The sequence below is a fragment of the Typha latifolia genome, chromosome 7, assembly GCF_019914945.1.
Source record: "Typha latifolia isolate L0001 chromosome 7, TyphaL0001v2, whole genome shotgun sequence".
Taxonomy (NCBI): Eukaryota; Viridiplantae; Streptophyta; class Magnoliopsida; order Poales; family Typhaceae; genus Typha; species Typha latifolia.
In genome coordinates, this window is record NC_133092.1 from 4,573,669 (window position 1) to 4,645,308 (window position 71,640).

At 38.4% G+C, this 71,640-nt stretch overlaps 6 protein-coding genes and 1 non-coding gene across 11 annotated transcripts; 3 read left to right on the forward strand and 4 right to left on the reverse strand.

Annotated features, from left to right (window-relative positions):
* The first annotated feature begins 454 nt into the window (after positions 1-454).
* LOC140792541 (U-box domain-containing protein 4) lies at positions 455-14,133 on the forward strand. The gene is made up of 5 exons (XM_073143610.1): positions 455-729; positions 8,433-8,710; positions 9,870-9,986; positions 10,095-12,137; positions 13,845-14,133. Exons 2-5 carry the CDS (start codon positions 8,438-8,440, stop codon positions 13,902-13,904), a joined length of 2,493 nt encoding a protein of 830 aa, XP_072999711.1. The 5' UTR covers positions 455-729; positions 8,433-8,437; the 3' UTR covers positions 13,905-14,133.
* A 1,783-nt stretch (positions 14,134-15,916) lies between these two features.
* Positions 15,917-16,387, reverse strand: LOC140792191 (uncharacterized protein At5g01610-like). The gene has a single exon (XM_073143042.1). It carries the CDS (start codon positions 16,385-16,387, stop codon positions 15,917-15,919), a length of 471 nt encoding a protein of 156 aa, XP_072999143.1.
* Positions 16,388-17,566: 1,179 nt separating this feature from the next.
* Positions 17,567-39,825, reverse strand: LOC140792609 (uncharacterized protein At5g08430-like). Of its 5 annotated transcripts, none has more exons than XM_073143706.1 (13): positions 39,242-39,801; positions 34,650-34,729; positions 34,315-34,385; positions 32,109-32,299; positions 30,026-30,911; positions 29,630-29,751; positions 26,322-26,381; positions 25,378-25,428; positions 24,935-25,005; positions 24,462-24,610; positions 23,698-23,745; positions 21,031-21,096; positions 17,567-18,174 (listed from the first exon to the last, which is right to left on the reverse strand). In XM_073143706.1, the coding sequence occupies exons 2-13, from the start codon at positions 34,658-34,660 to the stop codon at positions 17,777-17,779; spliced, it is 2,124 nt and encodes a 707-aa protein (XP_072999807.1). In that variant the 5' UTR covers positions 34,661-34,729; positions 39,242-39,801; the 3' UTR covers positions 17,567-17,776. The 5 variants fall into 5 exon arrangements, 4 of the variants coding, with proteins under 4 accessions (XP_072999807.1, XP_072999804.1, XP_072999805.1 ...); XM_073143703.1 differs by lacking the exon at positions 34,315-34,385 and having other exon boundaries at positions 39,242-39,333; positions 39,416-39,800; XM_073143704.1 differs by lacking the exon at positions 34,315-34,385 and having other exon boundaries at positions 39,242-39,333; positions 39,705-39,736.
* Positions 39,826-42,215: 2,390 nt separating this feature from the next.
* On the reverse strand, positions 42,216-42,297 carry TRNAS-AGA (transfer RNA serine (anticodon AGA)). Its single transcript has one exon. It is a non-coding gene; the product is annotated as a tRNA-Ser (tRNA).
* Positions 42,298-42,501: 204 nt separating this feature from the next.
* Positions 42,502-46,448, reverse strand: LOC140792529 (uncharacterized). The gene is made up of 2 exons (XM_073143598.1): positions 45,378-46,448; positions 42,502-42,946 (listed from the first exon to the last, which is right to left on the reverse strand). Exons 1-2 carry the CDS (start codon positions 46,155-46,157, stop codon positions 42,797-42,799), a joined length of 930 nt encoding a protein of 309 aa, XP_072999699.1. The 5' UTR covers positions 46,158-46,448; the 3' UTR covers positions 42,502-42,796.
* Positions 46,449-55,846: 9,398 nt separating this feature from the next.
* LOC140792879 (pentatricopeptide repeat-containing protein At3g12770-like) lies at positions 55,847-58,622 on the forward strand. The gene is made up of 2 exons (XM_073144104.1): positions 55,847-58,075; positions 58,149-58,622. The coding sequence occupies exon 1, from the start codon at positions 55,942-55,944 to the stop codon at positions 57,754-57,756; it is 1,815 nt and encodes a 604-aa protein (XP_073000205.1). The 5' UTR covers positions 55,847-55,941; the 3' UTR covers positions 57,757-58,075; positions 58,149-58,622.
* On the forward strand, positions 58,611-64,692 carry LOC140792880 (uncharacterized). The gene is made up of 7 exons (XM_073144106.1): positions 58,611-59,320; positions 60,534-60,586; positions 61,004-61,096; positions 61,190-61,413; positions 63,571-63,637; positions 64,013-64,123; positions 64,526-64,692. Exons 1-7 carry the CDS (start codon positions 58,786-58,788, stop codon positions 64,547-64,549), a joined length of 1,107 nt encoding a protein of 368 aa, XP_073000207.1. The 5' UTR covers positions 58,611-58,785; the 3' UTR covers positions 64,550-64,692.
* Positions 64,693-71,640: the final 6,948 nt, after the last annotated feature.

The following is a 71,640-nucleotide window of genomic DNA, read 5'->3' on the forward strand; positions in this document are numbered from 1 at the left end:
TCAATTTTTATTAATTTTTCATTGTCATCATAACCATTTTAAGTCAATGTTATTAGTCAATATTATTAACTTCCCTTTCATGAAGTTGAATAATTTAATATATAATATTAAATTACTCTCCTTCAGCCAATTAGTCAATTTGGACGAAAAACTTAAAAAATAATTTATTTATTTAATTGGATTACCCGTTTTCGTCCAAATGACCTCATCCTCTCGTTTGGTCTGAAATATGTCACCCTAACGTAGGAAAACTGGAAAATTCTTCCACTGGTTTATTTAATTTTTACAATTTTCCTTTCCTCGCACCGAGATTCGCACCAATATATTTTGGACGGTATAGATCAACCCTGCATAGGAAACGAGATACGCTGCTCCGCATACAAGCATTCGAGAACCTTTCCGCGTCCGTCCGTGCCCCCTTGCTATTTGCTTACCTCTCTCTCTCGTCCATCCCAACTCGACCGATCTCGCCCCTCTTTGTACGACCCCTCTCTTCTCCACCTCCTCCTCCTCCTCCTCCTCCCTCTCCTCTCCCCCAATCTCTCCCTTTTCTAGGGTTTACTTTTCCCCCAATCCGCTCTCCAAAACCAGAACTCTAGAAAGTAGGGCGCCTCTTTCCGCCGATCGCTTCCTTACGGCCACGGAATCCGCCTAAATTTCCCAATAGGCGGACGTGCTTCAGCCTTGGATCTCTTACGGCACTTCTTCTTCACGTTCTCTAGGTGCAAGGTATCTTCTTTACCTTTTATTATCTCCTCTTCCTGTGCTATGGTTTGGTATATTTGAGTAATTGAACTATGCGTCGTGTTATCTCTCGCCTAGATGGATCAATTTGGTCTCTTGATTTGGTTGTCAGAATATTGGAAGAAACACTTTTGGTTATCTGCATTCGGCCATGCTGATCTTGGGGAAACTTGTGTTTGGGATTCATGATGAGTTTTGAGTAGGCGTTAGAGATCGAAGTTGTCGATAGGTGTATTTTCTTTATCAATGTGGATTGGGAATTACTATGCCCTTGCATCATTTGAAGTCGTTTTCTTGAAATGATTTCTGATGTTCTGTTTGTACTAGATTAGTTTTAGCTTGAACACGTTTTTAAATCCTCCTTGCTTTCTTATAATTGATTGTTTAGTTTTTTTAGAATATTGGGGAAGAAGTAAAAGAAGGAGAGTTAAAGCATAATAGTTATGTTGCCTAAAGTAGAGCTACCACTCACTTAAAAAAGTCAATTAAATTAATTCCTCTTTAGTATGCGGGGAATGTAGGCCTTTGCCCCCTTCTCATCTATGGGGTATCTCAATGTATAGGAAAATATCTCTAATTAGTTGTGCAATCTGGTTGCGATCATAGTTGCACAAGGGAGATTTTGGTAAGATTGTTAAATGTATAAATTACCAATAGTATGTTTAATATATATATATATTATGAGCAAAATTTCAAGTATTATACTTTAAAATTCTAAAGTTTATAAACATGACAAGAATTGACGCCTCGGAATTTTATTGTGGAACACCCCAATTAGAGATTTTTTTTCAAAGATGATACCCAAGCTAAACCAAATGTATGATATTGCTTACATATATGAGTACTAGTCTTATGATTTTTGATCTTTCATTGAAAACACTGGAAGGTTGTATTCAATTTTTGTTATACAGGATTGTTATTACAGATGCTACATTAAAATTGATTAGGTAACGGATAACAATGTATCAACTACACTCTTGACCATTGCATTATGCCGTTGCTGTCGGTGTTCTTATGGGTAACTTTAATGGTATCGAGAAGCTTTTCACTAAAGGGATCTACGTTTATACTCAGTGTTGTAGTTGTATCCTCAAATAACATGTTCAAGGTAGGATATGTTCTACTCAATGTTTTGAAAGGCGGCCGAGGATGGTGGGCAGTCACCCCACCGCCTAGCGTCTAGGCGGAAGGCGGACGACAAGGCGGGTGACAAGACAGTCTTGCATTTTTAATATAAAAAAATAAGAAATAAATAAATAAACATATATAATATACATAATCACAATTCACAGCTATAATTACAATTCACAACCATAATAACAATTCACAACCATAATAACATAATAACAATTCACAACCATAATAACATAATCACAATTCACAACTATAATAACATAAATACATAATCAAAGATTCAAAATTATCACAACCATAAGTTCCTAGCAACATGTTCATAATAAATAATATGATAAAAAATATCAAAATCATAAGGTCCATAACAAATAACATATAATCAAAATTATCAAGTTCATAACAAGTTCACAACTATAACATAAAGGCCATCTTCTAATCTTCTTCACAATCTATGGGAGGAACTTCATCTACCAAAAGATTATCATCGGAATCATCATAATTCTAGCTTAACATCATCCTCATCATCTGTTTCTTCATCCGACTTAATTAATTGCTCATTTAGAGAAGTGGAAGGAGTGCTACTAGTAGTAGCTTGAGTAGATTTAGTGCTCCTCCTTGATCTAAAATATTTTTCGGCTCCTGATGCTTCTGTTACTGTCTCCTAAGTTAACCCTTTACCTGGAAAGACCTCTTGCTTTATATGATCATTATCCAACCATTCCCTTGCATTATTTCTTTCTTTTGAAACGATTGGATCCTTCTCTTTCGCTATCTTTCGATCCTTCATTCTTACATTAAATTGTACATAAACAAGATCATTTAGCATCTTCACTTCCAATCTATTTCTCATCTTTGCATGAATCTGAAATCAAAGACCAAATCAATTTGATAATAGAATTCATCAATTTAGCTTAGTCAATACAATGATTAATGATATATTACACATTCAAAAGAGCTCCAATTTCTTTCACATTTTGAGGAGCTACATATTAAATTAAGAATCTTAACTGCCATATATTTCAAATAGAGGGCATCGGCTCCATATACACTCCCCACCAATGAACTATAACCATAAAAATTAAAAAGTAACTTAGTAACATACAAAGAATAAAACTGTAAAAGACATGTTTTACACTTTTACAATATATGCTAATTAATAATTATTACCTGGGTTGAATTAATCATTATTAACTTCTCTTGTTAATCTTGCTAGCGATCTCCCAAATATCCTAGTGGCATCCTTATATGCTTTCATCTCCATATTTGAAATGTGAATTTGAATGGCTTGATCTGGATAAAAGTTCTCAATACAACTAGAAACACCGTCCATTACATTAAAGTTAGTCTCTATCTCATCTAAATCTCTATAAAAATAGTATGGATTTAAGTAATATGCAGCAGCGTGGAGATGTGTATCAAGCTTTCCATTTATGTAGTGATCAATTGCATCTAGAAAAGGCTCGAGAGATGTCTCATTATTATTGAAAATATTTTTTATTTCTTTCTTTGACATCTTTCAACCCACCATATATGAATCCCATTGGTGGCTTTCTTTCACCATCAACAACTCGTAGCAATTTCCCCAAAGGAGTGAACACTTTAACTGCTAATGACATTTGCCTCCAAAATTGGTTATTGAGGATAGTAGAATAAACCCTCTTTCCTTTTGCAGTTTTTGACCATTTGCAACTTAAAAATTCATCAGAAGTAAACATAAGCCTTAATTTCTCTTTCTTCTCCAAAAGACTCTGTAATGTGAGAAATGAAGTGGGAAATTTTATAACCTCGGGTCTCACGATCTTCCTTTTTTGTGTAAACTGACGCATCAAACTCAACGTTTTGTGATGTCCTTAAATGAACATAGTGATTTCCCTTCCACGTTCAATTGAACCTTTAATTCTTCCTTCCTTTGATATCATCTCTAATATCAAATCTATACAATGGGCAGCACAAGATGTCCAATATATACGAGGATAGTTTTGCTTTAGCAACCGCGCGGCTGCTAAATTAGCAGCATCATTATCAGTCACAACTTAAAGTACATTTTCCTCATCCACTTCCTTGATACTCTCAAGAACAATATTATGGATGTATTCACCTGTATGTGAATCATTAGAACAATCAACTAAACGTAGAAAACTAACCCCCAGCTCACAATTGATACATAAATTCATAATGCTTCTTTTTCGATTTGTCCAAGCGTCAATTAAAATGGAGCAGCAATTTTTCTTCCATGCAGCTCTATGCTTCTCCAAATCATCATTTATTTTAGCCACTTGCTTCTTCAAAAGTGGCTCACATAACTCATGCATAGTTGCGGCTTGAACCCCGGACCATACTGACCAACTGCTTCCATCAATACATGAAATGATTTATCAGTAACAACATTAAAGAGAATGCCACACTTATAAACCCAATGAGCTAAGTACATTAGCACCCTATCTCTTTGTTCTTTTGCAAAAGCATCTTTTATACTTGTCTGTACCATCTTCCTCCACTCTCTAATTGAAACTTCTGGATTAATAGATGTATATTTGTCTAAAGGATCTCTACTCCTTGGCCTTTTACTTCCAACTTCTAAAATTTCTGGATCTTCCCGTTCTCCAAATATATTTACTTCTGCTCTCAATTCTGCTTCCTCTTATGATTTATCCTCATTTCTTTTTTTGTCCCCCTCTATATGCTCTTTAATAACTTTTTTTGCCTCATTTGTAGCTTTTGGATAAGGCGCAACATCACATCTAACATGAGCAATATACTTCTTGAATCTACTAATTCCTCCCTTAGTAACCTTCCCACAAAATCTATATTTCACCGTGTTGGCATCAATTTTATTTGGAAGGTATCCATATTGCCATCCTAGATCATTGGAGCCAACAAGCACAAAAAATTCAGATGAAGTTGACCTAACCACAGACGGTGTTTGACAGGAATTAGTGGTCATATATGACTACCTGTATTCTGTAATAAAATTGGGCAAAAAACAAATATGATTGATAATTCATATTTCAGATTTAAAAACAGTAATTAATTACTGTTTTACCTTCTCCAGTAAAACAGATAGTCAGATATTTACTAATTATTGATTACTATTTACTCATTTACTTTCTAGTTAATACTTAATAACTTAATCCAGTAATTCACTAATTCAAGAGAAATGTTAGAAACAAATTAATACTAAAAGTTAACTCACTGTTAAATATTAATCAATAATCTTAATTTCTGAATTAATTAGAGGAATTAAGTAATAAGAAACAGAGAAAAACATATTATCAGACAATTACTGAATTAATTTCTGAATCAAGTAATTAACAATCTTAATTAACAGAATCAGAGAAAAAATAGAAGAAATGAGGAATTAAGTAATAAGAAATAGAGAAAAACTGAAAAATATATTATCAGATAATTACTAAATTAATTTATGAATTAAGTAATTAACAATCATTAATAGATTACTAATTAACATTCAAGTATTCAATAGATTAGCAGAATAGCAGATAACTACTTCAATTAATTTCTAAATTAACTAGAGGAATTAAGTAATAAGAAACACTGAAACAAAGAAAAACTGAAAAACATATTATCAGATAATTACTAAATTAATTTCTGAATTAAGTAATTAACAGATTAAGTGATTAACTAATTAACGAACATATTATCATTATTATCAGATAATCACTAAGTCACTAACAAATTAAGATTTAACTACTTTAGGCAAAATTGAAAATTTAAAAAAAATTAAAAATACTTCAGTGTGAGACATAGTGAAACTGTGAGAGAGGAGTGAGAGAGAGAGAGAGAGGGAGAGAGTGAAAGAGAGTGAGATTGTGAGAGAGTGAGAGAGTGAGAGAGAGAGGCCCATACCTCTGCAGTCGGCCGTGGAGCGAATGTTGCCGCAAGCCAGAGAGAGAGGTGCCGCGAGAGTGGGCACAGCGAGAGAGAGGGCGCAGCGAGAGAGAGAGGATGCATCGAGAGAGAGAGAGAGAGGGCGCAGCGAGAGAGAGATTAGGGATTTAGGGATTTTAGCGAGAGAGAGAGGGCGCAACGAGTAGCGAGAGAGAGAAGAACATTTTATATTAATTGTTAATGGTTAGTTTTTTCAATGGATATTAGATAATCCGATCCATTATAGAAAAACCCGATAGGGCGGGTTTGGCGGGCCGAACCGCCAACCCACCTTATCGGGCCGTGCGGCCCGCTAGCGCCTTTTGGCGCTTAGGCGGCAAACCGCCTTCTACGAGCGCCAAGAGGAATGGCGGGGCGGCCGATGCACCGGCCTACCATGGCGGCCGCCAAGTCCGCTTTTCAATACATTGGTTCTACTGAAGATATGATAACTTCATCAGGAGCAATATCAACTATCTGAAGAACAGCTCCTTCCATTTTTCTTAAGTGTCGATAAATTGCAAGATAACTGCGTATTCACTTTTCTATGAACTCCTTATTGATTTTGGATGTTGTTATTCGTTGGAGTTCAATTGTCCACTAGTTTTGACTATGTAAAAACTTTACATCATCCCTCGTTAGTATAGACCTACTTTATACTTCACCCAAGCTTGATGATTGTAAGTCAAATAATGGTCTTTTTTGTGCATAAATTGATGTTGAAAACCTGATGGTTCCTATATCCTATCCTGGGATGATCCTTAACTTGATTAGTAGGGGATATGGCTTTGGTTTGAAATTCATACTGCTGGAATTTGAAGCATAGGTGCTAAAATGATATCCTTCTCCATCTAATTCACTACTATTGTCTAGTTGTGTAAGCTACTAGAAATTAAACAATTAGACCTTGTTTTGTTTGATTCTAAATCCTGAATGTAGCTAACTGGCTCCATTTCTTAGTCATGATTTAGGTACCTTGAATTAAGCTAAGAAATAATGGTGTTTGATTGTGAACTAGCCTAAAGTATAACTATTACATTTGATGTTACCCAAAAAAAAATGAAAACGTGTTTGTTTTAGGGGAAAAGAGATGATATATAAAATTAATAGACCAAAATGCCCTTTGACTTTAATGATAAAGTTTAAAAATATTATATTTTTATCAATAAAGAGATTTTAATTGTAGACTTGTGGGCTGAAGCCCACAAGTGGCCTTACAAGCACATAAGCCTACAAGCGAGCTTACATGTTCTTTTTTTAAAAAAAAAAGTACATAAGGTTAATGTTGTTTTTTCTAAAATAATAATGTAAGGTTACTTTTCTTTTTATTATAAGACCGCGTTTAAGGCTACATTATTTTTTAAATATTTTTTTAAGAAGCTCTCATATTGCAAACTTTGTTAAAAAAAATAAAATAAAATTTTGCAGGCTTAGAACTCTTGTTGATTAAAAGCTCACAAGTCTGCAATCACTCTATATTTTATTGCGACTTAGTAATTTTTAAATTTTTGAGGGAAATGTATTTATTTTGAAGGGAATTTAAAAATAAATGAGAGAAGATTCAAAATAGGGGTATCATTATTACTTCGATGTGACATGAAAAAGTAAAAAATATTTATTTTTTAAAGGAAAATTGAGTATGTGATATGAAAATAGTACAAAAATATTATTACTAAATTTGTAAAATATAAATGTAAGTTAGCCATTTTAAATCTATCTATAAATCATATTAAATAATAAATATAATTTATCCACCGTTGTGTTTGAATATTTTTTTTCCACAATTTTTTTTGTCAGCCATGGTGAAAGAGAGTTTTTTTTAAAACATGTATTTTTTAAGGGTAGAGAGAGGAGGGAGAGGGGAGATAGAACATCGATAAGACATGAAAATAATAGATATAAGTCATTTCAAGAGTAAATTTGGAATATATTTGAATTCAAACTGGAAATATATTTTTTATTTTCTCTTTATTAGGGAGTTAACTTGATTAGGGATAAGCTGATGTTTGATTACTGAATGTGGTTAAGGGTCTCTGACCAAATTTAAGGATCCCCACTGAATTCAATTCAAACATGGGTTTAGAAAATGAGACTTGGTGATTTGATCAGATTTTATTTTGCTTTTGACAAAGCTTGATGTAGTGTAAGGCTAGATATATGAAACAACCTTGCTGAACTGGCATTTTCAATGTCAAGATAAAATAATAACTAGGTAGGTTAGAGAAGGTATTAGAAAGAGATCTTGATTGAGGATGCTCAACCAATGGAAAAGATATGATTGTTGACAAAGGCACTCTCACAAGTGCTAAAGAAAGAGGTGTCTTTGCGCCAGATGGCTCCTTCCTATGCTATGTCTGGGGAGGGAAAGATGTATGAAACCTTGCCCTATTATTTTGAAGGCCCTTAAACCCTTGTCCATTTTGGGTGCAAAGACAAGCTTTTACTGTCACACTAAGTTTTTGTTGCCATACCTTTATAACTTTCCCATTCACCTCCAAACATCTATCCATTTGGTATCTTATTAATAGCAGAGGCTTGCTGTTTGATTATGTGTTACTGCTGTTACAATACACATATAATACTTAGGTGCAAATAATTAACATTTGACTGCATCTGCTTCATATTTGCATAAACTTTGAAACTTAAACATGTGTTTGCTTTTGAAACAGGTGCAATGGAGATATCGTTGCTCAAGAATTTGCTTGAAGGGATCTCGAATTTTGAGCTTGTATCTTCCAGCAACTCTGTTAGATTCAAGCTAGTCCCAAAATATTGCCGAAAAATTGACGAGATATTGGATTGTCTGAAACCTATGTTTGATGAGTCTGTTCATAAGATACCTCCAAATGAGGAGCTGAATAAGGTGATGGAAGAATTGGATGCTTGTATTAGGGAAGCTCAGGAACTTGTTGGGAATTGGCACCAGATGACAAGCAAAGTTTTTTTTGTATGTCATAAATGTCGACTCACCTTATTCTTTTTTCTTTAGTTTTGTGCTATATATATTTATATTTATATATGATGCTATAATGAGAAATTTTTCATGTGGTAACGTTCAGATTATTTCTGGTTCCAGTTATTGCTTGACTTGATTTCAGATGTATTGTTACATAGATAACTTGGCGATCTTCGTTTTGCTCTCTCCAATTATGCAAATCTATTATTTGCTATCAGTAAGGCATGAAAGGTCCTCCACTATTCTATTAAATAGGTGGGGTAAAGTTAGTTATGACTTAATTTTAAAAAACCTTTTAAAAAGGTACCACTTATTTTGATAGCGGATAGTATTTAGGTTTTGTAGAGCTCTTGTTTCTCCATGCTATCTGTTTTGAAATTCATTATAGATACTCTTGTGGTCATGCAACAAAAAGGGGAAAAAGAAACTCCAATTTTTTCAAGTGGTAGATTTTCCTGTTATACCTCGCTGAATTTTGTGTTGGGAAGGATTGTATTACTTTTGTGACTTTTGTCTCTAAAACCGCAATCTGCATGAAAGTCTAATTCTAGATACTCATGTCGGTTTTTTTCCACTTCTGAATGGCACAAGAATAATCAAACCAATGATCTTTGTTATTTTTGGACCTATTTGTGCTTTACGTCACATTGAAGAATTGGTTGATTATGAGTTAACCCATGATGTTATTGGCAACTCTCCTGTGTTAGTGTAAAATATTACCAATCATTGACATTTTATTTTTCTGATTCCTAGTTCTGGATTCATTCTTTCCATGGAGAGACCATGGAGACCAAAATATGAAGGAGAATAACAGGACATATGTTATTGTTTAATCCATTCCTCCTGGTGTTTCAAAGCAACTGTGCATATGCACAAGTTGAAGTCCATGCTACATTTGATGTGCTTTTCCATGAATGTGTTTTGTCTTATAAATGTGTGTTGCATGATTGAGTCCGGGTTCATTTGCTTCCTTCCTGTTTTATTTTATTTTATTTTTATTTTATCTACGAATGTGTGTTGATTTGCTTATATGGTTGTCTTATGCTGTTCTCGGTGAAGATCAAGTCTGGCTTAAGGTTTACTTCTGTGAATTGTGAAAGAACTTTGCATACTCTGAAGTACTAATGGGGACCTTAATGAGTTTTTGCAGGTATTACAAATTGAGTCAGTAATTGCAAAGATTCATGCATATTCACTTAAGATATGCAAACTAGTCGATTCTTTACTTCTATCCCCTGCTGCTAACTGTACTTCAACCTGCATTGAGGTAATGAAATATTTATAATGCTCAAACATTTTGCCTTTTATTTTTCTTTCATAACTATTAGATATTTATGTATTCTGAGTTCTTATGGAGGAAGTTCACTTCATACAGAGACTTCAGCACATCCATTATGATCAAATGTCTGTTATCATCAAGGAGGCTATGACAGAACTGATAGAGAAAATTACACCAAGATCTGAGAGTTTGGCAAAAATTTCAACCTCTTTGAGCTTGTCAACAAATCAGGAATTATTGATGGAGGCTGTTGCACTTGAGAAGCTTAAAACAAAGACCGGCCATGGTGAAAACCATCTAGAATTGGAACATGTCGATCAGATACTTGCACTCATCAACCATATGCATGAGTGCCTTGTCAAGGAAAAGCAGTTGCACAGCATTAAAGGAGTTCCTATTCCGACTGATTTTTGCTGTCCACTCTCCCTGGAATTGATGTCTGATCCAGTCATTGTGGCATCGGGTCAAACATACGAGCGAGCTTTCATTAAGAAATGGCTTGAGCAGGGTTTTAGCATTTGTCCCAAGACACGTCAAACACTTGGACATACCAACTTGATTCCTAATTACACTGTCAAAGCCTTGATTGCAAACTGGTGCGAGTCAAATGACATTAAGCTACCTGATCCAATGAAATCTGTAATTCTGAATCTTCCTTCTGCTTTTCTCTCTCCTTCAGACTCCGGTCTTGATAGTGTTCCTCATTCTGGTCATTCTCCTAGAGCTAACCATCCAAGATCACCAGAATCTAACCAGTTGATCATGAATTCCCATAAAAATTTATATTCCTCTAATGGGGGCAATCAGAACTCTTTTCTGCACGAGAACCCAATGTCTCCTAGTCATCTTCTCCATTCGCAAACTGTGAATGGTTGTGAGGACAATGTTACAGCACTACCGGTAGGAAATTCTGAAGCAAAGAACGAAACAAGGCTATCTAGCTTGGAAGATATGATTGTTGGTTCTGGTGGCGAGACTTCCAACCAGTCAGAGGATAATTTCCAGGCCTCTAATGTTGATGTGCAATCCCAGGGCAACAACTGTAATTCCTCTGCTTCTGGTGCTGTTTTAGCTGGTGATCATCTTCAGGGGTCATCTGAGGCCAACTCAGTGTCACGGGTTTCAAGTGATCTGACACATGACAGCAGTGATGCATCAGGAGAAGTTACACAAGAGGCTCCAGTGTCCACTTCTCCCCAAAGGGAACCAGAATTCCTATCTAGATTGGCTGTGGCTCGTTCTAGAAGCCAATCAATTTGGCGACGCCCATCTGATAGGTACCCAAGGATCGTATCATCGCCATCTACAGATTCCAGACCCGACCTCTCTGGTGTTGAGACTCAAGTTCATAAGCTGATTGATGATTTAAAAAGTGATTCAATAGATGTGCAGAGAGAAGCAACATTAGAGCTGCGCCTTCTTGCCAAACACAACATGGAGAACAGGATTGTCATTGCAAAATGTGGAGCTATAAGCTTGTTGGTAGGACTTCTTTATTCACCGGACCAGAAGATCCAAGAGAATTCTGTAACAGCACTCCTGAACTTATCTATCAATGACAACAATAAGGCTGCCATTGCAAATGCGGATGCCATTGATCCTCTCATACATGTCCTTGAGACGGGGAATCCTGAGGCAAAAGAAAACTCGGCTGCAACTCTATTCAGCCTTTCAGTAATTGATGAGAATAAGTCTAGGATTGGACGATCTGGTGCTATAAGGCCTCTGATAGAATTGTTGGGAAATGGCACTCCGCGAGGAAAGAAAGATGCTGCTACCGCATTGTATAACTTATCAATATTTCATGAGAACAAGATTCGCATTGTGCAGGCTGGAGCTGTGAGACACTTAGTAGAACTGATGGATCCAGCTGCTGGAATGGTTGACAAGGCTGTCGCTGTTTTGTCAAATCTTGCTACTATACCAGAAGGGAGGGATGCAATTGGCCGTGCAGGTGGGATTCCAGTACTTGTAGAGGTTGTTGAATTGGGATCTGCAAGAGGAAAGGAAAATGCTGCTGCAGCTTTGCTTCATCTCTGTACAAATAGTAACAGATTTTGTAGTCTAGTCCTTCAAGAAGGTGCTGTACCACCATTGGTAGCATTGTCACAATCAGGCACAGCACGCGCAAAAGAAAAGGTATAATTTTTGTTTTACTTTTGTTTTTTTTTTGGACTTCATGTGGCACAAATCAGAACTTCAGTTCTCATATCTAGCTTTTCCAGTTTTGCATTTTTTTTTACCTAGGTAGTCTAATTTGCTAGCTATTTGTGGCTTTATAGGTTAGCATATATTCTTATAATAGTTGGCTGTGACATTTCTGTTTAACACTTTCTTTTGAACATATCTTGTATCTTGTATAAATTGTCTCTGTATGCATTTTTATGCATGGTATGTTATTTTGTTGTATCCCAGTTATAGCATATTAAGTAATTCCTCTTTCTACTTGTCACCGTATGTGGTGCTTTCCATACTTTTGAATCATGTTAATGTTATGACTCTTCAACTGGGTTGTAACAGAAATTCTTTTTTCTAATCATTGAATCAGCTTAGTTCATTTAACTTACCTTGCCCATAGCTTAGTATCTGAGTTTTACTCTTTTGGTATAGGAGTATTGAAAGATAGATTAATCTTTTCTTCTCCATTGAGTTAAGATCGTATCTTTTAGTATTAGTAGAAGTTGAGTTATGTCATTAAAAGAATGGCACATAGTTAGTTGCAGGTGAATAGCAAGTTCAATATTCAATGTTGCCCAAAGGCATAAAGCAAATAGATTTCTTAAATTTTGTAAAGGAAGTGCGACTTCACCTACAACCAAGTGAGCATAATGGACTGTTAAAGCTTTGAAAGCTTATCGATAATCATTTTCATTGATTATAGTGATTGAGATATCATCTATGGCAATCTTATTTTTGGCTGCTCACATAATGTGTACTCTTCACAGCTGCTTCATATTGTAATTGAAAGTCCTTTATGCGAGTTTGTCACTGGAGATAGCTGAAAAGGAGATCACAATATTAAAGAATTTGTCACTTATTACAAGCCAGAGGTTCTTCAAAATGGACACTTTTGTGGTGCTTGCTCAGGATGTTGCATTCTCAAAGATTGACCTAGAAATTTTATGGTGTCTGCTCATTTGAGCTTCATTTGACCTATTTTTTCTTACCAAATCTTTCAGTTCCATTACACTTGCATGTTGCATGTACTTTGTCTTGATTTTTGACAAGTGCCTTCATCTGATTTTGGTGAGTGGATATTGGACAAGTCAGAACCACTTTGAGGTTGAAATTTACCTATGATGACTATTTAGTTTTAGACATCTCTTCAGAACCCAACCATGCGGATTCTTGGAACTTGACTTTGGATCTTTAAAGTTCAATTGCAAAGTCAAGCAGGGTCACTTTGGCTGCTTTTAAACTTCGGCTGAATTCAATAGTCTATAGCTCAGATGTTTCATTGCTGATGATATGCTAGTTAATCTGATGATATACAGCTTAAAGGTCCTAGTAGATGATCTTGTAGGCTCTGCGGTCTAGTAGATTATATGACTCTTCAGACCAGTGGTTGCTGATCTAACTTGTTGGCAGGATGTAGAGAGTGAGCATATTTAAGACTCAGCAAAGTCTGTCTTCCCCCATTTGTTTACGATTGCTATCTGTGCAAATCTTTTGCTTTTGGCTTGTAAAACAAGTCACAGTTTTACCAAATCAGAAGAGAGAAAAAATAAGAAAGCAACTTAGCTTAAACAATTTGACGACTGCATGATTTTTCTTCTTCTTCTTGTGTAAATTACTTGAATAATTGGTTACTCTTAATAAATCAGGCCTCTTCTTTATGCTTTGTAGGCTCAAGCTCTTCTAAGCTATTTCCGGAACCAACGGCATGGCAATGCAGGGAGAGGGTGATGTTGAAAGAAGTTTCCTAGAATGCTGAGAGTGCAGTTTTATGTAATTGTGATTTTTTCCCCTATTTTTGGTAAAAATATGTAACTGTGAGGTGGGTTCTAATTGTTTCTGGCGGCAACTGGTGTCCTGAGTTATGAATGCTAGTCTTGTAGTTTGCTTTCACATTAACTGCATCAAGCAATTGTTTCCTTGTAAAAAGACTGATCTGTATAGTGGTTATGGCTGTTAATTCTTTGTTCTTTTGATACTGTAGTACATGCATTTCCGTTCAATATTTAAACTCTTTTTTTCTTTTTTCTTTTTTTTTCTTTTCTTTTTTTCTTTTTCTTTTTTGCACACAAATTTGTACCCTCGGCCAAGCAAATTTGTGCAGTTTCTGTTGTCCATATGTGATTCAACTCTTGGAAATTCTTTGGCATCTTCAGTAGGTCATCTGTTATCGTGTCATTAATTCCCCTTTTACATTGCCTTTTTCCAAAGAGTTTTAGAGGATTAGGCAGTATATCTGCTGTTTGATTTCAGTCGCTTTGCCTCAAATTGGAACCCTGCTTGAAATAGCATTGGAGCTCTCATTCCATCGAGTTTCCTCGCACCTCTAAGTCCAAGACTTGCTCCAATTTCAACCTGCTAAAAGTTAGCTTACCACTGAGATGAAGTAAAACATAACTTGCATAACAACAACAAAGATTCCTGTTATTTTATCTCTGGTTAACTTGCATTGAAGTCTTAACAGAGCTTGCTTGCAAAATAAAAAGCTAATAGGCCGGGGATATTATATGTGAATGAAAAGCTGCTTCGTGACAAATGATGCAATGCAAAGCTACTTCCAAACCAAGGATCTAGCAAACAGATGCAGTAATCTGCATGAAAATTTTCCTAAAACAAAAGAGGCACATCTTGGATTATTTACAAGTACTTAAGTTACATCCAAAGGAGAGAAAGAATTCCTAAACCTTCGTGACCCATTCATCTATAAGAACATACTTACAGAATCAACTCAGTAACTAAGTATTGAGGCTATCGCTTAGGGGCTAAGGCCGGGCCTGAGTATTCAAGACATACTACTGCTACCAACTACCTACTCCAAACAAGACACAGGTAGAGGTGACAAAAGTTGACCCCACCTAGTAACCCAACAGGGTGACCTAACTTTTAAATAGGTTTAGGTAATAAATAGGTTTAGGTAATAAATGGGTTCTAACCTTGTAATTGAATGAGTTGTGTTTGTGTTTAGTACCTCAACCGATTTAACCATCAACTCTTTTATGACACAACAATCATTTTATGATCCGACTAACTTATTCATGGCCAGATTAACTCATTTATAACCCAATTGTTTATAATTTAAAAAACTCTTTTATGACTCGACTAGCCCCTTTATTATTCAAAAAATTAATATTTATAATTTTAAAAAACTCATTTATAACCCGAATAACTTATATAAATTTAAGTAAATTGTGTTACGTGATAACACTTTATAATCCGTTTAATAAATTGATCGTATTTATGTTTAGAAATCTACTTTGTGCTTGCTTTTGCATTATCATAATCCGACCAGAACTTGGCTATAACATCCTTAGGGTTGGGCCTAAGTCTTTATAAATTAATTGCTGAATAAGACAGAGATTTATATAATAATATGTTTTAGTGATTGAGATAGCAACTTTATAAATCGCTTTATGTGAAAACAAAGAAATCTACGTGGCAGCTTAAACTATAGTTGACCAACCATAGAAGGGTAATAAGTTTGGTGAAGAATAGCAAAGGGGTAAAAAAAAAAAAAAAAAATTTCTAATAATCTTCATTAAAATGGAATCAGAGAATTCTACTACTTAGATCTCAATCCTCTATGCAGAGATAAATGAAAAGTCTCATCTTTATTCAATTCAACATCTTAATTGCAAATTTTGCAATACAATAGCACAAGATCCTTAAACCACAAACACAAAATTATAAAGCATAATTGCAATAAGAAGAATGGCAATCACCATCACAATTTTTCAAAGCATGCCTTACGAATCCGCCGCCGCCGCATTGACGCGTTCGGACCCGCATCGGCATTGCGGGAACTCCTCGAAGTTGGATGCGGCGAACGACGCCGACAGCGGCCCGACGTAGAAATCGATCTCCGGGCCGCGGCGAACGACCTCGTTAATCCCGAACCAGAAGAGAAGAACCTTAACGCTAACCCCATTCAATTCCGTGAGATGACCCGGATCGGCTTTTCCGGTGATCCTCCTCGTATACTTCACCAAGTACCCACCTTTCAGCTTAAACTCGCACTCTCTGCTCAGGATCACCTCAAAGCTGCCGTCCTGCTTCAGCGAGTAGCTCTGCGCGCCCTCGGGGAGGATCCCTTTGGGGAAATTGTACCTCTCTACCATCTCGTACGCCGAGGGTTCGTCGGAGGCCAGGGCATCGGTGGGTGCGAGGGACGCGACCGAGATTAGAAGGATTCCCAAGAGGGACGTTCCTATCGCCATGGTTGGTCGCAAAGTTGGCATCTCTTTGATGGTTGGTCCAGAGGAATTGGTCGGTCGAACTCGGATCTTTGCAAAGGAGTTGGAGATAGAAAAAGAGATAGAGAGTACACTATAATTAAAATAGTCTTCATAGTACTGTTGGACAACTCATCCTATAGCATTTGGATTGTTCATTGTGTTAATAGAAATATCATGCATGCATCCTCTTATGTATCTATCTCCCAACTCTTCCATGATTGTTTACTTGTCTAGAAGTTTTCTCAAATCAGTCCGAGCCTCCAAGAGCAATGGTAATATCATTTCACTAGATCAAATGTAGAGTAGATGAAGAACAAAATAAATAAAAAACATTGTCTATTGTCTTGTAATCTGAAATTGGATGCATCACGGCGCAGAACAAAGACAGGACACATGGAATTTTTTTTTTATTAGAGAACTAGATTTGTTTCCAAATTTACTGGGAGTATGATGGAACTCTTTCTAGAGGGGACACACCAAGAAGGTGGCTTGGACGGCAAGCCCTTGGAAGTCCAACTTCTCACTGGTATTGACCTTACTTTGGCCGAGTTTTTGACCAGACTAGCCCTTCTTTAAATTTTGTTTATTCAAATAAATCACATGTTAAACTTAATATTAAAAGAGTTCTATCTCACTAGTCTTTTATATTTAGATAGAAACACTAAATTTTTTTAATAAAATATTAAACTGTTCGTCATCTTAGATTTTTAAACAATTGAGCATTTTATTAAAAAAACTGAATAATTTGGATGAGCTATTGACCTCTTTTTGCAATTCTAAGTGCAATTGGCTACAAGAAATATTGCGCTATTCCATCTCAGAGATTTTTTTTTCTCATATCCTTAAAATGACATTTATAACTAAAATAAATAACAAAACACAAAATTATGACATGATAAACTTTTTTATTTTTATTATCATTTATATCTTTCTCGTTTGAGATCCAATTAAGCTTCAATTAATACTACATTAGTTTGAGATCCGATTAAGCTTCAATTGATATTACGTTGGTTTTTTTTCATCTTCATATGTCCAAAAGTGTGACCTGCCGCAAAAGGAATGAAGGGAGAAGGCTTCTCTCATTGGCTAAAGAGGTTCGGAGGGCTGACTGCAAGACGATAACAACAATACAAGTATGAGCGAGTTGAAAGTTATGACATATAGTCAAGACATTCATGTTGACATATTCTCATTGAGCATAGCTTTAATTGTTTTTTTTAAAGGTTTTAATACCACATCTGGTATTTTCCAGATCAAAACTTCGCAAACCAACACAAAATTGCTAATAACATTAGCAATCTAAGACTGGCATAGAGGCTTTAATAATCTTCGACCTGACAAATGCAGACTTATGAAGCTACTTGACAATAATTACAATGTCAAACGGATAGCATCGTTCAATAAGATAGCATTCTCCCTAGATTGACCTATCCTCCACACTTTAAAATTGTCATCAAAGAAGCCTTCTTCTCTCCAACGTCGGAGCAACTTCATTGCAAATGGCCCTTGCTCATTTCCTTGAGGGTCAATGTAGTGCCACACGTTCTGGCTGTCAGGAATCACTTCTTCCAAACTCTTCTCATGAGTATCTACCATGGGTTGTTTCTTTTCCTGTAAGGTATTTGAGTAGACTTCGTCTTCAACCAGATCTATGAACAGTGTTTCTCCAGTTTTGTTTCCCTTTGGATCTTCCTCATCTTCATCAATTTCAATCACCTGACAGTTGCTGCTGTTCTTGTTGAGTGCACTAGAGTCATGTGGCTCACTTTCTGCAACAAAGGCATAGATCACACACTAAGCTGAAGAACTTAGATTCTCTCTGTAAGGAACTATGATAGTGAATGTATTTTCAAGTTTCCATATGAAAAATCACGTATAGTGCAGATTCATGATCTTTACAAAGAGTGTGTGAATGTAAGTTCGATGGTTCCTTACAAAATTTGATCCCTAAGATTACAAGTCCACACAAATCTTCCATTAGATATTGAGGAAGATTAAAAATGATTATCATAAAATTCAAAATAGCATAAATTGACAATTAACTGTATTATGACTAAATTACTGAAACAATATAAACCTCAGCTTTGATAGGCCTGAACATATAGATGAAAACTATGATATGCAGCCATCATGCACAAGAGAAAGGAATAATACCGGGTAGGAGCATTAGTTCTTTATCCAACAAAGAATACATTCAGATATAGTAAAACAGACCAAAAAAAAATTTACCATCTGTGGTCCAGAGATGCCCACCAATGAGGGACATGACAAGATAGCTAACTCAAGGTCTCAGACCACTATACAATTATCTGAAGCACTGCATATGTATGCACTTCCGAAAATTAGAAGGTAGCATCAAAACATTGGCAAAGAGTTACTACTCATAGATGTTCTGAGTTATATGACAAAGCTGGAACACCTATCGGCTACCATACAAAACATATTGCATTCAGAATCTTGAATTTAAAATGTTTGACAATGAAAGAAAAGGCAACAAAATAACACCTTTATGTCCTTCACTTGGTGCCTCATTGAAAATAATGGCGGCACTAGCTGGAAACCGCATGCAGAAACAATGCCTTTAGAATCTTGAAATAAATGTTCAACAACGATTAAAAAGAAAAAAAAAAAAAGACCTTTAGGTCTTTCATTGGCTGCTTGATTGGAAGTAGCGACACTACATAGAAACGACATGCAAAACTTTTATACATATGCATGTGTAATATGTCAGTGATGTCCGCATCATTCTCCTGGAGCAGAAGAGAACTTGACTCTATCAAGTTTATCCCCTGCAACGGTTATACTACTCCAATCTCTTAGTTTCTTGACACTCCAAGTTACTTCAATCAAGCCAAATATCATCAAACATAGAGATAGGCTTCATACCTCCACCCTCAAGCTAGGGTTTCACACTCAAATCTTCCTGATAATAAAGACTTATCCTTAGTTACTTTGAGCAGTGAATTAAAACTTTCCTCATACTACTCTAACTTATCAAACACTCCACATTTGATGACCATCAAATCTTCCTTTGTGGCTTCGTAGTGATGACAGGTTTTTTTCTACTGCTGTGGAAATAGTGACGAGGTTGGGAGAGATGGGTAGCAAGGTAGATTAATGGGCAACAGTGGTAGAAAAGATAATTTGGAAAAGATTTGAACCTTAAAAAATCATTGCTTTAATACCAAAATAATGTAAAACAATAGGATCTTTAGAGTTCTACGAACGATAATGGTTAGAAAGAGAAAAGGAATGAGGTTTCACACCTCCATGCTCAACTAGAGTCTCATACTTAAAACTTGGAGATAAATATCAAAAAAATTCATTTATTCATTAACCCTAAGTAAAAAAGTTAGCCTGTATATAGACTTTACAGCGACAACAAGCAATAACACCTTAAACAATTGCAAAAAAATTAATATGACTCTAAACACTATAAATAACAAATGTATAATAACAAAAATGACTTGAGACTAATTCCTTGAAAGAAGAACTGCACTTATACATATAATATGTAATATGTCAATGATATCCGCATCACTTGAGCTTAGAATCAGCAAGACAAACATTCGTTTAAATGGATTTATGCTAATATGTCAACATTAAAATTAGAGATATCTACACTGGCACCCCTTGAACTATAGGTCGGTATAACTTACTGCCCTAACATCACTAGCCCCTGAAGTTTCCTGCCATACACAAATTAGGACAGTAAAGTCCCTTTAGTCGTCCTCCCTCCAAATTGCCATTAGCTTCCTGTCTCCTTCATTAGGCAGCAGCATAGATTAGTCTCCTTCCTCCTCTATCCGTTCGCCCTCTCCCTCTTTCATTCCTTCTCCATCTCCCTTCCCCTCTCAAAAATCACAACCCTAAAAGATCATTAGAAAATCCCCTTTGAATGCCAGTGAAAGCATAAACTCTGCTATAACCCACACAAGGTTTGGAAGCTGATCTCTATCGCAGTCAGGTTTGGAGCAGAGAAAGGCAGGAGCAAGAGACGTGTTGTATTGCCTTCCAACGAAGTCCTTCAAAATTTTCTTCTGGCACATGCCCAAGAGGACGAAGAAGCTTGTCGAGGAAGGGCAGGCACATTGGAGGAGGGAGGGTTTGGATAGGATTACAGCAAAGTGATAGAGGAGAAATAGGGAAGGGCAAAAAATTCTTTTATAAACGATCATCATCTCCCAATTAACTTAAATTAGGGGTAATAGGTAATTGAATTTTCTGTCAATGTCGTAAGGCCTTTGAGATTTATGACTAGTTGGGGGTGTAAGTGTGATTGTATAAAGAATAGATTGAGGGGTAATGTGATAGTGACCTATAATTCAGGAGGTACTTATTTAAAGAGGATACAAAAAAGGATGCATTTAAGTGCCAGCAGGACAGTCCATGCCACAACTCATCCAGCTGGCAAGTGATGCCTCATTAGTGTATTCAGTTGATCAAGACGAAATGCACATGGAAAGCACACATGTTAAGTAGCACGGTCTAATAAGGTTGCTAGATACTGGACCTGGTGTAACTCAAAGGGGAAAATGCAATCACATTAGCTTTGAATGACAGTCCTAGGTGAAAAATCATCAGGTCAATTAGAAAAGGAACAATAACAGGTTTAGTTTCACAACCTTCAGTCTTCTCCACTTGATCATCCGCTGGAGCAACAATCCCACCAGCAAAATCATTTTTAAGAACTGCAGAAATCCATATTTAACTGTCTAGGTTAAAATTATATAAAATCAGAGGAAGCACTGGTTAAAATATATGAATGATGTAGTAGAAATGTTAAGGAAATGAATTGCCAAGTTAAAACTAAGACAGTGATGAATCAACTTAAAGCATGAAGAGCAGATTCTTTAGAAAAGTTTTACTTGACAGTGGAAAGCAAGAAACAGAAAAAAAAAAATGTTTTTGCACAAAGAATTTTATGTTACTCAATCCCAGAATCGATATGAACAGTTAAGAATTAACCATTGTCAGAAGTTTTAGTTGGCACTATTACCAAATGATGCCTCATACATGGCTGCATATTCATATGCCATCCCTTAAGTGGCTACACATAGGAAACAAAGACCACTTTGAACATATTGAGACATTATTATCATTTTTCCATTACAACATCTCAATATTCTTAAACAAAAGATATGCTTTGAAATGCAAATATCCATGTTCCATATTTCCTTTCAAATTTATTATTTATTTCAGTTTCTTACTTTCTATCTGTTTATTAACACAATAGTGCCTACCATATGCACTATTCTGGCTGCCCACTGCCAACATATAATGGCCACCTTTTAGAGCATTGGAAAGTGGCAACTCAATGAAATAACATATTCAGTATGACAAGTTGATTTGATAAGCTGCAAGAAAAGGAGAAGGAAAAGATACTGTTATGAACTTACCTGATGCCCTCAAAAGTGGATATATGATTCAGGAACTTCCAAGATTTAACATATATAAAGAGAGCTTGAACCAAATATGGGGAAAAAAAAACAAAGGCCCTACAGAGCATACAATGATAACTTTGAAGCAACGACATAAGGAAATGAATAGCACAACAGGAAACAATTCAAACTACTCCATATAACATTTTCAATTCACAATGGTGCTCAGTTTCAGGTCGCCAGTTGGTTGGTCTGACCAAGAAAGGTGAACTTTACTCAATCAAGCATGCCCATAAACTGCTTAAAGAAAGCAAAGAAGCAAGCATTTGAACTCATACAGGAACAAACCACAAGTTAAGATGGATATGACCATTTGGTGTTTAATGTTTCAACCTTTTGAAGCACTTGTATGTCATCCAATCCACTACTGGACACCATCATCCATTGATCAAGACCTAGAACTTCCTAACTATATATAAGCAAGGATGAAGTCCTTATGACCCATTATTTATATGATGAAGACATAAGTGAAAGTTACAATCTGGTATACTGTAGGGAGATATCCAAATAAATTTGTATACTTGTCTGACGATATTTAAATGTGGTAAATAATATGAATCATCAATTGAAATGATCCTCAACTCAAAATAGTGACAGTAAGCCATGACAAATTTTCTTCTTTGCAACTCACCAACAGGCAATGAAGTCTAGAAGTAAATTATAACGTATAACCTGTAAACTAGAAATTGTCATCTCGAGATGAGTCTGTTTGTCTCTTTTTCTTTCTTGAGATCTTCTATGGCTAGAAATCAGTTAGTCCAATCTCTTAAATAATTGAATACAAAATCTACCAAACATTTAGAAAGGAAAGAAGATAATACAGTAATTTCTTCTATTTAAAGATAATGTGATTCAAATATGGTTGATCAAAATGTAGAAGTAATTGTAATTCTAAAACCAGTTACATTTAGAATGAAAAAGAGCATCATCACAAAGAAATGCCATCAAGGTTCCAAGTATCGAAATAGGGATCAGGATTAGCCGTTAGAAAAAAAAATTATCAATCGTCCATACCGGACTGAATTTTAAAATAATTTTTAAAATATAAAAAATTTCTAATTTTTTCCAAAAAAAATAATTATAGGACATGAATATAAATTATTCATATATAGTCTAAAAACTAAAAAATAAACACTATTTTCTCTATCTCTGTCTTTTCTCTTTTTACCACTTACACTCTCCTTCTCTCACAGATAAAAAAAAAAATTTACCTTCCCTCGCACTAATTCTCTCTTAACAAACTCTATCTATCACTTTCTTTCTTATTAAACTCTCTCTCTTATCAAACTCTCTCCCCTACTATCTCTCTTTACCACTAACTATTTCCCTTATTAACTCTCTCTCTCTCTTTTTCACTACCTCCTCTCTCCCTCTCTGATTCCCTCTCTTTCTCTCTCTCTAGCCCTCACTCTTCTTCTCCCACTCTCTCTCTCCCCCAAGCCGATGCTTCTCTGATGTGATTTTGGCCTCCATCAACGTCCGGCGAAATCTTCCGACACAGGTTCGGCTCCGTCGACCTCTGCCACACTCTTTCTCTCTCTCTCCTCCCTCTTTCTCTCTTTCTCTCTTTCTCTCTCCCAATTTTGGGTCAGAATTGGCTAATACGACCAATACCAAACCGAAGCGGATCGAGTATCTATCGATACTAGGCCGAGACCAGTCTTTGGACTAGTTTCGGCCTTGAATCGGGATCGGCCGATCTCGATCTGTTTTAGCTGATAACTCGGGATTAGCCGAAACTAGCTTTCATGGTTAGCATTGCATATGATGTACAACATAATCTGATACATACTCACAAAAGTAGAAGAAAGAAAAAAAGAAGTAACTTTACTAAGAGTACATATTGCAAACCTTCATGGTTTTCTTTTGCGCCATTTTCATGGAAAGATGACCAATTCTCTGTTACAAACAAACAATGCAAGAGCTCAAATCAAATGCCAGTTTTCTACTACAAAATGATCAAAATATATACATGATATTAACTTAAATTTAAGCATCAGGTATTCCAGTATATTTAAATATTGTTGAACAAAAGTGAGACAAAAATGGAAAGCTAGCAAACAGATGTAGTACATTAATTGTGAGGATGACAGAAGGTGGATTTCCAGTTTACACTAATTTAAGGTACTTCCCTATCAAGAGTGAATGTTAACCAACACCAGATCAGAGCTCAACAGCTGTTAAATTAAAGGCAAACTTTTTTTCTCGATAAATAGGAATTATCACTTTTAGAAGATCAAGTGGAGTACCTAGCAGTATCTAAAACTACAAAGTCATCGATTTAAGAAGAAATTCTTACTCTCAGCATAGGAATCATCACTTTTAGAAGATCATATTAGATGTAATTATACAAACAACAGACCTTCTGGTCTTTCTTTGCAGTATTCTCGCTGGACAAGAGTCCTTTCTCTGATGCACCATTGCAAAAGTTGTAAACATGAAATTTTCATTATATATTTATATCTCAAATTAAAAAGTTAGGAATGGAAGATTAATTATCATCTGGTTTCCATATTTTAAAGATTGAGATAATCTTACCTTATAGTAAAATTAGTATTATCCAAGTACAGAATATATGCCAGAAAAGTCAAAAAATAGGAGAGAGAGAAGTGAACCTTTATTTTCTTGACGAGAATCCTTGACTGAGCTGGTAGTATCTATTATATCGCTAATGTCAGCAAGAACTCGAGGAATCTCTTTAAGAAGACGTTGTCTTTCAGAAGATGTCCGGAGTAGCTCTCTTTTATCAATGTAATCAAATAGCTTAGAATCCAAAACAGGTCAAGGAGACACTATACCTACGTAAGCTTTCAAGTGATTCTTTTGATGCAATAGAAATTTACCAAAAGAGCATCCTAGAGCATGAGGCTCCTGCTGCCAATATGGGGTATGGTAGGGGTAGGTGGGCGTGTGCAGCTTTATCTCATTTATGGAGAGATTTTTTTTACATGAGCTGAATGCATGGGCACGAGGTGCATGATAGCAAGCTTACCATCACACATAGGGTACCCCTTGTAGAGTAGAAATAGATAACATTCTGAAATATATAAAGTATAAACATGCCGTCATTCCTAAACATGAAGGATATTCTCTGCGCCATCCCTTCTCATTTGCTCGATCTATCAATCTTTGTAATTTCACGAGTTCTCTATCAATCCACTGAAAATAATGAACATAATCAACCTCCAAAAGAAATGCAAATCAGAGAAGAATCTAGCCGGATAGTAAATTTTCTAAAAGCAGCATCTGACATATAAGAGAGTTATGATTAAGCTCTTCAAGGCCTCAAACTGTAGCCATGGATATCAGCTACATAAGGTATGCCATCTATCTTCTGATTATGCAACTCGCAATAGTCGGCATACCTCATGCAGCAACAGTTACAATATCTTACCAATCATGAAACAGCAGGGAAAATTATGATGAAGTATTTTTGCTTGCTTATCAAACTTTAGTTCTCCACCCCTATGAAACCATCTCATAGATGGGCAAATTATATGTAGGATATTTTGTTTTTCACAATATACTTACATGATTAGTTAAATCCTCATGCACGGTTCTCACCTTTTCCTCAAGCTCTGCCTGACAAGAAGAATATCAGAATCTTAATACACCTTAGACATTTATGATATATCACAAACAATATTCTGATAGAATTAATATAGAAGGAAGATAAAGAGACCAAAATTCCCAGCATAATGTAAAGACAAGATTGATTTGTATAAATCTTTAGTATATTATTGCAGAGAAGCAAGTAATACTACGTGTGGAAATCACATAGCAGAACCCACCTTTAATCTATTAAGAAATTATTAGTAGTACCTACACTAGCTAGAGGAGCAAGGAAACTGATGCTGACTATAATTGATAATTAAGTACAAATGCATTAAGGACCATCCACTTTGTGGTTTGTGTACATGACAATCATGAACAATTAATCATCAACATCTACAATACTTAGGCTCGTATTCCTTTTGAGTTGAAAAATCAACATTCTCCCTCATAACATGCACAATATACTCCTCATAGTTGACTCAGTTACTCACTTCTATTAAATTTGATCATCCAACACGAGTAAAATAGTTATGTTTTGTGATGATAGTCATGCTTAGAAGGCGTAAATAGTGTTCTCTAGCCAGCACCCAGACAACCATGGAAGATAGTTCTTCCTGTCGTCATTAGAAGCATAATCTATTGTGGCGATTTTCCTTCATTCTCAGATAATAAGGCCCAATTTATCAGATAAAACAGTAATGTAGCAAAACAAAAAGGCAACTAACAAATTTTTAACTGAGGATGGGATAATTAATCAAATAATAGAAATATAAAAGAATCACAATAAGATATCCATAAAGACCTCCAATCTCACCACAAATCAATTCAAAAAGAATATTGAAAAGCATATCCAGATGAAATAACATTCTATATATAAATATATACGGTTTCTACAGATAGATTCAGAATAATTAACTTACAACAGTAGGCCTTCTAAATAGGCCTTTCTGAACCAATTGACGAAGTTCTTCACATTCCTCCTGTTTCTCAAAAAGTAAAAGGATACAACGTAAAATTGATAAAAGTAGTATAGCATAGCAGCACATATTTAAAACTATATGCAGAAGAATAGAAAGCAGGACCCATCTTCTACAATCCACTCAAAGGAAAAATACCTATTAAATATATGGCATACTGTAAACCTGATTCAAAAATGAATAAATAAATAAATAAAAGAACTGGTGAAAGAAATCAAAATGAATTATTTTTTTAGAATCGATTTTCTGTCACGTGATTATGCGATAGCTTGATTTCAAGCATATTTAATACAATTAGTTTGGACGATAATCTATAAAATAAATTTGTGATGTAGACTGCAATTACCCATATCATAGTTGATTAAGCAATTCCTTGTTTCGAGGATGGCATAGAATGTAATCACCCATATCATAGTTGACCAAGCAATTCCTTGTTTATTTGGGAATTGGAAAGGTACAAAAAAATCTATTTGATTATGTCAAGCCTAACAAAGGAAAGATCAAACCAAATTATCAGAGTCTAATTTGACTTGGACTCTTAATTGGGTTTTCAGTTGTTTAGATGTCTCTTCAAATCCTATAGCTGGTTATAAATATCTCTTTTTCATGCTCAACACCCTAGAAGCAAGATGGATCTCTAATTGGGCATCTTCGACAGCCTACCTGACAACAACGTAATATCTGGAGCATAATTTCGTAATCCAACATCAAATTTAAGTGATTTTTCATTCTTCAAAAAGATAAGTTAAAAATCTCAACTTTTATATCTACTAGGACTTCAAATTATGTTGTCTTAGATGTCAAAAGTTGGGTGAAGTATAGATGATAGTATGGGCATCTTGAACATCTTTTGTGACAATTGATGGGTCTTTACATCAAAACTTTCGAGTTATCAGAATGATGCAATTCTTGATCTTATAAATTACAATTTCTGTATTCATCATTTATCCATATTCATTTGTTTTAGGGGTCAAAATTGAGAGAGATGCAACATACAGTAGGGTCGTCTCCACCAGCCTACCTGACAATATTGCAATATTTTGATCATAGATTTCTCATACGACTTTTCATTGAGGTGATTATTAATTCCACAGAAAATTAACTTAATTCTCTTATATTTTATATTTTTCATATTAAAATATTCGACAAGAATGTATTTCCAAAAGTTTAATGGAACAATCACGCAATGATGGCCGTGCCATAGGCAACCGGCCGACACGGCATGGCACATGTCATAGCACTTGCCGTAATAGATGAGAAAAAGGTAACGAACTACTCACCTTCACCCTTCACCGAGTTGTTGTAGCCACTCGTCGCCACCCGAGCTCGCACACCTCTACCCCCGTTGGGTATCGACCGAACCTAACCGACCCTCTCTCTCGACCTTTCTTCGTCCTCCCTCAGGCTAGGGCACCCATGGGGGTGCGAGCAGTAACGGCGACTCGACAAGTGGCGATCGGCGACAGCAAGCTCAACGACGAAGTAGATTGCGAGCGGCGAAGCTACTAGGAGGGGTGTCGTGTAGCACCCCTTATGCTGACGTGTCGATACACTGTCGGCACGGAAGTGCCGATTGGCATGCCCTATGCCAGTCAGCACGGCCATCCATGTAATCACGTAAACTATATGCTGAGTATGTGTAGGTGTAATCACTACCGAGTACAAAGGTCAGAAACTTGATAATCTTAAAAAAGATGATTGTAAAATCGTTTATAACTCTAGCAGTACTCAATGACGCAAGATTAGAGTATTTTTATGAGTCAAAGGATAGTGATCCTGCAAAGGTAGGGGTGAAAACGGATCGAACACGGATCGGATAGTGCTCAATCCATATCCGAATACATATTATTAGTTCGGATACGGATATTGGACGGATAGCAAAATTTAAAACCATATCCTAACTAAATGGATACGAATAATTTTCGGATAGATGATCGGATCTTAAACGGATATTGATTGAATTTAAAATAATTATAATATTTTATTTAGATATAATTAATACAAAATTATTAAGAGTTTTACAACAAATAATTTTTTTGTATGTCAAATATATAAAATTAGAGAAATTAATCTCTATAAATAATATATAACGTATTATTAGTTACAATATTAATATTTACTATTTAAATAAGCAAACTAAAAACTGTAAATCATTTAAAAAAATATGCGGGTAAACGGATATCCGATATCCGTATCCGAATCTGAAAAATATATCCGACCCGTATCCGAATCCGTATCCGAATTTTTTTTAAAAATTCTATCCGTATCCGAATCGGATAGAAATTTTTTATCCGAATCGGGTCGGATAGCGGGTCGAGTCGGAGTTAATTCGACCCGTTTTCACCCCTATGCAAAGGTGAGTGATAAGTGAGATGTGAGTATGGCCTTACGGCCGGACCTCCATCTGGTGGCCGTAGATATCCGGTCATGCAATGTCATCGAGCATGTCTTGATGATATTATTTTTTAATTGTTTATCCTCCTTCAATATGTGATGCTATGGAAGATGTGATGTGATTATCTTAAGGCTCTAGGAGAGCATGTGATGTGATATGTGATGCCTTGGGAGAGCATGTGATGTGATATATAAATTATTTTTTGCAATTGACATATGGGAACAATAATTATGAGTATGCCGTACTAGTAGGCATTATTATTTAAGCATGTCATATTCTGTTGCATTCTTTATTACATTACTTTTAGACTACAGGGGTATATATTTGATGGATTTTATGTTCACCATCTGTTGATGGGGTATTTATCAAATTAGTAAGTGACATCAAGATCATGGAGCAGCCGGCGAGGATAGCGAAATTTCATTTTATTTTCTATTTATCTTATAGACTAGATTAATTGTTCTGCCCCTACGAGGGTCTTTTTGATATTGTTGGTCATATGGAGACATGTTCTTATTGCTAGCCATGGAGCCTATAGTACTTTCTAGACTTATTTTGACTTTGGATTATCTTTGGTAAAACTAGCTTAAAATATATATATTGTACAAGAACATTAACCAACAGATGATGTGAGAAGTACATGAATCCACCCCATATGAGGAGCACGTATATTTTGGCAATGAATGTTTTACATGCACACAAAAGCAATGCAGATTCTAAGAAATCTCTTTGCATACTCTAGATAAAATAAAAGCAAAGGCTGTCCTTTGCCTGTACCTTGTCCCTCCTCTTATCCTATAATGTGTCTATACTCCTAAGATAGTGTAATTGATACAAGAGGGCTCATAAGGCATACCTCCTCAATATCATCATCGGACAACATAGTTATTTGAATATCCTTCCACATGTTAGAAACACATAAAATGACATCTGTGCTTGACTCGCCCATCTTGTATGCCTCTGACGCCTTCTTAATACCTATTACATTGTAGAAAAAGTCTTTATTAAGCAAATCAATAAAAGATAAAATCTGCATTTTGCAAGGGTTATGGACAAGCATTGAGATGGGTGTACGAAGGCTTACACATCAGGTTGTGTTTGATCCTAACCTATTCCTACCTAACAGCAAAATGAGGGTGCCACACAACTGTATTAAGGTAAGTAGCCTTCTAGTAGACGAAGGATACACGCAAGCAAGACGAGGTACTAGTATTGAAAATTTGCAATTCAATACATGTGAGTAAACACTTACTTGATACTCGACCAAGTTGGTATAGATTCTGAGGAATGTTATAGAAATCTTTAGGATCATTCTTGACCCTCACGAAACAACCAACAACTTTCTCTTCAAAAGTTTCTGGGTACTTCAGGAGATCCACGATTAAGGACCTTTTCAAATAGACTAGTTTGATATTTTCCAGGACAATGGAAGCATAGCAACTTTTTGTTGGTTCTAAAGCCTTATCTCTGTAATAATATGGATGTGATTTGAGAACCTTGTGTTCAGAACTCATGTTCTGCTTCTTCTTCCTTGCAGCTGAGTTGTCATTCTCTTCCGAACTAAATGAAATGTCATCATCAGAATCATCATTGGCAGCAAAATGATTTTCAAGCAAGCTGTATATTTTATGAAGCTTCAATTTCTTTTTCCTAAACAGAGAATGCAGCTTCTCATCACACGCAACATGCTTTTTCTTCTTATCAGGATGCAAGAGATTGTTTGCCTGGATGTAATCCTTTACAATTTCACAGGCATCCAATTGGGAAAGAGGTTCTGTAATATCCTTACCTATAGATGAAAGAAATTTTATCAGCTCTTCTGAACCCCAACCAACATAAGTTTTTTTCTTTGACCTAAACCTTTTGATTGGTGTTTTCGTTCTACGCTGTTTCACTTTCAGATCCACAAGAAAAGATATTTCATCATCACAGTTATCTTCCAAATCATCCTCAGACATAGGGTCCTCTTCAGGCAGCTTATCTGAATCTGATTCGTGCTTATAATTTTCACCTCTTTTAAGAAGAGCATCAGCTGCTCGAAGATGGAGAATGGACAGACCTTCCTTCTCTTTGACTAATTCCCAGTAGTCCTTGAACAAAAATTCATAAGTTTCTGAATCTTTGAAGTCAACTTTACCCTGACAGAATAAAAATAAGGGTGATGGAGATATACGTGATAAAGTAAAATCTGAAGAACAAAAGGCAAATGCAAATAATTTGAGAGGTATTTTCCTTAAAGATATTGCCACACTGTATAAATTTGAACTGTCTCTTTGTCCAATATCCTGTAGAGTAACTCAACTTCATAGGTGCAGTAGAAATATGTATACAACTTAAAGATCATTAAGAACCATGATACAAATATCTGATGAGTGATGACACTGAAATATCTAGTTTCTGGTCTTCAACAAAGAACTAAGGGATAATTAAGAATAATATTACAATAAATGAAAACTAATTAATGCAACCACCACCACCACCCTCCTCCCCCCGCAAATACAGATATTTAATTAAGGCTTCGTATATCTCAAGTGTATTGAAGTACATGATCAGTTGATCACTCATAATTTCGGTTTTAGGTCGCGACATTTTTTTTTTAAATTTTTTTTCTTGAAAAAGAGTCACTTCATTAAAGTGCGACATTTCATTGAACTTTATTAGCAACCAAGCATACTCTTTAGTTGTGTGATAGATTATGAGTCTTTATGTTTTTTTATCCATTGGGCACTTTGATCTTTTCTTGCAGGAGTATTTTAGTCTATTTTTCTTATTAGGTTTTTGCCTATATAAAGGCTTGGAAGACTTTGTGATTTTGAGATTGTTTACTGCGTTTCTCGTTGGTGGATTCCAACACCCAATTGATGGATTTCGCTGGTTTTCTTTTGTTGGTGGATTCTAACATCCTATTAGTAGATTCCATGAGTTTGTTCGTTTATACTTCCTTTTGCCTATTGTCGTCCTACATTAGTTTTACATAGTACAAGTAAAAGTTCAGCAAAACAACACATTAACTTCAATAAGACTATCTTGATAATTGACACATCAAATCCAACATCATTCACTAAGGAGTCGCATATTCTCAAATCTCAGATAATAGTATGGCACATGACCCCAGACTCTCTAATTATAGCATTAGAACCAACCAAAGTAATACGAAAAATCAAGACTTTTTGACTTTATGAAAATTGCCAGCTCTAATTACAAGCAAAGCAAGCACAAATGAATAAAGCACCATATATGATACATCGGCAAGATGATGGAATCTTATATACTATATAATAACACAAATCGTGGTAAAGGATTATAAGTTTCAGAAGGGTTCTTAAGTGGTGTACCCCATCAGAATCGGCATCAACATTTTCCTCTATCAGGAGTGCTAGCTTTAAACAGTTAGAGCAGAAGCCCTTAGTCTTTTTCTTCACTTGTACAAACTCAGCTTCTCTGATGCATCTGCGGCACACGGAACTCGTACAACAAAAACATTGAAAAGATGAGCTCTTTTTGCAGATAAAACATGAGTGCCAACCTGCAATAACCAGGCCAATTTCTTAAATAAACTAGAGATTATCTCAACTTGCATAGATAAAGAAATCAAAATACAAAAGGAAGTCAAAATCTGGCAGTAGTGGAGTCACAACGATGTAGAGCCTATGATTCAAGCCTGGCTCATTTATAAATGAACCAAGCTTGATTAATTAGTTTAGACTCGAATATATTTTCAAGCAAAGATTATTATAGGTAGACTCACCTAGGCTCACCTTGATAAGGCTCGAAATACAAATTTATGAAGTTTAGGTGCATTGGAGCAAAATCTAAAGGTTCATATCTACCCTACCAATCAAAGCTTATTCAATTCAAGCTCGACAGCTTGATTCAAATCAATTCAATCTAAGCTTGAATTTAGCTTGCATCAGGGTTGAATTAAGCTTGGCTTGAGATTGCTTGATTTTTTATAATCAAATGGCTGACTTAGGCTCGAGCTCGGCTCAACTCCAAATAGGCTTGAAAATCGGTTCAAACTACAACAAAATGAGCCAAGCTTGATTATAGGACTTGGATCGAAATTAATTTCAAGCTAAGTCAATCAAAGCTTGGCTCGATTACACCCCCTATTTAAAACAGAGTATGATAAGATAGAGAAATTGTATTAATCTCTGCCTACCCATGCTTAATTTTATATCTTTCAACAATTGCCGTCAAGCCCAAATAGTGGAGGGTTGTATTAAGCAAGATTCTAAATATCAGAATCGGAATCGGGATCGACCGTCCAAAAAAAACGATACATATCGATCGTATCGACAGTATCGTTGATATCTGCCGTCTGTATTGGTTTGTATTTTAAAATACAGAAAAATTCTAAAAATTTTAAAAACTAATAATAATAAGATATAAATACAAATTATTCACATATAAATCTAAAAATAAAAAAATAAATATTATTTATTAACTTTTATCTCTCTTTCTACCACTCATACTCTCTCTCTCCCTCTCATAAAATAAAAAAAAATTCTTACTCTCTCCCTGACTCTCTTATCAAACTCTCTCCCACTCTCACTCTCTTATTAATTTTCTCTCCCACTAACTCTCCCTCCCTTTCACTAACTCTCTTATTAACTCTCCTACTATCTCTCTCTCTCCCACTACACTCCTCTCTCATCGAGTCTCCTCTCTCCCTCACCAACTCCCTTCTCTCGATCTCTTCCTCTCTCACTCCCACTTACTCTCCCTCTCCCTCACTGACTCCCTTCTCTCCCCCTCTCCAATTCTTCTCCAGTAACGCTTCTTCGATGAAGTATTTTCTCTTTTTCTCTCTCCTCTCTCTCTCTCTTTCTTACTCTCCTCCCTCTCTTTCTCCCTTTCTCTCTCCCGATTTCGATCGGTTTCGGTCGATACAGCCGACCCCAACTCCAAACGAATTGGGAGCTTTACTTGCTTTCTTCATCAATGCTCGCCGATGGTAGAAGCCACAGAGGCTAACAACCCTTGCCCAAAACGAGCGAACGCCGATGCTTAGGCCGACCACTACATAGGAGTGATAGCGAACTTATCAAGAAAACTATGGAAGTTTGATCAGATACATGTCATTAAAATCCTGATCAAAGGCATTCATGGATGAACAAAATGTTATCTAACACTAAATGGGAAAATCATCAATTGACATAGAACATTTGGTGGATGCAGGACTTCTTGTGGATTTAAGCAAGCCACAGTCACAAACTCAAAAAAGAAATTAGTTCTAAGGTGGGGCCAAGTCAGATAGTCTCTGAGCACTACTACTGTTAGGACAAACTTGGGTAAGCTCAACTTGAAACCAAGCAGATTAACCAGTTTTCAGGTCAGGTAATGTTAAAGGGTATATGATATAAGTTAATTAGGTTTCAGAAATCTCAAACAAATCACCCGACCTTACTAAAACCCTTTCTAACTTATCAATATATATACACATGACATCCTACACTATCTTGTTCGGCCCATATGTGCAGTTATCATACAAGATGAGATTATTGAAGACCTAACAAGAAAAGGAGGGCCAATACTCACCAATGCAAGCCAAACTAAGAGAAGATTTGCGAGACGGTCGGGTCAGACAGAGTCCGGTGAGGTTGGTTTCTCTAGAAGTTAGAGAGGGGTTAGGTTCAGCCTTCAACCAGACTTAACAACTTTCAGTTGTAGCTCATAGATGGCAAAGCTGATAACTGATAATCAGGTTCAAAAACCATTTAAATGTTAGCTGTTTTTCATAAGGCAATGAGTGAACCAGGGTAGATATCGGTTATGGTCTCAGCACATTTACTAATTGCAAATACATGTTGTCTATTGAAAAATATATCGTCATGCACATAAATATATATGTGTGTGCCTGTAAAGTTACTTACCGCAATTCCATTGCTCATCTGTCTCAAGGAAACTAGGATCCCTTCCCACACATTCAGGATGGTAAGCTTTCAGACAATTCCTGGGGAAAAGAACATAACCAGTGTCAGAATATAAAAGACCATAGTTCTCTAATGATATAAGCATTTAGAGTAATTAGTGAGTTATTATGGTATTTGAGCACAGTATCATGAGTTCAAATCTGGGAGTCAGGTCTATCTTGTCAATTAAATAAAAATTCCTCCACCACCATTTAAGCCAAGCCCATTTCTTGGGCCATTTAATACTCAAGCCCACAAGTGAGAAAATATTAGAATATAAAAGACGAAAAATTACTGTTCTCTATTAGCTTAAGCTTTTTTAAATAATTATCTTATACGTTATCAAGCAGTAAATAAATATGATTCACTAAAGCATCCAATGGTGGCCAAATTACCATACAAAGGATCAAATATCCAAGCAAGTAAAAGGATCGATAATCACTGTATTTTGGGGAACAAGAGATAATTTGGTATCAAAGTTATCAACTAAATGCTCAGATAAAACAAAACTTAGCAACATATCAAGCATTAACATTCAGGACCATAAAAAATTATGAGCATATGCAGTGACTCTTTAGACAAAGACACATGAAAAAAAGAGAACTTTCAGAGAAAATGATTTGAAAATATTCTCCACAGAAACTGGCAACACAGTTAATTACTTAAACACAATCACTAGTTTACCACAAAATTCACAGGTAAGATGTAAAAAAAATGTTAAAAGAAATTGAAGGCTGACCAAACTTCTAAAATCAAAGATGGCCCTAGAAATAACCTATGGGGAAATGGTTCAAATAAACGATAGCCATACTAGTCAACACTTGCTGCATCGACGCAGTACGGACATCTGGCACAAGGGTTACCATATGGCACCTCATGCAACAGCTCCATCGTCAACCTAGACAGCGAGAATAAAAGAGGGGATAGAGGCTTGTCGTGCTACCCTTGCCGTCACCGGCGCTTGCCGCTACTCTCACCATCCCTCTTGCCTTCACCCTCAATCCACTTCGTCATTCTCTAGTCGTGAGGAAGAGATAGGGAGGAATAAGATGACTTATAACTAGTCGAATATAAATTTAAATTAGCATATCTAACTTAAGTTAACGATTAACTTGAAATTTTATTCAACCGTTACAGGTCATCTTCTTCCTCTCAATCTCTTCATCGCGATTAGAGCAAAACAGAGTGAGCGGCAGGTGAAGGCGAGACTGACAAGTGACAACGAAGGTAACACGACAAGTCTCCCTTTTCTCTCTTCTTTTCTTAGTCTCTCCCTCTAGGTAGGTGGTGGAGCCGTTTTTCTCTTGGCATAGTCGACGAGTGCTGCCTACCATGGTTTAGAGCATAGTTATCACAACCGAACCGGACCGGATGGTCGGACCGGTGAACTAGTGAACAGACCACCAAACTGGTATGATTTTATTATCAAACAGAATAAGCAAGCGACCCGGTGAAAACCGGCCCACCCGGCAATTGAACTACTTGCCGTGCAACCCAGCCGAATTTTAGTGAACCGATCGGGTCACTTATAACCTGAATGACCAAATTATCCTTAATATTTAATTATTCTATTCTTTATGCTATAGGTATTTTAGTCCAAAAAATGAGCTAATTTTTTTCTTAAAAAACTCAAACTTTAATTGGGAAAAGAATCCCTCGATGGCGTGAAATGTGAATGACCATCCAAATTCCAAATTCCCTTTCTTCATCGTGCCAATCTCCAATTCTCCAATCTCCATTATCTTCTTCACATTTCATAGCTAAACCTATTGATTACTGCTATAAAACAAATCAAAGGTAAGTAAATCCACTGCCTTTGTAATTATTTTGAAAGTAAATTGTAAACCCATACAAATATTATTTGTCTAAGTCTTTGAAATATTTTGTTCTTGAGTAAATCCACTACCTTTCTTTATTGTTATTCTATTTTGTTGATTTATTTTTGGATGCATTACGAATTTTACATAAAATTACGGAACAATTACAGTATCTAAAATTTAGACGTCTTCCTTTGGCCACTCCATTAGAAAATGATTCTACACCTTCACCACCTCTAAGAATTAGAGGAAAAACTGATCCAGCATGGGACCATTATGATTAGACATACCATTATACTATTTCTATAGATCTTTTTATTTTTTAGAATTATTTAGAACTATATAATATATTATGTAAATATTTTAAAATATTTTTTAGAAAACTAGCAATTCGCCCAAGTGAACTACTGGTTGGACCAGTAACCCAGTAAACCGACCTCTGACCGAGTCAATGTCCTGTTCGATTCTAATAACTATGGTTCAAAGTATTGGTCAAATTACCCCCGGGATAGCTGTAAGAATATCCTTATTGTTGACAAGTTTAAGTTCATATGACTATGGATTAAAACACAAGCTTTTAAGTTCATATGCGGAGGCATCATATTAGAACATTCGCTCACACAAACTATAGAACATTTACAATTGGAAAAATAGAAACAATAATATTTAGTTAATGAACTCGTTACCTCAATTTTAAATATCCAACCAGAAGATAGCAATTCCATAAAATAAGGAGCTTCCCTAAGAAATAGGGATCTAAAATGTATCCCTCTAAGGAGTACAATATATAAGGAGCTTTGGGTACTCTAGTTAGTACTTCACACTTCTCAGGAAAAAGAAGAAAAGATATCTTAGTTGAATTTCTCTAGATACAAACTGAGATATGAAAAAGGGTGAAGAAACACTTACTTGACGAAGATGCTATTTCTATTAAGTAAACAGAGAATGGTAATGGGAAGTTGGGAACAATAATGCAGTCTGAAACTCTGAATTAACCTTAACTGCTGGAAATGGAAGAGGTAAGCTTGCTGGCTAAGAAATTAAGGAAGTTGATAAGGATCATTTGCTTCCTCAAAGAAATTGCTTCGTGACATTTATCTCCATCCATGAAACTAGAGCTTGTATGCTTACTTTGCTTGTCTTTAAATAAAGAATCTTGATATTGAAGGAGAGATTAGCTTTTGAAAAGGATCAAACCTGATAGGGGTGTAATCGAATCTGATTTGGTTGGATATCGGATACAAGAATTGAATCCATATCCATTTAATTCTTTTTTGATTCAGACTTGAATCAGATCTTAATGCAAAGCTAAGCATAATATCACTATATGAATCATATATTACGAAATCATTTCAAACTCGAGCGTATTTGAATACAAACCGGACAATGGATCAAACTTGGATTTTAGTGTTTGGTCTTGATCTACAACTAATAGAAACCCAAACATTCAGTTGATCTATGTATCATGGCATATACATATTTGTAGGCATAAATAGGTCATAGGGTTCTATTAGCCTTGGATAATATTGAATGTGTAGAATGTCATTGGCTGTGTTCAACGGGATACTATTAAAGCCCATTGAATTCCTCTCAATTTCCCTCCATGGCTTAATAAATGGCCAGGAGGGCATGCATCAATTCAGGAGGATTGCAGAAAGAAGGGTTTTCAACTATTGCATTTTATACTATATCCATCTGATCTCCAATGGATAGGCAAGATGAAATTGGATCCAACTGGGATTAGATTGCATCTTGTAATCCTGAAACCAAATCCGGCCCATTTAATAAATGGATTTGAGAATTTGTAACCAGATCCGAGCTAAATGGATTCAGGTCAGATTATCTCATTAGCCACCGCATAATACAGATCCAAATACACCCCTATCAAAACACTAGGCATTGATGAGCAGTTTAATTCCAATGCAGGAAGCACATGCATGCAGCTAACGAAGAAGCCTTCACCTCATACATGAGTAAGCAAATGAGCAGGCAAGATAAAACCATCAAGAATCACAGTTACGTGATAAAAGAGGTCCCCATCATATTGAAGATGTTAGTATATGCACCAGATACAAGTTCCATGCATTGACTCATACTAGAGGTCCCAAGACTCCTGACAAGTGACAACGTTACTTGGATCATGGAATTCACTTGTGAGAATCTCAAGATTATGCTTTATATATATATATATATATATATATATATATATATATATATATATATATATATTACCTCTTAATATCAAGGCACAAACTACCAATGCGCAAAAAACAAAAACAAAAAAAACTGTGGTAAAAGAAGGGAAAAAAATCATGACGAAGATGATCGGTACTTCTCATGTCCACTACTCCTAGACTTTGGATAGTTCAACCTTTCAGATATTGTACTAGAAATAAACCTAGTGAGCAAGATGAGAATAGGCTAGTTAAAACAAAAATCTATTTCGAATGCAGGATAGAGTAAAATCTGCGACACCAAGAGAGACTAGTGTAAAACGTACATTCTGAAGGAGTGGATAAATGAGATTAAGTTAAGCGCAAGTCACATAAAGAGGACTAACTACAGAACGAGAATAGCAATCTAGGAAGATAAACTCAATAGTAACAAAAATTTCCGAACAAAATAATTAACATAGGGAAGCAACATAGAGGAAAGTTATCAAAATCAACAAATGCAATGCAATGTTTAGCACTACTTTCCTATAAAAGAAGAAGAGGGCAGAGAAATGTTGCTCACTTGAAGTCGCAAACACGAAGGTGTCCCCCATCTTTGCAAGTGAAGCAGTAGTCCTCCGCTATCTCCTCCTTGTTCATATTACTCTTTCTCATCTGACACACACAAAAATCTCAAAATCTAACTCGGAACACAACAAAAAAAACCACAATTTTCTCACTCCTTTTCCATTTCCACCTCCAATGGAAGAATCCAAATAACTTTTTCTTCAAAGGATCATCATCTGCACACGGATTTTTGCCCCAAAACCAGCGAACCAATCCTAGAAGACAGTAAAACCTAAACCGAGCATAGAAGAAGACTTTCCTGCAATGCCAACTTCCCAAAAACTATACACGCAGAGAAAAAGAATGGGGAGGAAGAAGTGTAAATGGACAGGAATACTGCCAAGCTCGAATTTTTTCAATCGAAATCCTCAACAAAACCTCTTCTTCTTTTTTCCCAAAACCTATTTGATATCACTCACCTGACCTTCTAATTCTCGATGCCTCTTTGACTCTCTTCCTTTCGGCCTATTTAACTGATAAAGGGAATGGAGATTGGAATCTATAACACAAGCCCGTTTCCATATTTAATTCCTTTCCATGTTGCCAAATGAGTGCGAGGGAAACAGCGCCGACGGATACTATTGGCCGTCTGATTGAAAATCGACGGCTGGTTTAGATGATTCTTTTTGGGTTAATTACAGCTACACCATGGAACTCTATACTGAGGTTTTTATGCTTAAACTTTTTTCGTTACAATATTCCTCTTAAACTTCAAATTTATTTTAATCTCACCCTCCTGTTAGTTTACGGTCGATCTTATTGCCTTACTGACAGACTCAGCATGTGTGGCATTCATGTCAGATAGAAAATTACTAAAATACCCTCATTTGGAGGGAAAGAAATTGATTTCATTTTGCCCCCCAAAAGAAAATTACATTAATTCTATTGCTCAATCCATGCCTCCCTCCCCTCTCTCATCTCGACTTGAAGAACTAGTTTGCAGCGTCCCTTTTGCCACCACATAGCACCTGAAATCGCTGAGGAGGAAGTAGCATGGTGAGCGCACTGCGTAGGATAGGGAGGTGGCAGTAGCGAGCTCACCAGCGTTGGTGTGGACAAGGAGGCATCAACCCTTGACGACATTGTGTTGCATGCTGTAAGCTGTCCTAGAGGGGTTCTAGAGGCAGTGGCCAAGCTCAATTAGGGCGTCCACTTGCCCAATCACAATGGTACAGACACATAGGACGATGATGGTGTAGAGGTCATTATTGTCCTTCGACTTGTCACTGTTGTTGAACTAGATCATTGCTAACGAATAAAGCGTAACCACCATTGCCGTTGCCCTTCTACTCACGCACCGTCAACGCTGATGTCACCCTCCCACTCATGCCATCATCATCGATCGATGCCTACAAACATAGAAGACTAGTGGAGTGAGAGAAGAAAGGTAAAGTTATTTGAGGATAATTATGTAGCTGCTACCCTCCTACTCATGCACCGTCGTCACTAACGTCACCCTCCCACTCATGCCACCATCATCATCATCGATCGATGCCTACAAACATAGAAGACTAGTGGAGAGAGAAGAAAGGTAAAGTTATTCGAGGATAATTATATAATTTGCTATTTTTATTTTAAAAATAATAATATCATAACATTAATTATAAATTAATTGTTATTAGGTATATTATGTTACTGTTGATTGCCTTTTCACTTAGATCTAAAGTTTAAGGGTTACATTGTAACAAAAAATGTTCAGGAGGTTGACTATGAAAATCAGGTATAATTCAAGGGTTTGCTGCAATTGACCATTTTTTGTGGTGAGTTGGGGGTTAGGGGAGGTTAAATTCAAATTACCTAAATTACCCCTAGGTTAGGTCAAAATTAAAGAACTGTTCACTTGTAAAATAAAATAATATTAGAAAATGAGAGCTAACATTAATATGTCATTTTATTATTTAATTGATATACAAATAATTATTATATTTGATTTGACATAAAATTAATATGAAATTGACGAAGAATACTAAATTTGTATTAAAAGTTAGTAACATTTTACTTTATTGGATGTAAAATAGTAATAATAATTAAGTGTTGTCTAGTCTAAGTGTAAAATAGTAAATATAAATAGAAAGATCTCCATCTATCTATCGGGTACAAAGTTTTGGTTTTTCTCTAGCTAGAATTTCTAAACCCACATGAAATAAAACTTCATCAAAAATAGCTACAATGGTTGTGTTATTTTACTATCTTTTACATGGATTGAAATTATCGTCAAAATGAATCATATGACTGATTTGATTGATCTTCGATCTAAATCGTCTGAAATAAGTGAGCAATACATATTACTATTATTATTTTTCGATTCTAATTCTGAAATCGCTATTTAGGTCGTTCGTGTCTACAAAATTTAAAAAATTGAGCATCTTTACTTGTGAGATAATTGTTAAACTATGTACAAATTAATCTGTGTTTCTTTGTGCCACATAAAAAAAAGAGATTAGACATGCTCCTAGCCAAGTTTAGTGGAAACTTTGGCAGGAGAGAAACAGTAGGACTTTTCATTCCAAAGGAAGTTCTTCTTAGGAGAAACTAAGAATCCTAATTCCCTAAAACAAGTTATGTATTATTTCCTGCATTATTAAATCTTTGCAATATTTGAAGCAAGGCAGCCTGCCTCTTTGTCCTCCTTGTGACAGCTTAAACTTTTTTATATCAATGTTAGACAACCAAGTATTAAAAACAGATAGAGAATAGTTATGGAAAGGTCATGAAAAATCTTAAATAAGAAAGAGGAAGAAAAAATTGTAGAGTTGGGTCTGCGTGACAGAAAAGTTCTTAGAAGATCTAAGAAAAATTAAATTATGTGATCGATTATTCAAATAATGAATATGAATAGCCAAGCAGAAGAAAATACCAAACTAGATACCAGATCATTATTCCAAAAGAAAAGGTCTGAAAGAAGTCGTATCAATAACAACAAACAAAAACGTGGTCGGCAGGATTCGAACCTGCGCGGGCAAAGCCCACATGATTTCTAGTCATGCCCGATAACCACTCCGGCACGACCACGGTGATGGAAGAAAACATAACTAGATGTTTTCAAGCCACGACGGGTTTGCCGGCCAATAAGATCACTGAGATTGACCTGCTAGCTGGGTTGGTTTGGCCATTCGAAGAGTAGTTGTGCAGATCACCTTCTTCTAAGTGAAACTTCACTCTCTTGATCGAGCAACTTGCACGGCATATTATGAGGTAGAAAGTTAGTCCAATATATAATCTCATTTCTAAAGCAGATTTTTATTCTCCTTTTCATGGGCAGATGCAGTAGTCACACGGAATGATCCTTCCCAAATTTCAATAACAACATAATGCTATTGTAGACTTTGTAGTAGACATAAAACCAGCAATCCAACAACCATCTGAATGCTGATACCGAACAAAGACAAGGAGAAACTATACAAGATTTGAAAACAAACAGAAAACAAAGAAACAAGAGGCGAATTGCCACAACTATAGTTGTAGAGATTTTGGAAGCACGTCTTCTTCACGATTAGCTGTCCGAATTTGATCAACTCATTGGAAACCCCGAGTTGATCCCTACTGCAGGCCATGGAGTCAGAACACTAGCAGAGAGTGATGCCCTTAGGATTGGAACTCGCCTCACCGCAGAGAAGGCTTCATTCAGGCGTGCAGCACGGGCCTTGAACTGGGATTCCTTCTGTAGAACACAACAAATCAGAGAAACAAAGATGTTCAAGAAACAAAAGCCTCGATTACAAGCAATCGTTGATCGTCTTCTCTTGAGGCATTATGCTGTAAAGCAACAAGTTATGTCAATGAATGCTGACATTAGTACTTCCAAACTAACGGTAGATCATCGAACACACCAACCACATCCCACAAACCTGGAATATAAACAGCTGATTTGATCTTTAAATTTTGTTTGCTTTGTTATCATACAAGTATCTCCTGATATTCAACTTAAGGAACACAATTAAGACTCAGATAGCTCATCAGTCATTACTTCCCTAAATTTATATGAACAGATAAATAAAGAAACAGAGAAACTTTAAAAAGATAAACAGGACAAATTAATCAGAGGATGCCATCATATGAACCATAAGATATTGCAATCTTGAAGATGAAGTAATTAACCCAACACTTGGGTTCTAACTCGTTCAGTATAGTTTATAGGCATATCCCCCTTGGTCCACGAGACCACGAGTTATTCTTAGACATTCTCAATCCTCAAAATGAAGATACCAGATAGTCTGAATTTTGAGCCCACAATTATTAAGAGATTCCTTTGAAAATGATTAAGTCAGGAGCCATGTCCTTTGACCTCAAGGGACCTCTGAAAACTAGCATTGCATTGCAAGGCATTTCCAAAGTCCCGAAACATACATCACACACACATATGTATGTATATATATGAATGGGAATAAATCTCGCATTTTCAACTCACAACAAGAAACACAATTGAGGGCAATGTATTGGGAGAGCATAAAATCTTACTAATATGATAGTAAAGTAATTTGGAAATTTTCACAACAAATGTCACAATTAAGGATCAATCTGTCGGTAGCTACAGTCTTTTATAGGCAATTTACTCTAAGCTAGTTTAATGTTGTATTTAATTATAGACTATATATGAAACCTGACAAGACGAAGAAAGAAGCTTTTATTATCTTCTCCATTGATTGGCTACTTTCTTACTCTTTTAATATACTTCAGCTCAAACATGTGATATACACAAAGTAGTCCAAAACACCAAAACATGAAATGATTTAAAATGGTATATATTACTAACTGAATATACATTCAACAAATGAATATGGAAGGCTAAATAAATTATATCATCTAACCTGATACATTTATTATGAGATTTCCTTAAGTCCATTATCCACTGATTAGTCTTATCAAGTATCAGAAGCATGAGGAGAAATAGTGACTCTATAGAAGCTTTGCTGCACCAGAACATACAAACTCAATTACAACCTCAGTTTCTAGTTCCAAGTTAACTCGACTGAACTAGTGCTGTTGCTATAAGGTGGTTGGAGTTTGCCATCAGGAAGACAAAAGAGAGAAAGAATTATGTTCATTTAGATAGTAGAAACTAGAGAATTTATCATCAACGTATGTAAGGTACAAAAAAAGAGAGTAGCTGAATTTATTCTATCTAAAAGTTCATCAGCATCCCTATCCTTGATTTTTTCTCCTAAATCCATTAGACCAGCGCAAGTTGCTTTAGAATTCCTTTGCAGGATTAGCTCCCAATAACCACAGTGACATGCATAAAATTCGTTGTATTTTCTGAACAAGGGTCACACTCACCTTATACTGAACTGTTGGTGAGACGATTGTCATATATGCGCATGTTATTGCTAAGGTAGGAAGAATAACAAAGTGAGCTCATCTTAGAAAGAACTTATAGCAAATTTTGGACTTCACCAAATGATAACATAAGCCTATCTTTATCAAATCAACTTGATCTAATGATTGCTATGTTATCCTTGATTACTTCAGGTTCTGAGATACTTTCCGCCCACTAGATTGATGGACATACTAATGATATTGATGATTGACACCTAACATAACTTTCTCTTACCGTAGTTGAGCCAGATACAACAATTTACATAATGTATAGGCTTATAGATTGTGCTTATGGATGTATATAATTAAATTTTATCTTGCCTTAGTTATGGACTATTCCAGGTCAATTCTATAGGATGCTTGATATGCACCAACTCTCAACTCTCCGCTTCCAACAACCATATGCTTGGTGCATGTTGGAACATAAGCCCCAAAACAAGTTCTAGAAAAGACAACTCCAAATGAGAAATCCATGCAAAGAACTCAAAATCTATGCAATCATGGCTGTCCATTAATGGCGCCACTGCCTACCTCTTTATAAGCCATGGTTCATGCTGCAAGGATGGTTCTGTTAGATTTAATTTGCAGGGTCAAAACCACAGCTATTCAAACTGAGGTTTATCCCACTAAACAATAAAAATTTAATTCAAGAGGCCAAATCAAAGTAATTAAGGAAAAAGCATTCTCGGTTAGATTTCATATTCAACCATCTCAAGTAACCAAAACTGTGGAGTTAATGTTAACCAATAATCAATGTGATCGTTAAAATTTCTCACCTTCTCATCCAGACTGATCTTAAGAGGTGGAATGCTTCTGCTCTTCTGCTTCATCTTATACAATCTCTTCACTAGCATTGCAAATCCTATCATTGCCGCAGCTATGGAAATCGACCAAATAGGCTTCATCCTAAAAACGCAGAAATTTAAGACCTCCAAAGGCAGCTTCCACCAAACTTTCTCTTTCTTCTTCTCACTGCCAAGAGGACTAATTTCCTTATTACCCATTTCCACCACAGAATCTCTTGAGCTCAGTTCGCTGGTTGTCTGGTTCACCGTCTCATCCAGACCAATCTTTTCGTCACCAATTTCACCAGACATCTTTTCTGCCACCTTGTCTTCTTCAATTTCCGCAATCTCTTCCAAACCCACATCTTTCTTCTCCCCATCAGGGTCTCCTCCGTTAGAAAGCTCTCTCCTTTCGCTATTTAACAGTGATCTCTTCTCGTCCAATGACTCGTCCAACCGAACCGAATCCTTGTTAGGAAAATCGATCCCAGAAAAACCCAATTCCCCTTTTGTTGGGTACGATTCAGGATCGACCCAGCTCGGGTTATTCGCGCAGAGACCTTCTTCTTCTTCCTCCCCCTCCTCGCTATTCATCGGAAAGGTGGCTTTTTCCGGGTACTTCTTCTCGGAATCCAGCGCGAAGTAATCCAACTTGATGGCTCCATCTTCCTCGGACTCGTTCTCCACGATAGCCCCAAAAGCGTTCAATTTCTCGTCGGCGTCGGAGCTGGGGAGGAGCTCCCAGTCGAGGAAGCCGGAGGGTTCTTCCATTTACTGCAACAAAAACGAAGAACCCAAGTCGCCAAAGACTAAAAAGGAAGAGAATCCAAGAGAGAGGAAACTGGCCGAAGATGCGAGAAAAGGGAAAGAGTGGGCAGAAGATGGTAAAGATGAGAGAACCTTGGGGTTTTTTTTTTTTCTGTCGTTTATCTTTCATGCATTTTCGAGATGCGAAAAAGGAGAGATTTTTACTGGTGGCGAATGGCGATAGGGGGTGGGAGTTGGGAGTTGGGACTCGGGAGGGTGGGGCGAGCGGCCAGAGGAATAATTAGGAGGTAAACCTTCTAAAAATGTTTGACATTTGAGTACAAGGGTTCTTCACAGTTAAAACATCAAAAATTAATGACTCACATACCTAAAATAAATAATTTCTTTTTCTACACACACACATTTTTCAACATCTTCTATCTCTTAAACCCGTTATTATATGTATAAAATAAGTCATAAAAGTTCTGAAAGAGATTAGATACCTATTGTTTTTTTTTTCCAAATTAAAAAAAAAAGACAAAAAGAATTTATATGTATTATGTACACGTATCAACTAAAGTGTTCCTACTTTTCCACTGTTACATCAATCATATTTTAATCATTAGCTACAAAAATATAAATGTCAAAGAGCATATACATAATTACTAGATTTAGATACATATTAGCTCTAATATTAAGATGATACTATTTTCTTCATATCAATCATTAGACTAATTGTAAAATAAATGCCCAAATTGCCAACTTTCACATTAATCAGCAACAAATACTAATTTCCCTCATTCTAGTGGAATATTTCCAAGGTGAGGATTGTATTAATTATTATGGAAGAGTGCGACACCAAGACGGCACTGACGTAATAGTTCATACACGAGCCGCTAAATAAGAATTTAGTGAACAATATGGACGCTATTTTCGCCCGTCCTATCTCACAACAAAAATCTCGGTTACAAGATACGCTGTCGTCCACGTCGCCCTCTATTTTCTGCAATGCCTAGCTTAGCCGAGCATGTCATAATAATTATTTATAATTATTTGAGATTGAAGTCGATCTTACTATCTCTTTAATAGTAGGAAAATCATCTATCTACTTTTTTAGAATTAGTTACACTAACTGATCTTTTTATTGAAATTTTTAGATATAAGAAATTGAAACTTGTTAATTTGAATAATTCTCACTTCTTATTTATCACATCAAGGATAATTAATATATCACTTTTCTATTTTGCAACCAAATATAATATTTTTCTGTCTAATATTTGAGATATAATTTTAAGAGTAATAAATAAGAATAATTACTTTGGATATAATTTGAAGAGCTAGGAGTGTTAACAGAATTAGCGTTAAACCGCTCAATAGATGTTCATCGTATTTTTAAACTCAACACATTTAATGCCTTAGTAATATAAGAATGTTAATTAAACTGTGAGAACAGATTAAATATTAACAAGATTAATGCTTTTATATACAAGTAAAATTTTTATACGGTTCAATTATTTTACGCGGGATAACTCACTTTTCACTCCCCACTTCAGAACTATCACTATTTTTTATAATAATTAAATTTTTTTTATGATATATCATACATCTCTAAACTATCAGAAATATTTTACTTTACTTAACCTCTTTTTTTAGAGGGTTAAAAAAAGTTTAGAAGGTCACTTACATTATTTAGGGGGTGAAAAAGATAATTATCCCTTACATTATTTTAAGCATTTAAGTTTGGAAAGTGAGCCAGGTTTGAAAACTAAATAAAAACCTGGAATAATTAGACCAAACATTTGTACATCCATTAAATGGGCATTTATTTAACCTTTTCTCTTTTTCAATACACTAATTAACGAGACAAACACAATCCCATGCTTGGGATTATAGCCAGGGTTTTAAACCCAGAAACAAATATAATGCAAGTCAAATTCTACTAATTTTTTTTTGTCAAATACTATTCTCCCACATCTAAAATGTTCTAGATTAGTATATATTTTATGGAACTAATCCTTGTAACTTTAAGCATATCAAGATAACTTTACATAGCTATAAAATTACTATATGAATAATCGTGCATACTAGCATATGGCATGAACCACTCGATGTGCTCCACTTTGAATGGCCCATAGTATTTTGTAGCTTGCTAGGGATCAAATTTATATTATCAAAGTGAAAGTTTCGTATGGGACTTTGTTAAAAGAATAGGTAGGAAGAGTGGAAACTTGAAACCATCAAAGGAGGAAATCCAATAAAAAATATATTGTCCCATGCAAACTTCTAGATAGGATTATTTGGTCATGTACATCTTTCTCCTTCTTACTTACGACGAACTGACACTGACGGGGGACGAGGGTGAAGATGCGCTGAAGCACCGGGCTTCCTCGTCGAAGTCCGACCGTGCCAGGACAGATGCTCCCGGAAGTGCCAAAACGAATGCTCACGGCCAGTCATGGGCGTCTGTAGCAACAGGTTGGCAGTCATCACCTAGCTCGGTCGTGAGACCCATCCTTGCAGAGGTGCTGGCAAAAATCCGGTCACAACTCGAGGATTATGTGGTGATCGACTCTGAGACACTGGAGCGCTGCAGAGCAAGATGGAAACTCACTCTCTTCGGGAGATTCTTGGGGAAGGGTATACCCCTAATGTGGCTGAAGGCCATACTAGCAAAGTTATGAAACGGTATAGAGGGTTTCTCGGTCTCAGATATGCAGGAAGGATTCTATGCCTTCCGGTTTGAGAGGCAGGAGGACCTCACCTATGCATTGATGAATGGCCCATGGACCATACTGGGCAAGGTGCTGAACTTGATTCCATGATGGAACAATTTCCGGCCATCAATGGAAGCTTTTGCTACGGCCCTGGTGTGGATTCAGCTCCATAACCTCCCAAAGGAATATTGGGAACTGGAAGCACTGGTTTAAGTAGCTGCCTACTTTGGAAAGCCTCTCCGAATAGACGAAATGACACTTGACCACTCACATAGCCGGTTCGGTAGAGTATGCATTGAGGTGGATCTCTGGTAGCCGCTGAAGACGATGGTCTGGCTAGGCCCAAATGAGGATCAGCTGGAGCAAACCGTGATCTATGAAAGTATACCAAATTTCTGCTACTTCTGCGGGATGATTGGCCACAAGGCGAAGGGTTGCCCATCAGCTTCAAAGTACCAAAAATGGTGCAGGATTGCACGGGGTGGAACATGAGATGTTGCCGGAACAAGGTGGTGATCAACCGGAGCGGGAGCAAGAGCCGGCAGAGCCAGGCTCGATGTACGGGCCTTGGTTCACAGTCCAACGCTGAGCTAGAAAAGGAAATAGCTCTACAAGGGATAGCCTGAGAGGTAATGGGGGTGCTCCTTGGAGGCGAGATGGTGTAGGGCCATGCATGCAACCAGCTAGCGTGGAGCCCCTACATGGTACGACCAACTAGGGATGGAAAGCTCATTCGAGCATAAGATCTCAGGAGTGCACGACCAACCGAGAGCGCAGACTTTCCCAAAATAAGAGGGGAAAAGGACTAGAGGCCGAGAAGATCTCAGGAGTGCCAGATTTCGAAGGTTCCCAAGCAAAGCCAACAATTGAGGGTGGAGGAGGCTGGCAGGCGTGAGGACGAGGATGCTTACACAAGTAACAAAGGAAAGGGTAAAATGGACAACAGCGCACCCATCAACACACCGTCCAAAGGGACCTGCATAGGGTCCTATTCATAGGTCAAGTAAGTGTCGGATCAGCAACAGTTTTGTATGGCGAATCTCACACCAAATCCAGCCCCATAGACCGCATCACCTGTTCACCTATCATCCGGGCCACCTGTCATAACAGGGATGCGTAGAGATAAGGAGGACAACATCCACACGCAAAACATCGGGATAGCCAACATTAATGGCTTGTCCATCAAACTGGGGTCAGGCGGCCTACGTACCCACTGTTCACCTTACGTAAAAATCATACAACAAAAAACCAACGGAGCCATGCAGGCTGGTGACTTCCCCAAAGAGATCATGCAAAAGGGGATGGCCTCAGTCCAGTTTAGGCCGGAGACGGAGAAGGTGGAGGAGCCATCAGTCCTCCACACTGCCATGGTGGCTAACCTGAAGCAGGCCCTATGTCATGAGCTAAACCAGGACGACCTCGAGGCAATGGAGTTGGAGCTCGAAGATTCGCACCTGGCGATTGTGGAGGTCGGAGCTAGGGGCATAAACAAACCACCAATGGTCACGGAGGAGATTTTGGGGGAAGGTCGGCCCGAGGTGGCCAAATGGGGGAGACAGGCCTAGCCGGTACCCCCTCCTCAACAACTATTAGTCCAATGTTTAAAGCTATTACGTGAAATTATAGATGTGCTCTTAAAAAAGAAGCACTTGACAGATGTAGGGATATGAACAGAGAGCATAACCTTGATATGTTGATCTTGTTAGAAACCCACACAAGCTGGGGTGGAGCCAAGAAGGTGGCGAGAGCCTTAGGGCATTGTTGGCGTTGGTTCGCAATACCGACGCTAGGAGTGTCTGGAGGCATTATGGTGCTGTGAAAAACGGAGGTAGGCTGGGTGGACGCAATGGCGGTGTCATGTTATGCGGTCCATCTAGTGATTACTAGTAGGAAGTGCTAAACGTGGATGTGGACGGCGGTGTACGCGAGCACCAATCTTCAAGTCCAAGGGGAACTATAGGAGGAACTGTCAACCTTGAGGGGCATCAATGTGCCTTGGATCATCAGAGGGGACTTTAATGCTTACACCTCGGTACATGAGAAGAAAAGCAAAGGTGGAGTGGAGCTGGGCCCTAAGTGTAAGGCTTTCAAAGCCTTCGTTGAGATCATTGGTTTATGCGACCTTGGATACGTGGGGGTTCCGTTCACTTGGTTCAACAACCAGGCTAGGGCCAACCGCATCTGGGTCCGGCTTGACCGGATGCTAGCATACCCTTGATGGGTGGGGGAACACCCACACTGCAAGGTGTTCCACCTGGACAGATTTGCTTCTGACCATGCACCCTTGCTCCTCACGGTGCAGATTAATCCTGAAAAAATAACGCGTCCATTTTGATTTGAGATGATTTTGCTTGAATATGAAAGCTGTGGAAGCGTAGTCGAGAGGGTATAGAGACAAGTGTGTAGAGCCAACCCCATGCACGACTTCATGCACAAGGTCAATAAATTACAAGGTAAGCTTCGACGATGGGCTAAACATGAAGTGGGCAGCTTGGAACTACAACTTAAGTGCACCTGTGGAAAAATCATGGAGATGGAGGAGCGAGATGTTAAGGGTCAATTAGGAGAAGGGGACCTCCCCTTGCTGAGAAGTCTTTACAACAGGAAAGCTGCTCTGAGTAGGCAGCTAAATCTAAAATGGCTGCAGAGGTCGCGACTGTACTGGGTTAATGATGGAGACAGAAACACAAAGTATTTCCATCTCTCGGCAACAATCAGGAGGTAACGTAACCGGATCCCTGGAGTTCTCGACTCCAATGGCAACTGGGTGCAAGAGCAGGAGGGAGTTGGCAAGCTGTTCTCGGACTTCTATAAGTGTCTGTGGGGACCGGAGGCCAACACCTCTCCCTCTAATGAAGATTGGCCTAAGCTACCGTAGTTGTCCCGAGAAGATGCCCAACAGCTAGATGCCCCTGTGTCCTGAGAAGAGATAAAGGCTGCACTGTGGAGTCTTCCCCACGGGAAAGCCCCGGGGCCAGATGGCTTGCAAGCTGAGGTGTACATCCAGTTTTGGGAAGCCATGGGTGAAAGCCTACTGCAGGCGATAAATCACTTCTTCACATTCGCCTCTCTCCCCAACCATTGGGGGCAGACCTTCATCACTCTCATCCCCAAAAAAGATAATCCCACACGGGTTCAAGAGTACAAACTGATATCTCTCTATAATGTGGCCTACAAGGTTATCGCCATAATACTCGTCGGTTGTCTTAAGCCGGTATTATCATCCCTGGTGGGGCCGGAGCAGGCGGCGTTTGTGGCAGGATGGAGCATTGTCGATAACACACTAGCGGCACAAGAAGTGGCGCACTCGATGTGCTCGGATAGACTATCCCCACCGGTGATGATGGCTAAGTTGGATATGGAAAAGGCCTATGATAAGGTGAGTTGGGAGGCAGTCGTGGACACCCTCTTGCGTATGGGCTTCTTAGCATCGTGGCGAAAGTGGATATGGGCCTGTATCTCATCGCCTCGGTACGCTATCCTGATCAACGGCAAGCCGTCTGAATGGATCTGTCCACACAGAGGACTCAGGCAAGGAGATCCCTTATCTCCCTACCTGTTCATCTTGGTGTCTCAGATACTGCCCGGATTAATCAACCGAAAGGTGAGTAATGGAGATCTGCAGGCTTTTAAGGTCGGTGACGTGCAGATCTCTCACTTACTGTATGCAGATGACCTCCTGATAACGGCTCAAGCTTCGCCAGCCAACGCGAACTGCATCCTAGAATGCCTTAGCCACTACGAGGCCCTATCCAACCAAAGAGTCAACTTCCAAAAGTCCGCTCTGTACCTACCAACCTGGATGCCAACAGTGCAGCAAGTTGAACTAAGTGGCAGCCTTGGTCTTCATATTGCGGCGCTACCTTTCATTTACCTTGGTGTGATCATCTCGGGCAAACACGTGAAGGTCAGGGAGCACCAATCATTGGTAGAGTGGGTGGATAAGAAGCTGGCGAGCTGGAAGCTTGGAGTGCTGTCTACAGCCGGACGAAGTACGCTCATCAATGCCACGCTCTTGGCAATTCCGACGTACTGGCTCGGAAGCACCTGGCTACCAGATTCGGTCTTGGAGACTATAACCAAGAAGGCCAGATCCTTCCTTTGGGACAAAACAAACGGGCGTGGAATGCACTTAGTTAGCTGGGAGACTGACCAAAGCAGAGGGTGGTTTGGCGATCAAAGACCTCTGAAGAGCAAGAACTGCGCACATAGGAAAGTTAGCGTTAAAGGTGTTGAACCAAGAGGAGGTACCGTGGGTCAACTTGCTTATAGCTAAGTATGGACCTTTGAGCCCCTGGAACCGCTTTGAAGGACAGAACGTCTCCTGGCTATGGAGGACGATCAATGGTGTGGCGAGAAGTCTGAAGTCGGGCTTTAGAAAGTTAATTGGCAACGGTTGCACAACCAGTGCAGCGGCAGAACCTTGGCTCTCACCGGTCCCGTGGAGCAGACAACCCAGTATAATGAACATTAGCCTACTGGATGAGACAGTTAAGGTAGAGGAGCTGCTAGACAGGCAGAGATGGGACAAACGTCGGATTGTTGATGAGGCAGGAGAAGAGCTGGTCTTCGACATCTTGACGTTCCAAGCAGGGAGCCCCACCTCAGCTGATATGTGGATCTGGTGGCCGTATCCGCATGGCAAGCCAACAGTGAAGTCTATTTACTCCTTCCTCAGCCCAGCAGCGGAGGACAACTAGCTAGGTTGGAAGGTGCTGTGGAAACTCCAGGTAGCGCCTAGAGTGCGTACCTTTGTGTGGAAGCTCTTGTGGAGACGACTCCCCACAAATGTGCTCATTGGAAGGTTTGGATTGAGATATGGGGAGCTGTGTGTGCTATGTGAGCTTCATGAAGAGACTATCACCCACCTATTCTTCACGTGTAGATACTGTCTCGAGTGCTGGGCCGAGCTCCAAAACTACATGGGGAGGCTGGAGCATCAAGTGGATGAGAATTGGCTGACCTCTACTTGGCATGCTGACCCTCAGAAGGACATGGAAGTTAAGGCCAAAATTGCATCGACGTTGTGGATGATCTGGAAACAGAGAAACGCTGTGATGTTCGGTGGTGGAAGATTAAGCCCGAGGGTACTTACCAGGAAGGCGCTAGCTATGGCCAAAGAATATGCCAAGAGCGAGGAGGCTCCTAAGGAAGCTACGACAAGGGGGCAGACCAAATGGGTTGCCCCGGATAAGGGCTAGGTGAAGCTTAATACAGATGGGTGCTATGATGCAGGGAACTATCAAGGTGGTGTTGGTATAGTGCTGCGGGACGAAGATGGCAAGGTGCTGCAACTCGCGTGGGAACCGTGTCCTAATATGATAGCCTTATACGCGGAAGCGTGGGCGACGAGATTTGGTCTCAGGATGGTGGACAAAGAGTGTCAGCTGTCCCTTGAGACGGACTCCCGAGAACTCGCCAATATCCTTCACAGTGAGACGAGCCTTCCTTGGTGCATTAAAAATATGGTAGATGAATGTAAAAGTCTGCTGAGAGAATGTAGAGAGTGAAGAGTCTCTAATGTCTATAGAGAGGCGAACAGAGTGGCGGATTGGGCAGCCAACCGTGGGAAGGTGGCTGGGTCCACTGTAATTTTGGGTCCGACGGACCCTGTTCCCTCAGACCTATATAACTAGCATCTTGGGTGAGGATAACTCGGGTTAGCTAGCTAACTCGGGTTAAGCTAGCTGAATGAAGCTCATTAATTTCAAAAAAAAAAAATTATTTGGTCATGTACAAGTGTTTCACATTATAGTTATATTTTAATAAAATATTAGTAATAGATTATTATTAAAGTTAACAAGTATAGATAAATCACTAAAATATTATCTACTAGAATGTAAATTATTTATCAATAATTTTGCCTCAAAGATATTTTTCGTTATGGATATAATATTGGCCACCCAACCCAGCTAAACTATGTTGTCTCATAGCAGGGTAAATAAATTGTTCCTCATGACAAGACATAAAGTTGATACTAAATTAATAAAAAACAATAAATTTTCATTTAAAATTAAATGGCATTTTAAATAAAATGATGAAAGTACTATTAATTGGACGTAAAATAGTAGTAGTAATTAGGTATGTTTAATTTATGAATAAAATATTAATTTTAAATTATTGTTAGATTATTATTAAAAGTTATATAGAATAAGAGGAGAGAAAATAATAAATTAGTATATCAGAATAAACTAAATTATTATTTAATTACTATATTAGAATAAAGAATAAAGAATAAAAATGTTTATTAAAGAAGAAAGTTATTCCTATTTCGCAAATTTACTATAACATAGTTGTAGTTTTTTTTTTCTATTACAACCTTTTATATTTTATAATATTAAGTTTATTGTATATTTACAGATAAGAAAATTTGACAGACAATTGGATAGCCAATGGGAGAAGGGCACATATGATTTTGTCCAAGTCTTAAACATTTTTATTTTGGGTTTTCTATACATAATTGCCACTAAAACCTTTCAAAATATTTTAATTATTATTATTAAAATATATAATTATTATTAAAACCTTTGGTTTAATGTAATATTCTAGAAGATTAAAGTTAATAAACACATACAATTAAATGAGAAAGATACTTTTATTTTTTAAAGTTTAGAGTGTAAACTATTTTATCAACTATTTTCATATCATATAATGGAAGATATTTCTTATTGTACTACAATATTGGATATCTTTTAATTTATTTTGAACAATTTATACAATGGCAAAATAGTTTCTTTATCTATATTTAATTTTGATTGTGATTAGTTAGACTAAACTAACAGATTGTCATTTTGCAGAGAGCACTATGATTTCTACGACAATTATTATATTTTTAAAGAGTATATAATGATAATTATGATATTTCAAAAATTTAATGATAATTACGTTATTTATTTATTTATTTATTTTTATTTTTCAAATATCCTGAGCCGCTTTTGGCCGGGTTCGATTCATAAATATGAATACCCGAAAGACTGATCTTATGCGGGTCCAGACCGAATCCGACTTCTTATTAAGCCCGTGAAGTAAAACCCATGTGAAATACCCACGCTTCCTTTAAAACCCACTTAGATGCCCACCACTCGTTCGACGAAATGCGCCACCGCGCTGCCTCATCCCTATCCTCCGCCTTCGAAAATCTCCGTCTCATGCGATCCAACGATATCATCCCTGATCACTTCGTCCTCCCAACTATCCTCTCCATCTGCGATGGTTCAGAATTCTCGACGAGGTTCGCTCTCCAGATCCACTCCCTTGTGGTTCGGACTGGGTTCGATTTCAACCCCTTCGTCCGAAGCTCCCTTATCGGCTTCTATGCCCGGTGCTCCGATCTCACCGCCGCGAAGCGCGTCCTTAACTCAGCCGGTTCGGACGACTCCGTCAGCTGGAATTCCCTCATAGGCCGCTGCTCTCGCGGTGGCTTCTACTCGGACGCCCTCGAACTGTTCGTCGAAATGCGCAAAAGAGATCTCGACTTGGACGAGTTCACGTTCCCACCCGTCCTCAATTCGTCAGCTTTACTTGGCGATACGTTCGCCGGGACGTCACTTCACGCTTCTGTTATAAGGACCGGACTCGAAGCCCACATACACGTGGCGAACGCCTTAGTCGACATGTACGCCAAGCTCGGGAGCTTAACCTGCGCTCGCGGTATATTCGACCGGATAGAGGGAAAGGACGTAGTGACGTGGACTTCCCTCATCACCGGACTCGCCCGTCTGGGCAACCACGACTCGGCGCTAAATCTATACCACGAGATGCTCCTCAGCCGCGTCGACCCGGACGAGTTCGTCACCGCCGCGGTGTTGAGCTCCTGCGCCGGCTCGACGGCGTTGGAACTCGGCCGGCAGATACACTCGGCTGCAGTTCGACTCGGATTCGACTCTTTCCTCTCTGTGGGCAACTCGCTCGTGTCCATGTACGCGAAAACCGGGTCGATCGACGAGGCGCGGACGGCTTTTGATGGGATGGCGCACCGCTGCGCGATCACGTGGACGGCTCTGCTCGTCGGATACGCCCAGAACGGTCGAGGGAAGGACTCGCTCGTCATTTACGACGAGATGACTCGGACAGGGGTTAGACCGGACTACGTCACTTTTATCGGATTATTATTCGCGTGTAGCCACGCCGGTTTGGTCGAAGCCGGTCGAGCCCACTTCGAGTCGATGGAGAAAAAGTACAAAATTCCTCCTGGGCCGGACCACTACGCCTGCATGATTGACCTATTGGGCCGGTCCGGCCGGGTCGAGGAGGCGGTCCGCCTCCTCGACCGGAGCGAAACCGAACCCGACGTGACGGTTTGGAAGGCCCTCCTCGCGGCTTGCCGGATCCACCGCCACGTATCCCTCGCGGAACGGGCGGCTGAGATGGTCCTCAAGCTGGACCCCGCCGACGCCGTGCCGTACGTGATGCTGTCGAACCTATACTCGCGGGCCAAGAGATGGGCTGACGTGGCGCGCATCCGGGCGTTGATGAAGTCGAGAAACGTGACAAAGGAGCCCGGGTGCAGCTGGGTCGGGGTGGGGGGCGAGATGCACGTGTTCCACGTGGAGGACCGGGGGCACCCGCGGGCGGCCGAGATATACCGGAAGGCGGATGAGATGATGGGGAGGATAAGGGAGGAGGAGGGGTACGTGGCGGACACCGGTTGGGCACTACAGGACGAGGAGGAGGAGGGGAAGGAGAGGGGATTGGCGTACCACAGCGAGAGGTTGGCCGTGGCTTTCGGGCTCCTGGAGGCGCCACGTGCAGCGCCGATACGCGTGTATAAGAACCTGAGGGTGTGCGGGGACTGCCACGTGGCGATTAAGCTGGTGACGAAGGTGTATGGGAGGGTGATCATACTGAGAGATGCTAATTGCTTCCATCACATGAGAGACGGACTCTGCTCTTGTGGAGACTACTGGTAGCAAGTAAGCATATTTTCCCAGGGTTGCATTTGATTAACTGACAGAAGGGAATTAGCAAGTATCAGGGGCCCGGGTTTGATGCAAATTCCCACATTTCAAAGCAGCTTATGAGATGATCAATTGACTTTCTGCATAGAAAAAGAGACTTGTTGGATTCCCCACAGAGAAGGAAGTGGTGGTCCAGAGATGAGGAAAGGATCCTTGTCACGGCCCATTGAGAGGGGAAACAAAGCACCACAAATTGATGAGAAGAATAGCTACTCGTGTGGAGCACAACCTGAAAAGAGATCCAAAGGCTTCATTCACTGCTTGCTGTCAGGTTAGCATATAATAACTAGTGCAGTGCACAGGTTAGTACAGAGCAATTACATTAATATTTCTATAATTTCCAGGATACTTATGACTTGTGAGCTCCTTTGGGTAACAACAGCAGGCCGCATAATGGCAACTCAGTACTGTTAATGGACAAGTACTTGTTGATTTCTCTTACTGACTCCAGAATATCTTGGAGAGCGTGCACCGAAAAATTAGAAACCCGAGCAACCTGCGACGCATCCCTCAATTTTGGATGTAACTTTTACTAATGATAATGATTTTATTCTTTATTTTTTATGAAGCCATAATATGAGTTTTTGCGTCTATGAATCTGGAGGAGGAAGTAAGTAATATTGATAAACGTAAAAAGTTCTAAACTTTTCCAAGTCATTTTTCTGCAAGTCCATATAGTCTGCATGACCAATCTCCTCACCTTGCAACCATAGCTCAAGTTCCATTTATTTTAGTTGTTACTATTATTATCTATGGAGGAAGAAAAAAGTAACAACAAAATATTCACAAAAAAATAAAATAAAATAAAATAAAAAAAAGACCCTCCAGTATATTCTGCCCACTTGCCGAAGATGATGCCCACGTGGACAAACCTTGATCTCCAAAAATCTCAAATACCCCTCTACTTCCTCCTCTACTCCTCTCTCTCTCTCTATCCCTTATCACCTCTCCCTCTCTCTTTTCTCCTTTCCCGTCCACTCTATGCTCCATGGCATTGCCATGTCTGCGCTCCCACTCCACCCCACCCTGCGCCCCACCCGCATAATCCCCTCCATGAGGCCACCCCTCTCCTCTCTCTCCCCCTCCCCCTCTCCTCCCTCCTCCTCCTCCTCCTCCTCCTGTTCCTCCTCCTCCCCTCTCGTCCTACCCCACCGCCTCTCCCCTTTCCCCTCCTTCTCCTCGTCCTCCTGCTGTGCCCTTCGCCCCAGACGCCTCCACTTCTTCCGGACCCTCTCTTCCTTGCGAGAGACCAAGAAGGCGACGCTCCGCAAGGCGTCGAATGTCCCGCAAAACCTCAAGTTCGATGGGCGCAGAGGAGGCGGCGGCGGATCCAACAACGAGGAGGAGGAGGAGGAGGAGGAGGAGGAGAAGGAGGCGGATGGTGGCGCTGCGTTGAAAGGGACGGTTCTTGCGGGTTTGCTGCTGGTTGGGTTTGTTGGGGGGTTCGGGGCTGTGGGGTATGTATATAGGGATCAGATTAATGCGTTCTTGACACAGTTCTCGGGGTTTATTGAAGGTAAGGGATGGATTATGTTGCAAAGCTTGCATCTTGGTTTCGCTTTTGAGTTTTTCAAAGGAGATGGTGGTTTTCGTTTTGGACCTAATTCGGAATATGGGTGGGTTTCTTGGTCAGAATTGGTGATGTTGTTGAGAATCCTGTTACGTTTCTCCTTAATTTCGATGATTTAGATTGAGTTATTAGTTTAGTATGCTGTTACTGGAGAAATGTGACATTTTTCTTGGCATTCTGGACTTTCACCTTTTTCCCCGGAATTCTGAGGCTACTGCTTTCTAAATGCTGCCTTGGAAATTGGAGATTATTTTGACATTATATTGGTTAAGGTTTACTAAATATGCTTCCGTTTGATACTGTTGAAATCTGTCTTTGTTAAATTGTAGTCTGAGTTTGATAGTAGAACTCTAGTTTATTAGCTCTTGACAGCTGGGCCGGTGCATTATATGATTTATTGTGAAACTATATCTCCTAGACTGCAAAATGAGTATTGATGTAGTGAGGAACTTTAATCAGAAAACTGGCCGATCTATTAACTTGTTGTAATGGAGAGTTATCTTAGTTACTAAGCTGGAATGGTTGACTGGACAAAATGTGGCATGTCTTCCTGTCCTAGATTAGGAATGAACCGTGTATATGAGTAAGGAACTGAAAGATGCTCGTCATTGTCTGACTTACTGGATTGGCGTGCAGTATAATGAGTTTAAACAGATATTGAATTGGGCAAATTTTGTGAAGGAGCATTATTTAGTCCAGATTTTTATCCAACTTTTTCTAGATTTTTAGGCTACAAGCAAGCCTATTTGAGGTTGAAGGGAGATAATGTGTGAGAAATGAATTGCGGGCTGTTACTTCTGCCCAATTCTGCAATATGAAGGAAACATTTTACTTAATGAATATCATGAATCCAGGGGTTGGTTTTTGTCCATGATGTTTGCTCCTGATATGATCACCTTTTCCTTCCTAAACCATATTCAAGGTACCCTAGAAACAAAATGATTGGAAATAGGACCTGTTACCATCATCCAGGACTTTAGTAGTTGTTATGTTTATGGTTCCGCATAACACACTTTGTTCTGTGAAACTAACTGCTGTGGGTTAGATTGGATCTGTTTTTATGTGGTTCGAATGTGCTTCTTGATGGATTTTGCATACGGAAACAAAGAAATTCAATTTTCTATCCTATTCTGAAAATTGTAATGTTTTACTTGATCAGGTTATGGACCAGCTGGATATGCTTTATTTGTACTTGTTTATGCTGGACTAGAGGTAAGCTATAGAAACGGGCTATCTTTTCTCTAAGATATGTAATCTAAGTTGTACTCTAGCTTATCAGCTATTTGTAGCTGGGTTGTGGACTGTACGATTCATGTGACACTATGTCTCCTAGGTTGCTTACTGATGAAACAAGAGACTTTTATGGAAAGATTTGTTGAGCTGTTAATTATGTGAAGTAATGGATAATTGTCTTGTCCATGCTTCCTATTTGGACCATTATCAGATTGCCAAGAGTCAGTTAGATAGTATGAAATAATCTTGTTCATGATATTAGAAAAGATTTATTTGTATGACTTTGTCATTAGTGCATATAGCAGAGAAGCTTAGGTTTTACATATTTCATTAGTTAGTTATTTTTACATACCATGCTCTGTAGCATCTGACGTTATACTACTTTTTTTGATTCAGATTCTTGCAATTCCAGCAATACCATTAACAATGTCTGCTGGTTTATTATTTGGTAGTCTCATTGGTACCATCATTGTGTCAATCAGTGGGACGGTACGTTGCTTTATCTGCAATTCTTCTTGATTTATAAGTGATAAAAGATTAATGATCTGACAGGTTCTCATTATGATTTGTTGACTTTGCTAGGTGGCTGCAACTGTGGCCTTTCTTATTGCTAGGTATTTTGCCCGGGAACGTATTCTTAAGTTGGTCGAAGGAAATAAGAAATTTTTAGCAATTGATAAAGCAATCGGAGAGAACGGTTTCAGGATTGTTACACTCCTTCGCTTGAGTCCCTTACTACCCTTTTCTCTTGGAAACTACTTATACGGCTTAACTTCTGTGAAGTTTGTGCCTTATGTTTTGGGCAGGTTAGTTGCTAATTTTACTGTAACATTAAGTTGTTTTCATTGCTAATTTTATCTACAATTTTGTGAACGTAGTTGCAAAAGTGTGCACCAACCATGCAAAATTAGGATCTGAATTATTTTGAAAAAGGATGAAGATAATGTGAAAATTATTAAGATAAACAGCAAAAAATAGAATGATTCAATGAACTCTATATAGCAAGATCCTTGACTTCAGTAGTTCTGTACGTGGAGCACCTGCTTTTTTGACTTTGCAAAGAAACAGTAGTAGTAATAGATGCTTATCTAAAGGAAATTTCTTAGTTTGAAAAAACATTCTTTGTAAGCTAAGTTTTTATTTGTGATTGAAACTCTTATTTCATTTACATTTTCGAAGCACTGTCCGTTAGGAAGTAATTTATGTTAGGTCTCAGTGTCTCACTATGATTTTGTGCCACTAATCTGCAAAATTAATGGGAGAGCAACAGTAGGTTTCACATCTGAATGGGCATGCATATTATTTAAGTTATGTATATGTGTCACTAGTTCTTTAGATAATGGCAGAATATGAGTCATATGACTATAACTTTTTTTATTTTCATCAATCATCATTACACGTAGTCTTAGATCCTTTTTGTCATTTTACGTTTAACTAGATATTATTTATTGAACTATTATCAATTAATATTATGTATTGAATGTTAATATGTGTTTAATTATATTATGGAGTATTCAATCATATTATGAAATGTTCAAAAATTTATATTAATTTTAATAAATATATTTAATCATATGATGTGTTGAATAACATTTATATTTGATTATTGTTTTATATTTAATAAAATAGGTCATTTACAAAAATAATCTAAAAATAAGACACTATAATATAGGTATAGCCATGGTTCCTAGTTTCGGCTGATTCCGATCCGTGGCCGAAACCAATCTATTGATTGGTTTTGGTCGGGTATCGGCCTGATCGACCGATCCCGCCTGAGACGAGCATGGGTAAGAGAGAAAGAAAAGGGAAAGAGAGGGAGTAAGAGAGGGAGTAAGAGAGGGAAAGAGAGGGAGGAAGAGAGAGGGAAAGAGAGAGAAAAAGAGAGATGGAGCAATAGAGGGAAAAGAGAGAGGGAAGGAGAGAGAGGGAGAAAGAGATAGAGGGAGAAAGAGATAGAGTTTGTGGGTTGCAGCAGTAAGAGGGAGAGGGAAGAAGAGAGAGAGGGGAAGAGGAGAGAGAGACATGGAGAGAAAACAAAAAGTTAAAGAGAGAAAGGGGTGGTAGTCAGTGAGGGAGAGGGAGAACTTTTAAGGGAGAGAGTTAATAGGAGAGAGAGTTAATTAGGGAGAGAGTTTGATAAGAAAGAGTTAGTGGAAGAGAGTTAGTGTGATAGAGAGTTTGATAAAAAAGAGAATTAGTGGAGAGAATGTAAGAATTTTTTTAATTTGTGTGGGAGAGAGAGAGTGTAAGTGGTAGAAAGGGGGAGAAATAGAAATTTAGAAAATAGTATTTATTTTTTAGTTTTTAGACTTTATATATGAATAATTTATATTTATATCTTATTATTATTTTTCTAAAAAATTAAGAACTTTTTGTATTTTAAAAATTATTTTAAAATACAGGCCGATACGGACGGCCGATACTGCCGATACCTTCGATACGTATCGTTTTTTTTGATACTTGGAACCTTGGGTATAGCATATATATTTAAACTAAAAACCAACATTGATATCCCAAAGACCCAAAAACATTTTTAAATGTCCTAAATTTTTTTATTGAAAATATGTTAAATATGTGCTAGTGGCATGCCGAGCCATGCCGAGGGCGTGTTGATTTGCATGGCCAGTAGTTGTTTGGTATCAATGATATGAAACAATCAAATTGTACTGAAAAATAATGTACTGCAAGTCTACAAGCATAATCTCCATGTTTCTTTTCCCTTCTCGAAGAGAAATTTGTTGTGGATTATCCTCTATTTACAATTAAAAGTGCACCTTGCCTTTTCATTACGTTCATGATGTTCATTTGAATGACTGAATCAACCTTTCTTGCAAAACCCACCTTAAATGATGTGCACCATTCTTATACTTGTGATGTAGGAACTTGGATTTTCTCTACTCAAATCTGTTTCCTCTTTTCATCAACTTGGAAAATAATGTTGATTGTTGACTTGGTGTGTGTAGTTGGTTGGGGATGCTTCCTGGGACATGGGCTTATGTTAGTGCTGGTGCATTTGGGCGAGCCATCATTGTAAGTCTTTCGTCTACAATAACATTTCTGGCCTGTATGATAAGGTTAATTTGTTCATTTCCAGTTTAATAGAACATCATTCTTCACTTATAGAGGTAATTATAGATCTTCTGTTTCACTTTCTAGTTACATGCTAACAATAATTGAGCATGTAGGATTAAAATCACATACTTGCAGGGCTTATATGTTGATCCTAGGTAGATGTTTTTGTGATGCTCAATAACATGCAAGGATATTAAACTATTTATCTGGTCAAGCAATCTATTCTGTTCATGGTTAAGGTTCATTTTGTTTTCTTTTTGGGACATTATGCCCTATTAATACTCTCGAAGGGTGAAATGGAACTGAATCACAAATTTGCTTCTCTCTTTGCAGCAAGAAGAGTCAGATGTGGGCTTAACAGGAGGAAATGGTCAATTACTGACTCTTGGCCTAGGCCTATTGTTTACAGCCATTGCTGCAGTTTATGTTACTCGGCTTGCGAAGGTACTGGATCTCCACTCACTACTGTTATTTCGATACCCTGCATGCAAGTTCAAAGAGGCTGCTAATGTGATGCGTAGGGTAGTTAAGTATGGGGTGCTCTTGTGCCAAAGCATGAGGTGGAAAATTACCTGGTTCTGTCGTGGAATATTTAATTTTTTTAAAGAAAAATTCAGCATTAGGATTTTCAAAGCATTTTAGTAGGGAAGTGAAAATTTTGCTATCAACATAATATACTTGTTGGTTTTTATAAGGCAAATTCAAAAGAGTACCAGGATTGAGAAAGTTTTAGAATGATTTGGAAATCTCTAAAGCTCTACACCATGTCCTCTGCTCTTTATTACAACCATTTCTCGAAAATTAGTAAACTGATAAAGGCAACGCCATTCTCTCTTTTCTCTGCAGGATGCTGTGAAAGATATGGAATAGATGGTGGGCAAGTCTTCCAATAGAAGTGTAAAGTAAGCGGTAGCCCCTGTTAGGCCGATACGATGTAATTCAAGGTATATAACTGCCTTGTACATCAGCATCTTTTTGATGCATCTAATATAACGAGATCGATTTTTTAGAAACATTGTCTTACAATAAATTGAAGAATCTGCAACATATACCACTCCGCTCCAATTTAATGGCCTCTTGTAGTAATGGAATACTCAAAAGACTTAGTCCCTTCAGCTTGTAATTGGGCAATTACCACCACGTTTCTCACCCAACACACAGCTCTGCCATTGTTGTTAAATATTGATTGGGTCATCTTGATGATATTTCACGAGATGAAAGCCACCAGTCTATAATGCTGTGCTCACCCTTACTTTTCTCCCCCTAGTCTGAAACAATTTTTTTTACCCTGACCATTGACAAGAATGCATTGTTATACCCTGTTTATTTGTAGAATAAGAATAACCTTCTTCTGGAATAAGCCTAGTAATTAAACAACAATTTAGCTTTTTTTGGTATACTAATTTATTATTCTCTCTTCTTTTATTCTATACAATTTTAAAAAAAATAATTTAATAATAAATATGAAATTACTATTTTGTCATCCTCTCTCCTTTTATCATTCTCTCTCCTTTTATTTTATACAATTTTTTTTTAACATTTCACATTCCTGTTTGTCTTTGTATACTCTGAAATTTTAAATTGATTGAAAGTGAAATAGTTCTCTCCTACAATCGAACCCCTCAACGAGAATGTGTTCGAATATGATACAGTGAAGATAAATCATAAAATGGTTAAAACTTTACCCTTGCTACCCCTAGTTTTCATATGTATTATAATTTTATACTTGTCTTAGCAATGTTCTAATTAATATAGAGGAGAAAGGAAGAGGAAAGTGAAAGAATCATTAGCCTCATTAGGGAGGCTAGAAGCTGTAACATTTTAACTCCTTTGCTTTGGCTGTACATCTTTCTCACATCCTATCATAAACCTTTCACCCTGACCTAACTTTGCCAGGAAAATCAAACTTCTCACTCTGCTGCCTCTTCAGTTTCTCCTCTTTCCTGCACCTCCTTGGTGACTCCAACTCTTTTGAACTCCATCAATCTCAATCCAGTAGCGACGACTATGAAGCTCCATCTTTCAAGCACATTCTCTTGCAAACTCCCTTTGATGAATGGATGGTGAAGCAAGTCTTGGCATGCCCAGCTTTCCTTTGGGTTTCTAATCAAACACTTGCTTAGGAAATCCTTTCCATCTTCAGAAAGATTGCATGGAAATTTTGGTAGGTCATCACTGCAATGTTGCTGCTGGGGTTATTACGTCATCTGATAGACATCCAAACATTTAGTTCTAGAACACCTCTGGTGCCATCCACAATGGAGTTCCACACACAGAATGTGTTGGATGATCAAATCCTAGACTTTTCACGCACCTGAAGTTGGTCAACTTGATGCTGCTGGACGAACCTTTAAGTACATTCTTGCACTTGATTTCACAGTGTGATGCCCATTGCGATGAAGGTAGTCGATCCCTTTGAGGATCTCTCTGGTGTATGATCGTATCGTCAACTCGTCCAGGGATCCGCTGAACTTACCGACGATCTCCGACCCGCGTGCCGCCTGCCATGTACTCCATGAAGAGGTTGAATTCTTGTTTCTTGACTGACTTCATGCTCGCTATTGCGGACGAATGTATGGAGAGTCCATGCTCTCGAGGATCACCGCCTCGTTTGCTAGAGATGCCAACTCTGCGGATGATTACGCCGATGACTTCAAGACAAAGAGCTCACTGTGCCAAATGGACTACACCGAACGAGGCAGACCCAATTGGGCTCTCTCCCACCCAGTTCTTGGGTGGTAAATGTCGATAATACATGGAATTTTGAATCCTAAGCAAGAATACAAGCAGAAAAAATATAAGTATATTGTCGTCGGGTAGCTTCCCAGTGAAACGGAGAACCGGAAAGAGGGTGGGGGGAGGGATAAATGAGAGTGGAAAGAGGGTGGTTAGGAGGCAATGGTTGTGGTTAGTTTTTTATATTTTAACCGGGTGTGATGAGTTATGGTATAGGCTTTATACCAATTTGTAGAAGGGTTGTAGGGCAAGAACTAAAGAAGTACCAAAAAGAAGGCGGCCCCGTGATTGTGCGGTTATTAACAAAAATTAATATAAAATAATCGAGTTCATAGCTCTCTAATTGCTTAAATTTAGAAAGTTATTGTTGAATCCAAATGCTATAGATCTTGAGTTCAAGACTTCTCTGCAATTTTTTTTACTTATTAACGTTGATGATAAATTCAGACATGACATGACAGGCTTCAGCCTCTCCCGGCGGCTCAAAGGTAGGGTTGTCAATATAAACAAGCAGCTCGGGTTCGGCTCGGTTGAAGCTCGAGTTCGGCTCATCTCGGTTAGAGATGAACTGAGCTCGAGCTGTCAAAATCAGTTCAAAATTAATATTGAGCCGAGCCTAAGTTGGAGCCGACTCGCTCAGGCTTGGCTCGATATACTCAGTATAAAAGGTGTGAGAAAAACCCCAATCCTCGAATCCCATTTCCATATCCCCGTCTCCTCCTTTGTCGCGGTGCGTCGGTGCCGCCTTGTCCTCCTTCGCCAAACCGCCGCCGCCATGCCGCCTTGTGCCCTCGTTCTCCTTTGCTAAGCTGCTGCCTCAGTGTCGCCTCCCCATCCTTTCACAACGGCAAGCCGCCGCGGCTCGGCTTGGGCTCGATATGGCACAGTCTAGCTCGATCTAGCTCGGCATGAATGCGGCTTGATGATAGACTCATTTCAAGCTTGAGCTAGACTCGGGCTCGGTTCGAGTTGAGTTGAGCCGAGCCTGAGCCCAATTCTGAGGCTCAAAATTAATTTTGAGCCGAGCCTGAGCGAGAGCCGGCTTGCTTAGGCTTGGCTCGTTTACACCCGTACTCAATGGTCTACAATAGGAGGCCCAAACACCTACTAAGCCCGCTCATTTCGACTCTACTTTGCCCAAATAGGCTCTATCAAACTTCTAGCATCTCGTGCCTCTTGGTCCACCTTGGGGATCTGGATGAGGTCCTCTTAGGGTTGAAAATGGATTGCATATAAATTAGATAGTATTCAACCAACATCTAGATTTATATTTTTGGTCCGGATATGGATTTATGCGGATATTAGATTGATAGCAAAACTTAAAATCATATCCTAACTAAAAAGATATGAATAATTTTTAGATACAGATCTGATAATTTTTTGGTAGAGGAATGAATCTTAAACAAATAAAGATCAAAATTTAAAAAGAAATTATGACCTTTCTTTATGGCACAGTTAACACAGAATATTAAGAGTTTTAAAAATTCTTGCATTTTAAATAAATATAAAATTAGCAAAGTTAATCTCTATAAACAATTTTGAACATATTATTAATAACAATATCAATATTCACCATTTAGTTAAGCAAACTGAAAACTGTAAATCATTCAAAAAAAATATGGGGGTAAACAAATATTCGATATCTGCATTTGTATCCAAAAAATATATTTGATCCGTTTTTAGATTTTGACAAAAAATCTTACCAACATCTGAATCTGTAATCGAGTCGGCTAGGATTTTTCTACCTGAATTTTGTTTGAGTTGAGTTGGATAGTGGGTCGGGTTAGAGTTAATCTGACCTGTTTTCACCCCTAGTTTCTCCCCATCCTCAGTAAGAAGGGGAAACCAATAGGAAGGGCTCCCTCTAATCATTATCTTTGAGTCTTTGTCGGGTTGTGTTTTATGAAAATTTTGAGTTGGAATGCAAGAGGCTTAGGCTACTCCTTTGAGGGGAGATTGTTGTCTTCTCTAGGTAGGACTTCTTCGCGTGCAAGAATCCAAGCTCTTTGAACCCTCTCTCTTTTCTTTGCTCGTATGCTTGTGAGGCTTTTGGCATCCAAGCATGGGTCAATGTGGGTGCCTAGACGGGGGGTGGGTGGGTAGCTACTGGGTAGTCCCTTGTGACATCTTTCTGGGGGGTTTTCCACTAAGAAACTTTCTCCATGGCTATCCCACTAAAAGACTCTAGATGGAGGGTTGACTATTGTGCGGTCAATGTTTATAGCCTCATTGCTGTTGACGAGAAAGAAGCCTTATGGGCTGAACTTCACCTGGTTACTACAGACTTCTCGACCCCTATGTTTGTTGTGTGGACTTCAATGTCGTTCGATTCTTCTCGGACCGCTCATCAGGATCAGCTTGCACCAGGGGCATGGCTCAATTCAATGACTCCCTAAGGTCAAAAGGAAGACAATTCACGTGGTTCAACCACCAAGTGCCCCCATCCTCTCCAAGCTTGATAGAGCTCTCTTGCCTTAGGTTGGGACCAAACCTTTTTGGATTGCTCTTGCTCAGCCCTTTTTTGTTCGATGTTTGATCATGCTCCGCTTTGTCTCGATAATTTTGGCACACTACGATCATCTAAACTATCTTGGTTTAAAAATGTTTGGCTGTCAATATATGGGTTCCACCAGCTAGTTTAGGTTGGTGGTTAAGTGCACCTTTCTCTGAATCTAATGGCATTCTTCCACCTGAAGCTTTGTTTTGTTAGGCAACAGATCCAAGCTTGGTGCACTTTCAATTTCCACAATGTCATGCTTAGGAAGAAGATGATTCCTTGGGGTTATCTTCTCCTTGGACAAAAGAGAGAATATCTATGGCATCAACGATCACGTCGACCAGCAGAAAGGACAAAACTATGAGGTTCTTCCACCCCTTCATTAATGGCTAGATCTTAGTTTCTGGGACTTTATCTTCTTGATCTGGGTCGATAACACTCCCATCTCCAATCAACTCAAGGAATTATTAGACCATAGTTGGGGATTCTTTCACTCTCCATTTCTTTTTTAGGTAGATTGTTTTACCTACTTCTCTACTAATGAAACACCCAAGCCTCCAAATACATATGTAAACCGCGTGGATAATTTCCCCCACGCGGTACATCACATGACCTGTCAGTACAAGGATTTCACAAGGCACACAACAGCACAATTTCACCATAAATAAACTCAATTATAAGAGTCCGGATACAAGTCCACAGGCCACAACAAGCCTTCCAAGTATACATTCAAAATACTATGTTAAAGTCCAAAAAGATACAACGTCATCATCATACCCTCGCAGGGGTTTAATACAACTAAAATACGTACTAAAAGAAAGAAAGCGGCTACTCCTCGCTACCCGCACCTGCGTCCCCTAGCTCTGAAATAATACGCCACGAGGGGTGAGCTTACAGCCCAGCGAGTAGGATCCATACAATTTAAAATAATGACATCACAGGTGTATATCCAATGTATGCCTATATTTGCTAACGATAACGACATGCTTATTAAAATGACTTACCATAATTTACTAAGTCAATGCAAATTGATAAAGATTACCAATCACTATCTTGGAACATGCTAGTTCCTAAACATATTATGATAAGTTCACACGTATATAAAGTTTGAGACAATCTCTTATTCGTACACATCTCAATCATAGGTTTACATATTATGCATAGCAATAAAATAGCAGTTTAGTCACCTCATGTCTACCAAAGCAATAATCATACTCATCATCGCTCACCGAGCTATTCACCACACAAGGGTAAATACTCTTAAGAAACAATCATCCATCATCTAATCATCCATCACATAATCATCCATCATCTCATACATCGAGGGGGATATATACACATCTAGCGGTAATGTCACCTACACGTGTATGGCGACACTACATGTGACCGGTTGTCCGTGGCCATCGGACTCGGACCCCGGGTCGTAAGCCCATATCTCACTCTCTCTAAATCATCACCGCCCTCGGGGAGAATCGGGAGCCCTCGGCTCATCAACGAACGCCCTAACCCCGCGTCGTCGGTACCGCTAGAGTTATATCCCCGCCTCACAATCATGTTCTTCTATCATCATAATCTAGTCCTAACTATGCAAAGATAACTACCCGAATGCCACACAAAGCTTCCCGACCTCGGTGTAGGCCGCTAATAGTATAGACATATATGATACACTCGCCCTTAACCCCGGGCCGAGTGAGTAGGGGTACCGCCTAGTCGAATTCGACTACTAATGATAGGTGGAAGTGGTGCAAGTTTATGCGTGTATAAAGCATGTTATAGTCATCATGATCATTACCCATAATCACAAAGAATCATACATCTATGCAACGGTATACCATACAGACACATGTAAAGCATTATCATACACATTAATATTCTCATGATACTATGATGAACAAAAGTTATAAATAACTACATATGCAAAAGATATAACAGGAGTACCAACCGCATGCATTAATACCGACATTTCCTACCGTATCATGTTATTCTAGATTTGTATAACTCTACTCGCCCGGGGGTCTCCACGGTATGGTAAAACTCGCGCTAGTCCGGGATCCCAAAATCTTCCTCACGGGGTGCCAATCCTATTAATTCACGCAAGTAAAGTCATTAGCGAACTAATAAAATTAATTATCTTATTAGCACATTTATGTTTGGTACGAGTCAAGGGTATCCTAGGAATCTTGTATCATCCCAAAATTAAGGATCGTGCTAATCAAATTAGGTGAAAATGGTAAACATGGTTATAGGGTCCAAATGGCCCCAAATGGGCTAGGCTAGAGGCAAAAAGGGGGTAGGCCCAAACCCAACCCACAAGCAATAAGGCCTTGGTGGGTCGGGGCCCACCACACGCCCACCAAGGTTGGAATAGTGGGTCGCAGACATGCCCCACTCCACACATGGGCTAATGGGCCGCAGCCTGCACCCACCCGGATAGTCTTGGTGGGCCGCGCCCGCAGCCCCACCCAAATCGGGCTGGTGGGCTGCGTGCAGCCCACCTGTCTTGGTGGGTGCGCGCCCGCAGCCCACCCCAACTAGGCCGGTGGGTCGCGGTGCCCGCAGCCCACCCCAAAGGATTAGTGGGCCGCAGTGGTCCGGCCCACTAAGGGAAAAATGGGTGGGGTTTAACCCCCACCCTCCACCTCATCTCCTTCCACCACCGATGGAAGGAAGGGAGGCGAGGGAAGCGCCACGAGGCCGGCGGGGGGACGCGGGGGCTGCGGCGGCGCGG

Coding starts and splice junctions, on each gene's coding strand:
- LOC140792541 (XM_073143610.1), top strand. CDS start 8,438: ATGGAGATATCGTTGCTCAAGAATTTGCTTGAAGGGATCTCGAATTTT. Junction 8,711..9,869: donor TGACAAGCAAAGTTTTTTTT/GTATGTCATAAA, acceptor GAGTTTTTGCAG/GTATTACAAATTGAGTCAGT. Junction 9,987..10,094: donor GTACTTCAACCTGCATTGAG/GTAATGAAATAT, acceptor CACTTCATACAG/AGACTTCAGCACATCCATTA.
- LOC140792191 (XM_073143042.1), bottom strand. CDS start 16,387: ATGGCGATAGGAACGTCCCTCTTGGGAATCCTTCTAATCTCGGTCGCG.
- LOC140792609 (XM_073143703.1), bottom strand. CDS start 39,333: ATGAGAAAGAGTAATATGAACAAGGAGGAGATAGCGGAGGACTACTGC. Junction 25,429..26,321: donor TATTTAGAAGGCCTACTGTT/GTAAGTTAATTA, acceptor TCTTCTTGTCAG/GCAGAGCTTGAGGAAAAGGT. Junction 18,175..21,030: donor TCAAGTGGAGAAGACTGAAG/GTTGTGAAACTA, acceptor CCTTTGTTGCAG/AAAGTGAGCCACATGACTCT.
- LOC140792529 (XM_073143598.1), bottom strand. CDS start 46,157: ATGGAAGAACCCTCCGGCTTCCTCGACTGGGAGCTCCTCCCCAGCTCC. Junction 42,947..45,377: donor AGATCAGTCTGGATGAGAAG/GTGAGAAATTTT, acceptor TGTGTTCTACAG/AAGGAATCCCAGTTCAAGGC.
- LOC140792879 (XM_073144104.1), top strand. CDS start 55,942: ATGCGCCACCGCGCTGCCTCATCCCTATCCTCCGCCTTCGAAAATCTC.
- LOC140792880 (XM_073144106.1), top strand. CDS start 58,786: ATGCTCCATGGCATTGCCATGTCTGCGCTCCCACTCCACCCCACCCTG. Junction 60,587..61,003: donor TTGTTTATGCTGGACTAGAG/GTAAGCTATAGA, acceptor TTTTTGATTCAG/ATTCTTGCAATTCCAGCAAT. Junction 61,414..63,570: donor GTGCCTTATGTTTTGGGCAG/GTTAGTTGCTAA, acceptor TGGTGTGTGTAG/TTGGTTGGGGATGCTTCCTG.